Here is a 64,146-nt window from a genome sequence, read left to right on the forward strand (position 1 = left end):
GTCCTGTGAATGTGTTGTGAAAAGCATCTGAAGTGTTTCTGGTGCAGTGGAACTATAAATAACCTTGCTTAGGTCTGCCTCTGCTGTAAATAATTCTTGTGACTTTTTTTGTGCATTTATTTTGAAGAGAAGTAAGAGGGGGGTAGTAACATACCTCACAGCATGAACTATGACATTTAATGGCCTTATATCTGAATGACCTCACGCTTTAGTCATTGTCTGATTGGTTTTCAATGAAAGTCTTAGTCATTGAAGCCTCCTATTTTCAAATGTAAAGCACTATCTCAGTATCTAAAGAGATATATTTTCTCAGCCTCACTTAACAAAGCTACTATTTTGGTAGAATTTGACAGTGCACAAAGCAAGCCAAAAAAGAGATTTGACTTGTATGCATGTGCACCTATCTATGTACATATAATCACACAAAAGCCATTATTTCAAAGTCATTTATAAGCTGCTAAATAATGCCAAAAAAAGATAGAATTTATATAGTGTCAGTATTCTTCATAACTTTACATTTTGGTTCACAGAAGCGATCAGATTACAGTATAAACTAACATCTGTGTTTGGATAATTTCCTATGGTGTACTGTATAGTTACCTTTCTGAGTTTATTGGATGCTATGTCCAAGATTTTCCTATTTATATATTGGTCAAATTTGTCGTGCTGATTCTTTTCAATGTGAAAATATTCAAAGTATCTTTGTTTCAAACAGTAGCTCTAATGGACTTCTTCAAGTTGTCAGTGGAGCAGTGTGTTTTTAGGAACGGGTTCATTTTGTTTCAGAGACTACTTTTACATGCACTTAAGCAGTCTGATGATTTCCAGCTTTTCTCAATGACCTGATTCCTGATGCATACATGAGAAATAAGAAGCCTTTATCAATGTAAAGCATTAAAAGAAAGAAATTATCCTCACTTTACTGCCAGCCCAAATGCTCCAATCAAAAAAATATAAATGTGGCAGTGTCATATCACTTAACAAGTTTCTTATATAACATATTAGATACTCTTAAAATATGGCAAACTTAAAATATGGAGGGATGGGAGTAATCTGCTTTCTGAAAAACTGTGTGCAAACTGGTTTTATAGAAATCAGACTATTGCATTGTATCTAAATGTCATGCCTTAACCTGATTTCTGGCAGTTACCTGGTTTCTTATGTGCATGTAAACATAGTGAAACTTTGAGGATTCATTTCACCGGGATTGTGATGTGACTTAGGTAGGGACAAGTCGTAGAAATTTACTAGTAGAGATGGAAACAGTGTTTACCATCACAGTTTAAATGTTTGCACAAGGAAATTTGCAAAAGACTGAATATTTACCTGATGTTTCATTATAGCCAGATATAATCTGGCTGATACAGTCAGGCCTAGGAGTGAGTTAAATATTGGACTCATTTTGTTACATCTTGTAGAGTATGAGGTTTCAATAATTGTATACAAATTGAAGGGAATGCTAGAAAGCATGTTGAAGATGAAATTTAATGTATGGCTTTTATGAGAGGCTGAATTGCTCGTATACAGATGTACAGTACGCATACTTGCATCTAGTCTCCAGGGATCGTGGAAGTATTTGGCTGTGCCTTGCAGCACATTGCTCTCAGGATGCTTTCAATTTTCTAGTTTTAAGTCTCTCCCTGCCAAAAACCAGTGGTTACTGGCAAGAGTCTAATCTAGTAGTGATATATTTTGTGAAAATCCTACATGTAACATGTAGTACCTTAAAGTTAGTTATGTACAGTTGAACCGTGGAGATGGCATTGCAAAACTTTGTACTTTTTTGTGTGTATCCTCGTTATGCACCTTGAGATTTAGAAAATTGGGCTAATAGGATGGCTTTACGTGATGCAGCTTTAGTCAGATGAAGTAAAGTAAAATGAAGATTGGTGTCCATAAGGGTGCCTATGGACCCCAAAACAAATATGGTTTGATTTGCCCATATTCTTTACAATATGTTGATTGTCTGGCAGTTGTTGAGCCAGTGATCTTGATTAGACCTTTATATTTATCCACGAGTGGGGGCCCAAGTGTGCTAATGGTGGATGCTAATAATGATATTTGGTATGGCCCCCCCCCCCCAGGTCATCAGGCCAAACCTATCACTTATTCACAAGAAATATGAACTAATGCTAAGCACATTCATGCTCCCAAGAGGATCAACACCCCGATTTTAAAGAGGACCTATTATGCTTTTGTGCTTTTTCTCTTTTCTTTAGTGTGTTATATAGTTTTTATGCATGTAAAAAGGTCTGCAAAGTTACAAAGCCTAAGGTCCACGACAAAGGGAGTTACTCTCCCCCACAGAAACACTGCTCCTGAACTGCCTGAAACGCCTTGATTGAAGTCCTGCCTTTTTTTCCGTAACACAGTGATGTCACCAAGTAACACAATCAGGGTCTGAAATTAACTTTTGAAATCTCTGCGCTAAATGAAGGAATAACGTTTTAGATCTGATGTCATTCAATGTTCAATATAATTTACACAAAAAACATATGCATGGTAAATTACATTGTTCGAATTACACCGTGACTTCTGGGGGAGCCCTATTTCTCGGGTCAGGGAGGGCACTGTAGCCTACACAGTACGTTACTAACTCTCCTCCTGCTGATTTCAACACAGCTTTTTTTTCCCTCCACTGTGGCGCCGTTCCTAAACAAACTGAAACATGATACAGCGTGCGTATGCGTCATTGTGCATGGGTAACTGTCTGAAAGCATCAATACCGAGCAATGAATAGTCACGGAGGCATGAGATTCCAAGGAATCCGAAAACTAAGAAACGGTTCTTAACAGGAACCGGTTCTCTATTCCCATCCTTAGCGTTTTCCCGGTCTGCCAAAATGACGGATGGCCTGATAATTTTACCCGCCACTTCATACAATTTACCCGCATTTGGCGGGTGCTAATTTCAGACCCTTAACACAATTAATACCTGCCTAGCGGCTAGTTTGGCACCTCCCTCAAACAAAGCTAGTTAGAGTGGAGCTGGAGTGGATTCCGAAGAGTTTGGTTTCGGTTGATCACAACAGAGTGAGCCAGCTGACCAATAAGAGCAGCTCACCAATCGGAGCAGACTTTTGAGCAGGAGCTCAAACAGAGCGTTTCAGACAGAGGGTGAAAAGAGGTGCTGCAGCACAGTCGGTATGAGAAAAATAAAGCATTTTTTGAACATTAAAGAATGTAAACATGATCTAGTATAAACCAAAATACAAGTAAGCACCTGAAAATGAGCATAATAGGTCCTCTTTAATGATCCATTGCTTTTTCTCTATACTCCCACCCTTAGGACAAAGTGCCACATGAAATGTTGAGCCTGCAATTGCAGAGAGGTTGTAACATGTAAAGCCAACCCTAATAGCAAGATCATGCTTTGAGTGCATTTAAAGGGAAATGCCACTTAATTTCAGGATTCAGGTATGGTACCCCTAGGCTTACTATTGGATTGCATGAGCATTACAGATTTACAGTATAGTGTGTTAAGCCTGTGATAGAGAGGAGCTCCCCCCTAATGTCAGATTATTTGACTCCATTGTGAGTCGAATAACAAAAATCTATTAGGTGGCAGTTCATTTTGTTGGTGTTTTATTATCTTAATAAATAATTAAAAACACAGGGAAGTGAGCTAGAAATGTGGGCTCCCATTTGAAGTAAATGGAGAAGCATCAGACTATGATTTGATGACATCACAGACCTGTATATTTGTCCTTTGGGTCAGGAAAGTGTTCATGATTGCAAAGAAAAAATTGTCTGAGAATTTTTAAACTGAGTGGTATTACTCTTCAACGGGGCTAATTATGCTAGCCTGACTTTGTCTCATTGGTGGTGCTTCAAAAAAATCTATTTCTTTATAATGTTTAGGTACAATTGTGGTATATGAACAGATGTAAAGAGAAAAAAAAAGTTTAAAAAAAAACATTTGAATGTGTTTTGCCCAAATGAATATTGGGCTTTGCTGACTTTGTTTTTTCATGAAAAAAGACGAGGCCACCTAAGGCCGGCTGTCTGTTCATGAGAAGGTGAAACAAACTGCCTACATGTTTCTTCATGTGAAACAATCAGATTGCAAGGCTGCTGTCAAGGTTGTTTCTGGCATTTGGCTAAAAGTTTGCGTGCCATCCTTTTCCCTTGAGATTGTTGAACTGTCATAGATAAAGAAAAAAGAAATGTTCTCCGTGCAAAAAAAAAAACTGATGTACTAGTCTGTCACTGATAAAAAAAAAATAACTCTCAAACTAAACATCAACATGGTTGCTGATTGAGAGGCCAAATGACCATCACTAGTGTTTTGACTTTAATATGGTTAATATTGGAATATGTTTCTTGGTGATAGTGAGATCCTTCTTTAACCTAAACACTGGAATAGTCTATTGCCCTGATGAACTCAGAGTACTGTAGAGCTGCAACAATTAATCGATTAGCTGTCAACTATTAAATCAGTCGCCAGCTATTTTGATAATCGATTAATCGGTTTGAGTCATTTTTTATGAAAAAAAACTAAATTTCTCTGATTCCAGATCCTTAAATGTGAATATGTTCTGGTTTCTATACTCCTATGAGTTTTGAGGACGTCATGTTGAGTTCACCATTACTGACATTTTATAGACCAAACAACTAATTGATAAATCAAGATAATAATTAAAAATGATTAGAAATGAATCCAAAAGGTTAGACTGCTTTCACAATCTGGACATTTTCCCCACATGGACAAAGAGGGAAGAGACATGTAGGGACATGTCGCTACGTCTTTCATTTATTTTTCTGTCTTTATCAGAGATAGCTCAACCTTGTCCCTGTTCCTAAAACTACTTCCAGAAACTTGTGTTTTTGCTGGACAATAGACTACTTCCTGGCTAAAAATAAACTCACTATCGCTCCAAAAGACTTTCAATGTACCAGTTGAGTATTTTGTTTAAAAGGTTACACTAAAGGCCAGTACGGCGTCCCCACCCTCCCTTTGAAAGTGCCGCAAACAACTAAGCCACAAATGTCTAGAATTGACTTTTGCTTGTTGATACAAATTGTATCTATACCTTGAATGTAACAAAATATGAAATGTATAATATGAAAATAGTTTTATTTAGAGAAAAAAAAAATCAATGCCATAATGTTTGTGACACTGTGTGTCACTGGGAGTAGCCCATTGGTATGTACTAATTCTTACTGGGTACAGTAGTAATTTACAGGGACATTTACGCGCTACTTAACGGTGCACAGATACCCTGTGTACAGCAGTAAGCATCATGTCCTCTCTGTACATAGTCACACGTATGTGTGTATATATATAGAAAGCGATCTGTAAATGTAACAGTTACTTCAGTTGTTCAGATACTTAGATAATAATTTCTGTGTTGTAACCCGTGCACCCCGGTTAAGTGCATCTATTTCCTCTGAATTGACATGTCCGCTTTACGCTATTTTAATGGGAATTTCAATATTTTTGAATATATTTTGCCTAATAAAACTTGCCAAAGTTATTCCTGGGTGGCTTTGTTAAACGTAATTTGTTGTGATTCAACACACGGGTTGTCATGCAATGAATTCTATGTTTCAGAGGATTTATTTTCCACATAATGTAAACTAAAAGGAAATTAACACCAAACACAAATCTGTGTCTCATCAGACGGTTAAAAGCGGTTAAAAGCATAATACAGAATTGTCTTTGGCAGTAGCAGATTTGTGTTTGATGCTCTCTCAAGATACAGATCCTTTTAAAACAGGACTTTATTGGAGTGTTTGGCAGTTGATTTAATGACTTAACCCTGTATGTTGACAAAGCAGAGGTGTGTTGAATTGTGACTTCTTTTACTATTGAATTATTCACCAATTGTAATTTCATAATTTATGTCTGAGGCCAGTTTGCATTTGAAATGAACAGTCTGTAGGTTTTAGCTGGCCCTATGGAAATTAGACTAGTGCTATTTTCAAGAAGTTAAAACTGATATTTTAAATGTAATATTAACTTAATTTGTTAGATCAAGACCAAAGTGATCTTTTGATGTGCACACATTATGCACCGGTTATGATAATTGGTTCAAACAAACACACACACACAAAGTGTTCTGGTCAAATTGATTGATGTCTTGGAGTTTCTGCAACCATATCATTTAAAATTTGAATCGTTGGTGTACAAACGAGAAGAGGCACATATATTTGAACACGACTACATGTATACAGTGTAATACTCAGGTTAAGTCACACAAACATTTTAAATCACATTACTTGGTTGTTTTCTTAGGTCTCCTGTTTGAGTAGACCTATGTGTCTGCAATGAAAAAAAAGGGAAATATAAAGTTTTGTGTTGTGATGATCTGCAGTATTGTAATCCACTCTGACTGGATAGCATTGCTTTTATAGACCAAAATATACAAAAATAGACTATTTGGGCCCCTGGGCTCAAACAAAATGTAAGTCTTAATGACAAAATGTGTTTCTCTCCACAAATAAAGCAAAATGATGTTCAAACTGTGTTTTATTGTTTTTAATGAGACAGGAAATAGATTACAAAAACACACTATGTTCAAAGTTATGTGTGGCATCCGTAGTTATTTACTTGAATAGAATGACATATTAAATTGGTTTGAAATGAAGAAATGTAATATTGTGGTATATCTCAGAATGCTCACTGATCAATATGTGCAGCTCTCATTGTTCAGCACTGTATGCAACATCTCCTGGCATTCAAACCTTTTCTGTACCAGCTATTCAATTATTATTACACTTGATGAATAAGTTAGCCTACAACCAGGGCCGGCTTAAGGCATAGGCCATTTAGGCGGTCGCCTAGGGCGCCACCTTCTGGAGGGTGCTGGTCGCCCTCTAAAAAAAAAAATGCCCTTCCTCATTTTCTGCATCAAGTTAACAAATGAACAAATAAAGAAATGGTAAATGGACTTGGACTTATATAGCGCTTTTCTAGTCTTCCGACCACTACATGTCAGTATTCACCCATTCACACACACATTCATACACTGATGGCAGAGGCTACTAAGGTGCCAACTTTGCCCATCAGGATTTAATCTAAATACTGATTCACACACCGATGGCTATGCTATCTGGGAGCAATTTGGGGTTAAGTGTCTTGCTCAAGGACACATCGACATGTGACCCGGAGCAGCCGGGGATCGAACCACCGACCTTCCGATTGGTGGACAACCTGCTCTGAGCCACAGCCGCCCTACACTTTTAGTATACACTTTTTACCCCTTTAACTCTTGTAGTGAAACTGACTGAACAATTTTAAGCCAACAACAATATCAGGGCCCAAGTATGATAAATACAGTTATTTATGGAAATAAAAATCTGAATTTTTGTCTTAAAACCATTGTGATGTCTGATGTGTGTTGCGGTTTGCAGGGCTCCAAATCCGAATTTCGCCTATAGGACACCAAAAGGGCTAGAGCAGGCCCTGCCTAGAACAGAGAAAAGTTAGATGAATCCACTTCAGTCATAGTGAAATAATAGCACCATGCTTTAACCATGACAGCTGAATAGATGGCTTGAATTGGTTGCTCATTGAAAACAGTCTCCATTGTTTGTTAGAGGAAGGTACGTATATGAGGAACATTGATTCCAAAGAACGTAATGGCCTATTTTGGTGTACTGGTCTCAGAGGTTTGGTAGTAGTACAGCAAAGCCCTGCTGAAACGAAATGGTAAACTTGGTCCTACTGTACATGTAGTCAAACATCACTAAAAGATGCTAATGTTTGCCAAAATGCAAGCAGGGCCGTGATAATTTTTTCCCTCTGTGCCATTTGTGTGGATGTATAAAATAAATGTTTTCATAACCTTTGAAGTAATAACATGTAAATTCATCTTGAGTTCTATGAAACTTATATAATTCTTCACAAGTTAGTCACTTTGTTTCATGCATATCTAATGCTTTCACAACCTGTCTGTGTGTACCACAGCTGCAACAGGTTACACAGCACATGCACACTATCTGGTGGTTAAATGGTGTAATGGCTCAGGGAATGTGTCATTAAGACCCAGACTTTCATCATTTGACATTACAAAAAGACACTAAAATGGCATGTGTAGCTAAAACTAATGCAATAAAAAAGAGGCTACAGCTGCTGAGACCTTTTGTCCCCAGCTGACTTCTAAGTTGAATCAGCAGCTGTTTTGTACACCATGTACTGTGTACCGTGAATATAAGGCAGACTGTATAGACTGTGGTGCAACCCACGCAGTAATCTTGATAAAGGAGGATCGGACAGCTGGAGAGTTTTGACACACAAAGAAAGCCAGGTCTGGTCAGCATCATCGACCTTGATTTCGGAGAACTACACACACCATCTTTGCCTTTGATTCCACTGCAGCAAGCAGCTCATTGAGTGAGCTGAGACTGTGGGAGGTCATCCTGCCCTGGGAGTGTAAGGGATGAGTCAACATGCAAACGCAGTGACGTCTCTGTGCTGCTGCTGTGCTCTCTCTGGGAATATTAAAGCGTCAGCCAGTCTCCAGGGACTCCTTCATGTAGTAATTGTTTGTTTTTTCAAGTCAGTCACTTTTAGAGATTAAACCTTGAATGCTGTTGTTGAATTTCTACTTCTACGAGTATTACGCTCGCTTTCTTTTGCATATATTTAGATTTGAAATATTCATTCAAATATGTAAATAAAATGTAATGCATTTGTTGGAGGCCATGCATACAACTACTGAAAGAAAGCAGAGGTCAAGACATCATAAGCTAGGGGCTGCTGTGGAGGGAAATGTGTAATGATTTGAGCTGCAAAGAAAACAAGACACTAACCGTGTTGACCACAAACTTTCATCCACAAACAGATGCTATATATCAAGCATGTATTACACACACAAAAATACACTTTTAGCGGTACAAAGAAGACACATTTTGGTTTACTTAGCAGTGGGAAAAAAGTGTGGTTTGATGAGTCACCATGCTCTGTTTGGTGCACACCAAAAGACGTCAAGAGGCCTGAGGGAAAACATTTTGTGACACAGTTGAACCTCTGACAGGTTCATTTCAGGGATCGGGGTTGCTCTTTAGAGAAGCATTTCTCTCCTGATGGCACTGGACTTCCCAGAATGATATTTATCCCTCTACAGGACACAAGTGGTCCCGGAATGGTTTGTAACCACAAACCCAGCTGGACGTTTCTGGAATGGCGCCTGACTGTTTTCCACCTCTCCATCATTACAACACAATTGGTAATATTTGTGATGACAGTGATTGTCGCCACCACATTACATTATGTTGTTCCTGTACAGAGAGCCTGTATATCCTGTCTGGAATCAGGTCTCTCTTGAGAATGAGATTACCTGTATAAATAAAGGTTAAATAAAAAAAATTAAATAAAAAAATGATATACAAGGAATGTCAAAGTTAACGCGATAACGCAAATTCGATTTAACGCCACTAATTTCTTTAACGCATTAACACAACTTGCGATTTTTAGGTTGTAGCGGGCTCAGTTTTAATGCTAGAGTGAAGATACTGGTATCATATGAAACTACAAAAACCTAAAGAATCCATTGGCATAACCATGTCATACTAGCTTCTTGCGAAGAAGGCAAAAATACGTTATACGTCCCTTGACCTCTGACCTCCATATATGTGAATGAAAATGGGTTCTATGGGTACCCACGAGTCTCCCTTTTACAGACATGCCCACTTTATGATAATCACATGCAGTTTGGGGCAAGTCATAGTCAAGTCAGCACACTGACACACTGACAGCTGTTGTCTGTTGGAATGAATTTGTCATGTTATGATAGGCTCCCACTGTGAATGTGTGACGTAACTTGTTGGTTGTCATTGACACCGTCATAATTATTTTTAGCATTTCACTTAGGCCCTTGAAATTTAAAGGTACAGTTGGTAAAGATTTCAGAAACATTTTTGTTATATTAGCTGAAATTCTCATTACATCCCAATAGCAAATAATGAATCAAATGCCGGTATCTGTGGCTGTCACAGGACTGTAATAAACCCATCCAATCATTTCATTTGGCCTGAATGAAAGGATCGGTGTGCTTAGTGCACTCTGCCCATGAACTCATTGCGAGTCACCGGAGTTTTCCACAAGCTGCTAGCTTGACAGCTGTAAATACTAATAATAGCCATGTTTGCCTTTCTATTCGTTATGATATGCAAATTTTACTAATGATAATTGTGGGGGAGTGGCTTTGGATGGAGGCCTGAAGGGACGGGTTGTCAGTGTTGCTTTAGCGATTCTTGGAGATACTGCTGCTACCTACTTTCTTTGGAAAAGAGTTAGGCTGGGTTTTTCGGTAGTTTCACAAGATCACCGACCCTGCCTTTAACTTTTTTTGTGGTTTGAACACAGATGATTTGGCCTCTCTGGAGTTCTCTTTCTGCTAGAGGTAGTGACCTATTTATAACTTTAATTCAACCTAATAAAACCCAACTTTGCAGAAGTGAAACTGTGAAGTTACCTCAGTTAATTGTCTCTACATGCCCTCCATGGGGGCCATGGGACTGTACTGCTTATTGCAATGCATTCACTTTCTCTATGTGTAGAACTGAAAGAGAGCACATGATCAATGTCAGACGCACAGACTTGCACTGTGTAGTATGGTGTGCAGAGGTGTATGCAGCCTAAGAAATAATACACTATCATTTTAAATAAAAAATAAATATATTGTTTGGAAATATGTAGGCTACTTAAGCTGAAGCAAATGCCTGTAGATTTAAAGCTACATGTACTGTACGTAAGTACACTATTAGTTCAATCTGTTTAAGAGCATACTATGTAGTAGGTTTTCATCCCGAAAAAACCCTCCTCTAAACCAGTGATTCTCAGAATGAGGTCCGGGGCACTCTGTCAGGGGGTCCGCAAAATAATATGCTATAAATTATAAAATTGTGCTGTATCAGTAAACAGTGAGTATCTACAGATGGAGACCATTTGTGCCAATAAAACAAGCATATCGTGTCCATTACTCCCACCCACATTAGCTATGGGCCAATAGAAACTCTGATATGATTGTGACACACAGCAATAAATTCATTATTTTGAAGTCAAAGCACTCACTGAACGTCAGCTTTAGACTGGTAAATTTAAATATTTGGATTTATTAAGACTATGCCAGTCATGCATATATTCATTTTCTGAAAGCTTTTAAGATCTATTACTTGAAATGTTGGCTATAAATGTGTATGTCTAACAAAGAAAACTGGGAAAATAAAAAGAGTATTTTTCAATGTTGGTGTTTTTTTTGTTGTTGAAAACCCAAAAAGAGAAATTATTATTCAAAGCGGAGTATTTTATATGTTTTAAAACATGTCCTGAGAGGCTCTTTAAAGCCTTAGTATATTCCCACCAGCTAATAATTTAAACTTAAAAACCTTAAACTTACTTTGTAAGGCACATATGTGGCTTACTCTATATGCACAGTTGTGTAAATCACTCTGACCAGCAGCTGCAAGCATACAGTGTGGTAGTCATGATTTGCCCAACAGCATTTGTTACTGGCAGACCAACCTCTCATTAGAAGCATTTTTCTCAATCAGTGTTACGATTATGAGGGGGTCCTTGGGAACATTTTCTTAACTGAATGGGTCCCTGGCCCCAAAAAGTTTGAGAACACCCCTGCTCTAAACCACTTAATGGCATTTTATGATTATTAATATATTGTATGTGTTGGTTACTGGCAAACTTCACAGACCATTAAAATAGTCTGGTCCTTTAAAGCTACAGTGGGAAGAAATGGAGCAAATATTATAAATAAAAAGTTATCTTTATAAAACGGTCACTATATCCTGACAGCAGTGCATGAGACAGGTAATCTGAAAAAAATTATATGTCTCTGTGTTCACAGATTTCACAGACAGGAGGAAAACAACCAATCAGAGCTGAGCTGGAGCCTGCCGCCTCTGAGCAGCTGTCAATCACTCGCCAACTCCGATCAAACGGTTAAACTAGGCAGCGCTGATGAAATATGAATCAATATTCTGTTACTGTAATGCCTATTTCTCATCTCAAATGTTTTCAGAAACATCTTGTAGTGTACTGTTTTTTGGGTTTTTTTAAGTTATTTTTTTGGGGGCATTTTCCATTTTTATGACAGGACAGTGGATAGAGTCGTGAAAGGGGGGAGAGAGAGAGTGGATGCGGAAAGGGCCACAGGCCGGATTCGAACCCGGGCCGCCGCGGTCAGGACCAAGCCTTAATACATGGACGCCCGCTCTACCAACTGAGCTAACCCAGGCGCCCTTGTAGTGTACTGTTTAGCTGTAAAATGAGAGTTTGTGACCTGGCAGCCATGTTGAGATCAGTTGAAATACCAAGCACCGCCCACCAGACGGAGCACAGCCAATAGGAACGCTCAATAGGAACGCTCTCTCTCTGAAATGACCTGTGATTGACCAAAGTCTCCCGTCACAGGCTTGATTTTTTTAAAGCCAGAGTAACAGAGCCATGAGGAGGTGCAGAAGTCTAGTTATCTCTCAGAACATTTGAAATAAAATATATGCTGAAAGGTTATTATGAAATGTTTCTCCAATGATGCCAAAAACACTGCAGGTTTAATGTTTAGTGTTTAAAATGTGTAAATGCACCTCTTGATAGGCCTGCTTTAATGGTATTGATGTGATGTATGTAGACTAGTATTCTGATACATTGAGTACTTATTGTGAGCTACCCATGTGTCTGTGTTGTGCGTGTGTCCTGTCTGAAAGTGAGAATGCTGCTGAACTTTATTTAGGAGTTGAGAGTCAGGCAGCCATGATGATGATGAGGCTGCTGCTGCTGCAGGCGGAGTCTGCTGGCCTGAACCCTCTTTCTCTCTCTCTCTCTTTCTCTCTCTCTCTCTCTCTCTCTCTCTCTGTCTGGCTGGTTGCTGTCCTGTCATCGTCCTGGGTGTGGTCTTGCAGAGAGTCCGGGATACCGTTAGCAGGAAATCTAGCTCAGTCCATTTCACTTTAGGGCGAAACAAAGAAAAAAACACTCTCACGCGCGTACGGTTGAAACTAGTTGTTCGCGGTCGAGCTCCAAGTAACGGTTGTGTCCTCGAGACCGGAAGCCGTTAGATTGGCGCCGTTGTTCTGATGGGAAAAAGTTTTCTGCTGCTCTCGTCTCGTTAACCGGTCCTCTCATTTAACTACTTAGTCTCTTTTTAAAAGCTGAACCGGACGGAAAAGAAAGGAAAGATGCCGAAGACGGTAAGAATGAAACCTGCATGAACGTTATCATGTAAAAACTACCGTATTTCTGTCTCAACATTATCTCTGTTAAACTCCATGTTGGACTCATTGTTTGACCCTGGTTCTGAATATTAACCTTAAAATACCTCTAACTGCCTCCCCGGTACGTATCCCGGTATTTAACCGGTATTTTACCGGTATGTTACCACCCTTTTCATCCCTTCGGACTCTCTCTATGAGCTACTGGGGTACTTTCCGTTAGATGGGTGCGCGTGCGCGCTCCCGCCTGTTTGTTCATTAAAATTAGCGCCTTTACTCGGGTAATTCATTCAGGCTTTGTGGCTCAGCACGGCACGTTATTAGGTTTCTATGAGCTGCTCTGAACAGCTGAACAGCCTGAAATCACGTCTGTGGACTCGGCTGTGAGAGGAAGCCGCTGTGTGGCCTGCAGTGAGCCTGCAGTCAGCCTGCAGTAGCCACCGAGCTAGGCCTCCTCCTCTCCTTCTCACTCAGCTCTAACCAGGAGGGATCTGAACTGTCATTCAGGGCCAGCTGTGCTGCCCAAATCTGGAGCAAATGGAGGCAAACTTAAAACAGGGAGGTGGCATCTAAGGGGAGGCACTAGGAGAACTATTAGGCCTTATCCACTGTGGAGAAAAGAGGACCAAATGTTGCTCTGCTCTGTGATATCAGATGAAGAAGCACCCCAAAGCTTCATATAGATTAGTGCTGGTTGTAGCCAGTCTGAACAAAGAGAAGGATGGCCGCACACACACACACACAGACTGGACTCTTTGTTTTATTCAAACAGCATTAGAGGAGGCAGAGCCCCAATGTTTCACGCCTTCATCAGAAGTGAAAGTGGTGCATAACCCATCTCTTCTCTGTGTCCCTTATGAAAGCTTGAGTTGGGCTTTCATTCAGCATAATGCTTTTTGAATTAAGAAGATAAACGGAAACCTGTGTTACGTCCTTCTTATCTACAGTTTGTTCAGAGCTGTGATACCCACATGCCCACTCTGGCATTAAAAGGAACAGAATGTTACAAAAAGAGTCACGGATGACCCATGAGAGGAAGCTGATAAACCATTTAGATGGCACTGTAATTCATTAAATCACTATATTAGTATTTTTTCAGCATGAGATTATCTTGTTGTTCATCACTACCCTGGGGTACCTGCTTCAGACTCATAATTTATCCCTTATTAGGGATGCACCGATCCGACTTTTTCCCGATACTAATGCAATACCTGGGCTTTGGGTATCGACCGATACAGAGTACCGATCCAATACCAGTGTTTGATTAAAAAAACAGAATGCCTCACTGTGTGGAAGTGACTGGAACAGACTTGACTTAAACATTGCTTTCCTAACTTTGTGAAACAAAATTTAACAAAAATGAATACATAGATAAAATTGGTCAAAACTTAAAAATGCCAGTATATAATGTTTATTGTATAGAAATATAGAATTGAATTTAATAGATCGGACCCATTGTCACCGATACCCGATCCAGCTATTTGAATCAGTATAGCCTGATATCCGATCGGGTATCGGTGCATCTCTACCCCTTATTATATCATTGTGGGCAATGTGATACAAACTCATAGTTAGAATGTAATTGTAAAAAAAAAAAAAAAAACTTGCTTACATATGTATTTTATCACTGCTGTGCTGACATATCATTAAACCTGTATTGTGAACTCCTACACTTCCAAATTACAAACAGAAGTACAAATGGAACCAAAGGCTGTAGCTGCTTTCTTCCTGCAGTGTTGTTTCTGCTAGTACTTCCTCGATTTTTTTTCCAGCTGTCAACCTGAAAAAAATGTCGTAGCATCCTGGCATTTAAAGTGCATACTTGGAGCGTTCACTACACTCCTCTTCCTGAAAGGAATTCCTCTAATCATAGCAGCATTTTAAAGTTTGCTTTATACGGCCAATTTATAAAGGTCAAATTGTGCTATTGGAGCAATTAAAAAATAGGTATTATTGATTAGTTATTAGCCATAAATTGGCACATTTAGTCATAAAATATGTTACATTTTAAGGGCAATTTTTAGCGCAAGACAAGAAAAAACTTTCAAGTTCAAAAATACATCTGAGCAGTAAAACATTATTGATCAGAATCATAGATCATCATAGTTGGTATCCTGTTTGTAGTAGGGGGACTTTATTAACATAAGCATTAACATTGTTTATCTTTTTCACTGCAAGTGTTTACTATGCTCTTTATATGTCTTTTTAGTCCTTCGCTTAGTGTCACCCTTAGTGCCAACATTTCTGCAGAAGGGATGCTGTTAGCCTCAGCAACACCAGAGTGCTAGCCTGTAGTATGTAGCTACTGAAGTAACAGCTGGGGACCTGAAAGACCTCTAAAGAATCTGTTTGGCAGTCACGATGGGTTCACATTAGCACAGGGACACTGCAGGGAGAGTGCAGCTGTGTTGCAGAGACCTTCGCCTGTACATAATGAAGAGTTAGAAAAGAGGAAACTAGTAGTAGACAGAATAGATGGTCCAAGGGAAGCAGCGATATTTTCTCAAAAAATAAACAGGGACGATGAATGATGACCAAAAAGTATTGTGGGATATGTTAGACAATAAGGCTTATATTTATGATATTCATATTAATGAGCAGCATATGATGTGTTTCCAACGTTAAACATATAAACTAGGGGCCACCAAGAGAAGGTATATTTTGTCTCCTTTGTGCTGATGCGGCAAAGCCGCAGCACCTGGTGGATGGTGATATCAGTGATGAAATGGTTAAAACCGAAACCTGTTATTGTAACACTCAGTGGTCTGTTTCCTTTTGTAAAGCTTGCGGCGCCATGTGAAGATGCAGTAGACAGAAATGGCGTATGAAAGGAGGAAGCTGGACACTGATTCAGCAAATGATCCAAGCTCACTCTGCATCAGTGAAAGTTGTTTCCCCGATTTGTAGTCGCCAGCTCAGGGAGTTAAATTCAGTCTATTCCTTCATAACAGTTTTTCCATCAACTGTTTTGGTGTTTTATTTAGTGTTTTAGTTCACTATAACAACCTTGACGTCTCACGAAAGCAGTAATTATTGAGAAACTCTGCCTTTGCTGGACTCCTCCTGGCAGTGCTTGAGTTTCCCAAGGAAGTCATGTTGTGACTCAAGGTTTCTGCACTTACATCAGTTCCTCTCTGGTAATTTCCTTGCCTGCAGCCTTATAAGGACTTTCACATCACGGTCTAGCTGTTCTGCCTGCTCTCCTCTAGCGTGGTCCTCAGATGCCATGCTCCACTTTAGATTGCATTACAGCAGCGCAACAAGTTCAGTGCTTACTGTAGGTCTCAGTGTTATTTTACATTTTAGTGGATATTAGTTTTTGAATTTAGATTGTTTAGATGTTGCTGTGATGTGTAGGTATGGCTTATTAACTTCTTTTTTAAGGAAGCACCCACCGTTTACATTTTAAATAGGCCAGTTTTATCTCAAGCACTAAACATTTATGGTTTTAATCCTAAAATCTGACCCCATGTTGTAACAAAAATATATATTTTTCCAGTTCATTGACTGTATTTCTGATTGGGCCTTAACAACAGTAACAGCTTGCGCTCTTATTTTCCTACTTGCTCTTTGAACAATATAACCAATAATGTTAGTCATATTAACAGTTAACACCTTTTTATCCACAAATACAGACACAGAAACTATTATTATTACACAAAACTTGAGCTTAACTTACCATTTTAGCCTGTTCTGTAGAAAGATGACGACAGATGCAGTTTTCTTGTTAGGAGCACCAAACTTTTAACAAGTGTGGCTATGGAGAAAATGGAAAGACCCAGCGGTATGCAAGTAGGGGATTAAAAGAGTTTGTAGTACACATAGCAGAGCAGATTAACAGCGTGTAGAGGTAGAGGTGTTGGACAAACTTCAGTCAAAAGTTGTGGAGCTTTACACAAATACCTATTGATTTTTTTCTGTTTGGAGAATATGAGAATATCAAACTTCTGATTGTAAGTTCTTTCTTGTTATTCATTTATTATTTATACTTTTTATGCACTTATTATCTTCTGCTTTTTGTCTATTTCTAAAGCTGCTGTTGCAATACATATAATTCTGTTTAGATCATCTAATGTTCTGTATAAAATATAACCTACCATTATAGTCGTTAAAATATTATTACAAATTGGATCTTACGATGATATGAGATTAATATTATGATTATTTATCCCTCGTTGTAATGAAAGTGTGTAGTACAACCTTCAAGCCAGCAAAGTTCAAACTGTGTACTTAATAAAAGAATAGCGTAAGCAAAGCACTACGGTGAGCATTAGTCAGCTGCAAACAGAAGTGCCTGTGGTTTGTATTAGTGGACGTCTTGTGTGGTAAACGTCGTGTCCATAATTATTACTACACACCAAACAAATAGAGCAGGAGGATAACTGTACTGTACATAATCTCTGTCAGTGTTACCAGTGGTCGTCCTGTCATATTGATGGAGCTGCGGGAATTTTGACAACTTCTAGGGATTGACCTATGCTGGAAGCATGGAATTAGGTACATGAAAATAATTTGTATATAAAATGTATATCGGAGAACATAGTCAGACAAGCATTAGTACCTCCTAGTCTTTTTGTTGTCTACATATTTTTTGCGTATATGGCTGTAACAATATAACACAGGATTTGAACCCCAAAGCAGACTTGGCAGACGAAACGAGTAGGGATAAAGCAGTCCTTACTTGGTCAGTTGGAGGCTTACAGTTGGCAACATGACGGCTGGCACAGTTGGCAAACAAAATACAGGGGTCAAATGAAGGCAATATGTCATCAGAATAAAGGCAGCAAGAGCAGAACAAGTGTTTGAAAGATCAGGCGACGTAGTCAATTTGGCAAGAAGTAGTAGTAGCACCTGAGTGATAAAATGATGATGTAGGTGATTGGAGAGAGTGAAGCTGCAGTCTTTACCACAATGGCTGTTTTTATCCAAAACAACTCGAAAGTCGGGCTGGGTGGTGTGGAGAAAATCAAATATCACAATATTTTTTACCAAATACCTCGATATCGATATTGCAATGATATCGTAGGGTTGATTATTGGTGCTTTTACAAAATATTTACACAATAAGATTTTTGATAAATAATCGGCAATAATGTGGGTAAAGGCAAATAACAGCTAAAACAGTCTGGTAAATTCAGAAAATTACATCCCTTTAAAACTAGGAACAGACAAAATTGCATTCCTTTAAAACCAGGAACAGACAAAATTACATCCCTTTAAAACCAGGAACAGACAACATTTATGCCATATCACGATATTTCGATATCCAAAATATACTGCACAGCCCTACTAGAAAGCCAGTTTATAATTCTTGTAGTGACATTTGATTAATTTAAAAACATGGTCATGGGAACCCATTCTAAAAGACCCTTTGCCCTTGTGTTTACTGTCCCCTGCGTATAGAGAAACCTCATCCTCTTCTCTGTTCTCCCTCTTCCTGTCGCCCAGTTTGTACTCTTCAGCCGTAGGGTTTCTGCAGTGTAATGCTACAAGGCATCCAGGATGAGAACACACTACTGAAATAAGAGCACTCGTGATTTTACTCACTAGGATCCTAATTGTTTTTTGTAGCATAGATGCTTTCCTGTCGGCTCGCTGCAAACTCAGTATATTGCCTCGTATATTGGCTTTAGAGGATGTAAACATGCTTGTTGACTTGCTCACAAGTCTTCTCACATGATTTCCCCTTGTATTACTGGCTTCAAGCGATAACATAACAAGGCTATTGTGCTCTGCCTCACAGATTTGGTCATCACCGTCACATTTTCACACTTCATATTGAGCTTGGCATTAACTGTTGACTGTGTGCTGTCGGTAGTCACAAGGTTAGACTGTAGATTTCAAATACTAACTGTACTTACTCTGTATTCACATTTGAATACAGGTGTTCCACCTAGATCTTATTTTTGTGGCCTCTGACATTCAGATAAGGTATGAATCAGGTAGTGGTAGATATCAGTATCATGGTTGCTGTGGTTACTAGGGTGGATCCATTGTTAATGAGATGTTCAGCATAGTCGCTGACCTTGTATGACTGTTATGGACGTCATGATTCAGAAGTACGACTCCGATTTAGCCGTCGTATACCGTCGTGTATAGGAGTTAATCGCGTTTGTTATATTTGTCACACATAAAATGGTATGGAGTATTGTGCACAGCGATGAGATTCTGTTGCCATCCACATACATAAGGATGCAGTTGGTCAGCATGTTTTGTTCCCTCTTGCTCCTAAAACCACTCCGCGGTATCTCCTGTGTTGTCTTGGCTTTGGTTGGAAGGACTCTGGTTTTAAACAGCCCACAGAGATAACACTGGTGTGGGAATGCAAGGATGATGACTCACTGAATGCTGGGATGTCATAGGTTCTCCCAGTGAATCATTTTACTGTTAATTTCCTTTCTGTAATATGTATGGTGATTTTTTTTAAAGGGGATCTCAGTGAAGAACAAAGTATGCTAGCCTGTACTTACATCATTGGGTCTGCCCTGGGCTGTACCTCTTTAAATCACACCTTTTCTTTGAGTGTCAATAGTTTTGCTTCCTCTTCCTAACAAGCTAACATGGGGTTAGGGTGTGTTCACTTTTGGGTTCACTTCTCCATTGTTTAATATTCATATATTTTCATTATAAAAAGAAACTTGACCACTATGACAAATGATAGTTAGTGGGCTTTGTCTCTGTTGAAGGGCTTAATGCAGCTTTCAATATTTTCAGTCATACAACTCATATTTTCTGTTTTACCCTTCCCTCCATTGGCTAGTTGAGTTTATCAGTTAGAGTTTTCAGCATTGCAACTTGTACTAATAGTGACATGAGTTGTAATTAAGCCAATATTAAGTGTAACTTATTGGGTAAATTTGTAAATAATATGGATTTCAACCATGCTTGTGGCATGGCACTATAGATGCAGATAGCAATGCCAGCCTGTTGGACGGTTTATAGCTCCACCACTTTGGTCCAGACTGAAATAACAACTATGGGCCATCATGAAATTTGGTACAGCTATTCATGTTCCCCACAGGATGAAATGTAATAACCTTGCTGTGATCCCTTTGTCCAATAATGTGGTTTATGACCAAATGCTTTCAAAACTAATAGCATTCAGTCTCAGCTGTGTTTGTTGCTAATTAGCCGATGTTAGCATGCTAACTCGCTAAACTAAGATGGTGAACATGGTAAACACTATACCTGCTAAACATTAGCATGTTAGCATTGTCATTGTGAGCATGTTAGCATGCAGATGCTAGTTCAAGGCACCACTGTACGTAAGTACAGACTCACAGAGCTGCTAGCACGGCTATACTCCTAGTCTTGGCCAATAATGTTTTGTAAGTGAGAACCAAAGTGCAGTTCTCTTGAAACTAGATGTGAATCTGATTTGAATACTCAGTACTATATATAAATAATAAGTCAATACACTTTTATACCATATCATTTTTATATTTCATGTGATTTAATATCAGTAATTAGATAATGAATTAGTTATGAGGTGACGAGATTGTTTGAGAATTCAAAGTCCAGTTATACTAACACAAGAGGAGTAGAGACCTTGATGGATGTGCGGTCAATAGAAGTAATAGGACACAGCTGTATGAGTAAGGATAAAGCAAATGGAGTTATTAAAATGAACCCAAAGTTTCAGGCAGTGAAGTGGAGAATTCTTGAAAAGAGCTTCACAGATTAAAGAGGTGATTCAACTAAACAACAGCATGTCAAAAAAGTTAATTAAATACAACAGTGTAACAGAGTTGGTATTTAGATATGCTTCTAAATGTATAGTTTGTTAAAAGTTGATCATAGTGTTGGTGTGATAAAAAAAACAGAAGGTAGAACAGGTCATGGAAACTCGACACATGGGCCTGCTGTTTTTGAGCATGTGCTAATAATAGTGTGTTAAGTGCTTTTGAATTCTGGCCATGAGAGACACACCCTAACCAGGCAGAAACTGTACGAGTGCAGTTCCCTTTTCATGCAGAATTAGCCGTTCTGACACAGGAAATGAAAGCACTGAAACCCGAGCAGGGTGGCCATGAACTGAACTCTTATCTTTACACTAATGAAAAAAATGTTCATCAAAGTTCATAATTGTCAGTTTAAAGAGTGGTATGTCTAGATGTCTTGAGGCATCAGTGTTGGAGTTCAGCGTATAGGCCCAGATTGTATGTTTCACTATAACTCTTTCTGCTGGTGATGACAGGAAGTGAAGTATCCTGAGCAGTAAATGGGGTCCTGCTGACATGAATGGGAAAGAACGCAACTCTAATCAGCCCCACAACTGGGAAATAATGCACACCATTGTTGTTGAGGGCAGGCGTGGGCCTCAGCCTGCACAGTTATTTCCCAATAGACATGCTTGCTGCTGTTTTCGTCATCTCTAAGAGGACAGAGAAAATGAGAAATGCCTACATGGTCAGTTTACTCAGTACAGAATGGATTTATTCTCTGGGCGACCTTATGGAGGGGGGCTTTAAGGTTAAATATATTCATTCAACTTTTGACATATCATTTTGCAATAGACAAACATTTCCAGTCTCTTTAAATAAGAAGTGCCTCACTGGGTAAATAACCAGCTGTAACAAAGCATGTTACCTGAAAAGGATGAACCTTGTTAAATTCTGCCACGGCAGACTAGCAGCTTAGCAGAAAGCTGACAGGTTGCTTGATGCATGACAGGATGTAGGCGACTCTCATGAGAGCTCAGCGTTCAGCAGCAGTGCCTCGCAGCCACCAGAGGATGTGGTTACTTCCTGTAGATAAGTTCTGTACTGAGTCAGAGCCAGATTGGCACGTTTTTTCACACACATGAGACGTGATCTTTCATGAATTCTACATCTATCAAAATACAATTTTTCATGATATGATGATGGCACATGTGGCCTGTGGAGTGTGTGCACTGAGGGTTGTGGGTGTGGTTCACAGACAGGTTTATTCATTTATTCTCAGCAGCTTAACTGAAAATTGGCTGAAGAACCACTATATGTAGAATTATATGTAATTATATAGTCTTATTTTTTCTTGTGGCATTCTGTTGATTGCTTTTTTGATACTACCACTGGGGGGCAACATTGGGACATTTTCAAATTCTATATATGGTAAAGAAAGATGATTTTTTTTTTTCAGTTAAAGCATCAAGGATTCCACAAAATGATATGTCAGTGTTGACCTAACTTTGAGACAGATTTCCCATGTTAGATGTGTATGGAGAGACATTTGAAAATGGATTGAATGAAGTCCTAAATTTAACAGTGAATTTTGACAGCTCAAAAAGCTAAACGTGAATCAATTTCTTTGAGACACAAAAGCCAATAATCTTCTGATCATGATCAAGAAATATAATAAAGCCCCCTTTTTGCTACTTTGATTTTAGCACAAGGATATATATGAGATATTTATTTATCCAAAATGCTGTCTATGTCGATTTAGATAAAAGAAACAAATCACTCATTCTTCCAATGTGCTGTTTTTCCTCAGATTAGTGTACGGGTCACTACAATGGATGCTGAACTGGAGTTCGCCATTCAGCCAAATACAACAGGGAAGCAACTCTTCGACCAGGTATGAAAAGCGAATGAGTGTTAACGTGCTATCCAATGACAGTAACAGACTTTTGAATCAAATGTATTCTGGAAGCACAAATTATGGATTGTGTTTGTTTTTGTGTGTGATATGGGAATATTTTAACCCTCTAAATTACTGTACATTAAGTTATAAGCAGCAGATAAATGGTATGATGCTTTATTTTAAACTACGGTATAACTACCATACTAATTACTGCAATAGTTCTATAACAACACCAATAACATAACAATTGCCATTGTTAGTCCAAATGCATTTTATTTGCCATTTTAAAAACACATGGGATATAACACTGCTATATTGTCAAAATTATTTGTTTTTGTAATTTTTGTGTTTGTAAGAGTGTATGAAACAAACATACAGTAGCATGACAAATGGCACCTGTTGTCTGTGGTTCACTGTTCATAGACGTCTCAGAAAACAGAGCGTGCTAATGTTCTGGTGAGGAGGCACATTACACAATACTTCTGCTTTTATATTTTCAGGTTGTTAAGACCATTGGGCTGCGAGAGGTCTGGTACTTTGGACTCCAATACCAGGATACAAAGGGTTTCTCCACATGGCTCAAGCTCAATAAGAAGGTGAACTCCTCTAATACACTGTTTTGCTTTTCTTTGTCAAAACTGAACTTACAGTTGAAGTCTATTTACAGAAACGTAACCTCTACCCCTCACCCGTGCCACGCTTTATTTTAGGTGACAGCCCAGGATGTGAGGAAGGAAAGCCCGCTGCTGTTTAAGTTCCGTGCCAAGTTCTTCCCCGAGGATGTGACGGAGGAGTTAATCCAGGACGCCACGCAGCGGCTCTTCTTCCTGCAGGTGAAGGAGGGGATCTTAAATGACGACATCTACTGCCCTCCAGAGACGGCGGTTCTCCTGGCCTCCTACGCGGTTCAGGCCAAGTATGCTGACTACAACAAGGAAGTGCACACGCCAGGCTATCTGTCCAGTGAACAATTGCTCCCTCAGAGGTAACACGGGTTTATATATCGCCACTTCAACGTGGCAGTTAATGTCAGTCACCTTTCAGCCAGTGTGTTTTGTACGAGACGTGTCTCTCTGCATGGCTCCTCACACTGGGATGTCTCATGTTCTCAGAGTTCTGGACCAGCACAAACTCAACAAGGACCAGTGGGAGGAGAGGATTCAAGTGTGGCACGAAGAACACAAGAGCATGATGAGGTAACAGCTGACACACGTGTGCACACAAACTATTGAAGAAGAGCCCACTTGCTCTTTCAAAAGATGCTATTTCAAGACAATCTTTCACACTCTTAGCCCAAAATAGGGACTGAAGGGTGTACATTGAATTATAGGGGTGTAACAATAAGTTTTTACAATGATACGATACGATACGATTTCCATGGTTCCGATACAATTCAGGACGATATTTGGCTCATCTAGAGCGATACGATACGATACGATTCAATGATTTGAAATCGATACAGTAACTTTTTTTGCCAAAAATTCGGTCAGTGTGACTGTGAAATAAATAGCTGGATACTGGACAATAGAGGTTAGGATTCCTCAACGTTTTTCTTGTAAGGGAATCAGGGATAAATTAATTATGGATATAAACAAGTAAACAACGATTAATGGCAAATACATACACCTTTTATTTGAAAATAATAAAAAAAGTGCAACTGCAAGACCTGCTGATTCAGTTCTCAAGATACAAGGCAATGCAATATTTAACAAAAAATATATTAAACCAACTTCTATTCAAGTTAAATGAACAGTGGTTTAACCTGCTGCTTCTGTCCTCATTTACAATATAAACTGTAGAGCAATAATACAGTGATCAACAGCTGATAGTGATCAAACAGCTTGGGACAATAATCATTCCTATACAAACGCTTTTTAAATAATCTGCTTATAGTAATCAAATAGTCCACCTACAGTGTTCTTTTGGGGTTTTTTCATACATGAAAACATCTGGAAAAACATTTTAAAACTACATTAGACTGACAAGGTGCAAATCCTTAATATCGATACAATCGATTTGTGTTTCAAATCGATTTTATATCGATATACGTCTCCCGTGAAGGAAAACTTGCCGAGTGCCTATCGATGTAGTTGTATCGTAGGAATATAAATCAATACATCGATGTAGTAGATGAATCGTTACACCCCTATTGAATTGTATATGAGGCTTGAACTTTACATGCCTTTTTGAGCTCCTGATTCAAAGTCTCAAAGCTCCAACATTTCAGTTGTTTGTGTGCGCCTTTAATCGCTTTCTCTGAAGCACTAATTAAAGACGTCTTAATTGTCCACAGAGAGGAGTCCATGATGGAGTACCTGAAGATCGCTCAAGATCTCGAGATGTACGGAGTCAACTACTTCAACATCAAGAATAAGAAGGGAACAGAGCTGTGGTTGGGAGTGGACGCTTTGGGGCTCAACATTTATGAACAGAATGACAAGTAAGTGATTTCACAATAATGTGAAATTGCCATGAATGCACATGGTCAGCATAATTATTAAAATGACTAGTTCCTGTCCAATGTAATGCAGCTGACCCAAAGGTTTTTGCATTGTCTTCAACAGAATGACGCCCAAAATTGGATTTCCTTGGAGTGAAATCAGGAACATTTCCTTCAATGACAAGAAGTTTGTCATTAAACCAATCGACAAGAAAGCACCTGTAGGTTAACCCTTAATAACAGTGTTAACATTGATAAATCATCTGTCTATGTGTCACTCCCTAATAGAAATCTCTAATGTCGCCATTTTAGGACTTTGTATTCTACGCTCCGAGACTGCGCATCAACAAGCGCATCCTGGCTCTTTGCATGGGCAACCACGAGCTGTACATGCGCCGCCGCAAACCCGACACCATCGAAGTGCAGCAGATGAAGGCTCAGGCTAGGGAGGAGAAGAATCACAAGAAGATGGAGAGGTAAGAGTCACAAGCTGCAGACAGAAACTACACTGTATGATTTCTGATGTTAGAAGCCATTTAGTAAATGCCTTGTGTATAATATGGTGATCATCTGCTCGAAAGATCATGATTACTGTATGATTGTTGTCTCCGTTTCCATCAGAGCTCTTCTGGAGAATGAAAAGAGGAAAAGAGAAGTCGCAGAAAAAGAAAAGGAAAAGATTGAAAAGGAAAAGGAGGAATTAATGGAGAGATTAAAGCAGATCGAGGAGCAGACGAAAAAAGCCCAACAAGGTGAGTGACCCGTCAGTATTCAAGAAAAGCCTGTCGATGTACTGTAATGAATGCTGACAATGTTTTTTTCCTCACAACACTGACCAAGTGCTTCTGTGTATGTGAATATGTGTCCTCACAGAGTTGGAGGAGCAAACACAGAGGGCTCTGGAGCTTGAGGTGGAGAGGAAGAGCGCTCAGGAAGAGGCTGGACGTCTGGAGGCCGACCTGAAGGGTGCCGAGGACGCCAAATCGGCCCTGCTGCAGCAGTCAGAGAACCAAATGAAGAACCAAGAACACCTGGTCAGTTAAACACTGTTTGTCTAACCATTGAAACTAGAAAATGTAAGGCTTTGTAGGCTGAAAAAAATGGGTGTTCTTCTGATGCTTCAAATGTTAATATCAAGAGAATTTAAAGGAAAATGTCCTTTTAGGCGACAGAGTTGGCTGACCTGACTTCGAAGATTTCCCTCCTGGAGGATGCCAAGAAAAAGAAGGAAGAGGAGGCAGTGGAGTGGCAACATAAGGTACGATCTGAGTTATGACTTTTTTTTATTCCTTTGATTGCAGTGGCAGTTATAGTTTTTGAAAATGAAAGCACAAAGGAGAGTACTGTATCACGCTCAACTTTAGAACTGATGACATGAAAAGAAAGTGTTTGTTTGACTTTTTACATGCACAAATGACTTGCATCCATAGCAGCGTTAATAGGTACTTACATATACCGCTACATTTCTTCTTCTTTCCCCTCTTTCAGTCGGTAAAAACTAAAATGATGCACTATAGCCATCACATGGTGAAAAGTGAGACAGACAGACAGCCAGGTCACTCTGGTTCTTTATCCATTCCATAATCGCTTATATTGTGTTTCTCCATATCATGTTGAGAGCATTTCACGTTAATACGTGACCTGAAGGCCACCTTAGTCCTCCAACACGCTTGTGAAACTGCAGTAACGTGAGCTGCAGAGTGCAAAACCGTTGCTTCTAATCTAGAGTTATTATGGTAAGGATGGCCACAGGTTTTTACTCAGTGGCTCATGTTACCTCAGTCTTGGAAAGGCAGGAGTGAGCGGAGGGATATTCAGTTGGTTGCAACCACCACCACAACATTAAATGCCGCCAAATCCTACACACTGTACATTTAACTAAGGGAAACAGTAATTTCTGCGTTGCTGCACTCAATATTTTCTGCTTGGGAAGTCATCAGACAACATAAATACAGGTTAATGGCACCTGTGTTATGTGATCAGCTATGTTCAAAATGAGCTGTGAGGACATGGCAGAAATAACATGACATAATCAGTCTGATATTCTGATGATCATGTTGTCCCTCCCTTGTGACACAGCAACGACAGACATTCCTGAGGTCTCGTTGTTGTGTGTTTCTAGGGGAGGGGTGAAAGCTCACAGCTCACCTCATGTCTTTTTTGGCAAAGACCATGTGTGCCAGGCCAACCCGGCCCAGCCCCTTCATTTTTTTTGGGGCAGTGTGACTCATGCTGTTTTGTGGTGGTGACGGCCGTCTTTGTGTTAAGGAAATCCTCTTCCTCATAACTCTGTTGCACCATTATGATATTCTGACGACTGCTGTGCTAATTGGTGGTTTCCACGTCATGCATTTTTGGCATTTTTTACAGTTCAGTTTCAGTTGAAATTCCAGTCTGACTTACTCATAACCGGCTGTTATTCCTAGCAGCTCATAGCACACACACACACATATTAATCTGGTCAGTTATTTTTTAATTCTTGTTCAATGAATTTTGTAGCAAGTTGTCCTATGGCTGAAGGGGATTATTTGTGTCTTTAATAAATTGTTTAAATACATTTTTAGTGTCTAAAATAATATAAACTAAGTTGCACAGCCAGTATCGTAGAGCTGAAATGATGAGTCAATTGATTTTCTGTTGATTGAGTAGACTCTCCAGCACCACCATGAGGTTGATTTCGGCTTTTAGAGAAAAATGTCTCAACAACTCTGGGATGGATTGTCATGTAACTTGGTGCGACTTTCATGTTTCCTACAGGGTGAATGTGTTGTGTTTGCCAGTGTAGAAATAGTTCTATTTCTCTGTCCAAATTGCAGCGAGCCCTGTAAATACAATGCACCTCATTATCGCCTCATTGGCGCTCTCTGTTCCCTCAGGCCACCACGGTGCAGGAGGACCTGGAGAAGACCAAAGAAGAGCTCAGAAACAAAGTGATGGTGGCCCACATCCAGGAGCCCCTCAACGCAGAGAACGAGCACGACGAGAACGACGAGAGCAGCGCCGAGGCCAGCGCCGAGTTCACAGACGCCGCCACATACAAGGACCGCAGCGAAGAGGATCGCATGACCGAGGCTGAGAAGAACGAGCGTCTGCAGAAACATCTACTGGTAAGTCTTCGCTCGTATCTCATCTATCAAGTTAAATTTGATCCGTCAATAAATTATTGGATCGATAGATCAAAAGGCTAATTGTAGTATTGTAGAACTTATAGGACACACACATGCTTTTTAACCCCTTACCATTCCAGCCCCTTTTTTTAGAGTGTTGGGGATGGGGAACAGGGGAAGTTCAGGGGTAGATAAAAAGTACAACAGTATATGTCACATAGAAGCTGAAAGCTGGGAACCTGAAGATTAATTAGAGATGCAGATCTGCACTGTGTGTCAAATTGTTCTAGTCATAAATCAGAAATAAACATGAATTCATTCATTAATTAATGAATTCATTAAAATACATTTTGAAAGTGTATCAGGGCTTAGAACGTGATGATAGAAGTATATGATAAACATCCCCATGCTCTATTATGTCTCATAAGTTGCTACAGCAATATTTGGGTTGATATCATTTGTTACACAGATTTGGTGCTAAATTTAACCATTTTTTACCACTCAGGAATTGATTAAAATTATCAATAATCCCTCCAAAATACCACATTAAGACACAAAGTCCTTGAGGAACACCACAGAAAAAGCCATGCTGAGAATTCTGCAAGAATTACATTTTTCGGAGATTGGATGGCGAGCACTTCTTTTCTAGAAACTGCTGAGAAAACCCCCTTATTGTCAATCTAGCTAGGAAATCCATCCTCTGAATGCCCTAGGTCTCTAGTTTGTGGATGTAAAGTTTCATGAGGCTGTGATTATCCTAGAGGTCACAACAGGACATTTTATACAGCAATGTCAAGTTTAAAAAACAAAAATGGTCTCATTACAATGAAATTAGTACTATGGGGACTAACATCATCACACATGAATACAATTAGGCTCATTGGATCCACAAGACTCTCAGCTTTACAGTGATACCCAATTTATGCAATTCCAAGACCCCAGTATGCAGAAATATTAAAATACACAATTTTTAAGTAACTAAAAAAGTAACTAAATATTGAATGGCCCAAAACTGCATGTGATCATCATAAAGTGCACATATCTGTAAAGGGGAGACTCGTGGGTACCCATAGAGCCCATTTTCATTCACACATCTTGATGTCAGAGGTCATGGGACCCCTTTGAAAATGGCCATGCCAGTTTTTCCACGCCAAAATTTTGCCCAATTTGTCAGTTTGCAGCTTCAGTGTTGAAGCGTTGACACTTAATATAAGATAAGGTGAATCCATCAGATGTTATTGATGAGTAAATCCATTTCGATGATACTGGAGAAAAGGAAGATAAAGAGAAGCAGATGATTGTTACATTTTAAGCTGATATGGTTAGTCCTAAAAAAATGTGCGAATTACCAAAAAGTTCACAATAATTTTTCACATTCAGGGATAAGAATGAGTCTCACATGTTCACAATAACATCCTGCGGTGAGCTGTATTAACGCTGCGACGACTGTATTTCCAGGCTTTGAGCTCAGAGCTGGCCAACGCTCGGGACGAGAGCAAGAAAACGGTGAACGACATGATCCACGCAGAGAACATGAAGGCGGGACGAGACAAGTACAAGACCCTCAGACAGATCCGGTCAGGAAACACCAAACAGCGCATTGACGAGTTCGAGTGCATGTGATTGCATTCATGTCTGCCTTTCTGCCTGGACTGCAGTCCTGCCTCACACAAGCTGTTTTCCTCTGTACCCAAATAAATCAGATCCACAACATGACATGGTTGCACAAGCACAGCACAATGTACAAATATGGATCTGGAAAAACTCCCATTTGTTATCATTCCTAACTTTGAATTTAGGCAAGTCACTGGTTGAAAAGGGACATACTGTATTTTAATAGTACATTATGTAGCATATTTAGTAATGGGCTCTCGCCTCATTTCACGACACATTGAGTAAGCATTTTTAATTTCTTTATATATTTCTGTCATGTTTTTGTATCAGGATTTCAAAATAAAATACTCAGAGGCCAATCCAAATTACAAACTGAAAACTGTGCCTGTAGACATATAATATTTCTGCTGTACACATGCAACGGTTCTTCGCAACAAGCTGGATTTTTCAGACAGTAATATTTCTCCCACAATCCGCTGCCCATAGTTTTAAAGCCAAATGCACTGTAATCTATGTGGAGCATTAATAGAGCAGTATTATTTTTGAAAATTTACTTTTACTTGCTTATCATTTGAGTGTATTCTGCCTGCTGTTACGAATCATACAGTATTTACGCCCCAATCACGAAGTGATATTAAAGATCAATTTCATTTACATTTTTTGTCTGTTTTTACATTTCTGAACACCTTCCAGTCAGTTTGCAACTACATTACAAAGCGGTTGCTGTTATTCAGTGCCATCGTCTTCGATTCAGCATTCAATTTAAAAAACTGATACGACATTTGAAGTTGACTTTACTGTATCTTTAAGAGTTTTACCTTAGTTTTATTCCTCTGCTTTTATTTTTTAATTCTGCTCATCTGTGAAGATATTTGATAATCAAAATAGTTTTTTCCGCATTGATATAACCAGTACAGCAGAATGAATTACACTGTAGTCGTCACATGTCAAAGTGGCTTTTGTTGGTGAACAAATACCAATAAAGTCATCTGTAAAGGTAAAAGTTGTAGTTTAATCTTACACGCTCGCTCATGTGTTTTCTTCACAGGCGAAAACTTTCTCTCCACAAAATCTTTTTAGAATTTGATGCACGGATTCAAAAAATTTCATTAAACATGCACTGGAAAACCTTTGCTAAATGAGTCAAGGCAGACTCTATTTCCAATGCATGCATTTTTGATATTCTGTATGTATTTAATTACATTTGTGTATTTTGGAATTTGGAATTTTTCAGAAGTGATAGAATTATGTAAGGTGGAAAACAGACACCACTGAGGATATTTTTGTATTATAAATCTGGCGGTGCTTGTCAAAGGTAACAGTTTTTTGTTCACGAAAAAACAGCGTTTTTAAATCAGTATTTTGTTGTAAACTAATAGAACAGCTCACTGCTGTGATAGTACAGCTGATGGAACAAGCAACACCCCAAAACATGAAAAGCCAGACGCTGCAGGAAATTCTGTTCATGGTATGTTGGTTTTAAACCAATCCAAAACATTTTGCACATAACTTCCTTGTGTCATCGTTCAATATTTTGGCGTGCAGACATGCAAAGGGTTTTGCTTGTTCTCAGATTAGAAATTAGCGTTTGAAAGATTTGTTTTACACAATTTTACAAGTTCAAAGTAACTGTATTTTAGTTTTTATTTTATTTTATTTTCTATTATTGAATGAATGTTTGTCATTTGTACCAAGATGCATTTTGGTATACAGTATTCTTGCCCATTGCTGCGTATGATAATTCTTGTACCATGAAATGTATAATAATAAAAAAAAAAAAAAAAAAAGCATTCATTGCTATTTTGGATACCGCTCCATGCCTTTGACAATAACTTTTATAATGCTGCACTGTATGTTCTACCTGAAGCACCGTGTATCGACAGCCTTCTTTTGTTACGAATCAAGTGTCATTTGAACCCAAGTCGTCATGTGTGAAGAAGAAATGTATTAAAAGATGCTACTCAATATTTTGTCTTGAATCAAAAAGGGCTGAAACATAATATTGTGACAGACAGTGCCTTGCCCGGGTTTCCCATCAGATCTTGCTGCTTCAAGTCTTCCTTTCACCAATGAATAAAAGTCAAATTAAAATGCATTTTGCTCCTGACTATTTCCTCACTATTGCTATTATAACTATTGCTGCTACTGTAGCAGTTGTGTACTCTCTCTTTGCGTTGTGTTATTAATGATGTCCACACACCGTCACTTTTGGCTCCAACTCGCCGTTTATTCTGATAATACAGAGATGATGTTAGATCTCCCAGTCAGTCTCACAGCGGCAAAGCTTCTCAAAGATGCTAAAACAAAATGATATCAGTTAAAGTTGTTGTTGATTAGCCAGCTAGCTTTAACTAAGCTAGCAAAGTCACCGACAACGTGGCGTGTTCAACAAAGTGCTCCACACAATCAAAGAGGCAACTAATATCAACATTCAGCATTTTCTCTAGTACTTGGAAGCTTAGCTCGACATACAATTTACAGAAACACAATTTTACCCATAAAAACAAGGCTTATGCTCTTTATATTTACGGAGCTAATTCAAAGTCAACCTACCACGGAGACGGCACATGCAGACTGTTGACGAGATGCGGGGTGCACCTGTCAAGTCTGCAGGGGCGCAGTAGAGGGCGCTAATGCTACGTACACACAACGGTCTCCATGGCAACCTCCATTATAATCAGATATCAGAGTAAATAATATATAAAATGAATAATAATTAAATAATAAAGTAAATAATAAAGTAAATAACACGATATTGAAACAGATGACATATAATACATTCATTCAGTGTACATACATATAAACATATTAAGACAGAGTTAGTAATGGCAAGTGTAATCATTAACTCCGCTACACTACCATGTCTGTGATAACTTCAACCTAGTTTAATTAGTTGTGTATCATAAGCATCCTTATATTCCATATTTCTTTAAATTTATCACGACATACATGTAATTTATTGTTTACAGCAATCACACTCATCAGATCCACTACGTTAAACAGCCTTGAATCCAAGTTCCCATGACACTTGCTGTTGTGTGTCTAGTTGCAGTCTTGCAATGAGCCACAAGATGGCAGTTTACCCTCAGTCTTTGATGAAAGTGACATGGGAACAATTTGAAAATGTATTCACATCAATGAACATTTGGTTGATGATACCTGGATTGTCATAGATATAAATGTCATGTTAATTGATAGTGAACTCATCTGTATGTTTAAAGATTTAAAGAAATGCAACTTTGAAGTTAATTTTCCTCCAATTTACCAAAGCAAGTTCTCAGAACATAGAATTTCAAAACTATGTTTTTCTTTTATTATTTTGCACAAAGTAAGACTACACAAACATAACAATAAATAAATAATATACAGCACAGGAAGAGGCAAAATACACACTGGGCTTATTTGAAGCCTCAATATAAATAGTGTTAAAATTGCACAATGTTATAGAGAACACAAGATTAATATACAGAAATAATATGACTACATAATAGTGATGACAAACAATTAAAAAAAGATGTATATAATAACAACAATAACAATAAATATATATTTTTTTTAAAAAAGAAAAGAGTGTGTGATGTGCAACTAGCCCAATCACAGGACATCCAGACCTTCAATATGTATCAAAAATTGTTCTGCAAATTATTTTTAAAATGGTAAACGGTACTGAAATATCTCCCAGAGATGATTTTTTTCCTCTTGGAAAAAACACTCCGATGTCACATATTTGTTCCATTAGTGAAATCCTACATGGAGCATTCAGGTTTAAGACTCAAAACAGGCAATCAAATAAGAAACTCTCTGTTTGATTTGCAATTTAAAACTCTCTGCTCTCATTTTGTCATTATATTGAAAGGAAAATAAAGTAGAATTTTTTTTTATTTCAGCACTCCTCATTTCTATTTGTGGTAGCTAAATATTATAAATCATTAATTCAATTATTTATGTAAGTAAATATTTCACCTTAAGATAGTCTTGAGAGTTTTCAGCTATTTTTGCAATAGGAAATTCAGTTAATTCTTGTCGAACGACTTGATGAAAATCAGCCATCTCTTTCTCAACACCAAAGGGAGGTGGTGTTTTTTCAACTCCACTTCCCCTATATTTGTGGTATTAGTGGTCTGAAAGGGTGTTGAAATGGTTCACACTCCGAACTGCCACTTCGAGATAAGCTGCCACGAGTCTTACTGTCTGAACTAAAGTCACAGTATATACCTCAGTTCACATAGCATGAGTCAGGATCTCTGTAAATAGATTCCCTTGCTTTGTTCTTCTTCTTCAGGTTGTCAGATGAGAACTATAACTACACCCCATTGCCTTTTAAGTCCTTTAGGCCTACTGTAATACCTTATTCTCAAATATCTTGTTCTAAATATTTCCAAACTAGGGTTTGGTCTAATGACTGGAATTCGTAATTCTTCCACAGAGCAGGTGACTCATGAAACAGCATGGAAATTGCCAACTGTGTACAGTTAAGGAGGGAACATGTTTAAAAGGGTGGACTTTGCTAAAGCCGTTTTGTTTGAAAAAAAATTAGAAGTATTCAATATTAAAATAAGGTTTAAATATGACTATCAAGTGGTTCATAGCACGATGGTGCCTTGGGGGCAATCTGGGAACTCATAGGCGATCTGTAACAATGTAAATGTTTTTCACTCTCTGCATATTTAAATCATGTCAGTACCTTTCCAACCAAATCTTTAGAGGTGCTGGTTGGTGGATTTTGTTATGTTTGGACAGAGCATGTGTCGCTGGTCCTCCTGTTTCCAGTCTTCTAAGCTAAGCTATGACTACTGGCTGTAGCTTTATATGTATCATACAGACATTAGAGAGTGGTATCAACCTTTTCATCTACTCTCTGCAAGAAAGCGAATAGGCATATTTCCAAAAAAAGTTGAACTATTCCTTTAAGCAACTCATTTGAGGATTTCTGATCTACCACTACTACGATACTACAATATGATAAGATACGATACGATACGATACGATACAATACGATACGATACGATACGATACGATACGATACGATACGATACGATACGACAGGTTCACCTGTGCTGTCTGGAGTCAGCTAGACCAAGGTGAGCTCAATCTGCTCTGAATCAGTGCTCATATAACCAGGAGGAGAATCATCACTGTGTCTAAAGTGAGTTATTCTTCAAGGTTTATCAGTTTGATAATGTGTTCTTTAGTTCAATGTATGACTGATTCCAGTGATAAACTGATGTATTGTGTTTGAATATTATCTGACTTTGTTCAGAGCCAATGAGAATCGGAGTTGTCATGTACGTAGACCCTTTTCACAGCAGTCATTTTTACATGTCATTGCAGGGTGAACACAGATGTAATTTATAACATTATTTATGGCCCTGTTCCATTTAGGTGGGTCAGGGCCCTGCTATGGTGCATGCTGGAATGACTCTGACACACTAAATATGTCAAAATAGTGTCTCTTTCTCTATTTGTGTAATTTATACAGACCCACCACTTGACGGAGTTAAAGGTGAAGTACACGTCAAAATAAAGTCCTTTTTTGGTGAAATCTGCTAGCTCACTGTCCCTAATAAGACTGTTGCCTCATGCCCGAAACTTGATGTCCCTAGACTCCTGCCATCGCCACTTAGGTTACTCCTAAATCTACTGTAGCCTAAATCTTCCAGGACTATTCACTGCACTGACGTAGATGGTATGCACTTGTACGTTTGTGTTTTTACTGCATGAGTCACATGATACTATATGTTGTAGATGTTGGCATTAAAAGCTGCAGTGTGTAGAAATGGAGCAAATATGATTAAAAAAGTTATTTTTATAAAATGGAAACTATGTCCTGACAGTAGTGAATGAGACAGGTAATCTGAAAAAAATCACGTGCTTCTGTGTCCTCTGGTGTCCTCCGGTGCTCCTAACGGCATCTGCAAGATTTCACAGACCGGTGGAAAACAACCAATCAGAGCCAAGCTGGAGCCTTGCCGTGTCTGAGCAGCTGTCAATCACTCGCGAACTCCGATCAAATGGTCAAACTAGGCAGCACTGATCAAATATGAATCAATATTCTGTTACTGTAATGCCTATTTCTTGCATAAAATATTTTCAGAAACATCTTGTAGTGTACTGTTTAGCTGTAAAAATTAGAAAGTTTGTGACCCGGCAGCCATGTTGAGATCAGTTGAGGAAATACCAAGCACTTGAATTACAATATGCTGAAAGGTTATTATGGAGTTTTTGCCCAATGATGCCAAAAACATTCTGCGTACTGCAGGTTTAATGGAAGTGGTTCACATACAGAGCTGTATCAGCAGTGGCGGACTTAGGCTGTGTGAGGTGCAGGTGCCATATACATGGAGGCATTTGTTTGGTCATAGGCGCTTCTAAAGTGCATGATGTTATACATCGATGTGATGAGGGGGAGAGTGATGATGCAGCATAATAGCTTCCCATACTGCACTCACCACCACAGCCAGGGTGGGAGTCTAAGAACAAGTTCAGTTTAGTCCTTTTCCCCCCCTATTGGCCCCCACAGTCAGCCCATTTCTCCCCTGCTGCACCCCGGTGGCCTTGATGTTGTTTCCTCCCCCGTCACGCTGCTGCAAAGATATCTGTGGAACATTTTGATCAGACTGAAGTGCATTGACTCAGCTGAGCGTGATCCACAAGAACAACGGTCCACCCTGTCGTCCACTCTGAACAGTTGGTATACAGTATACTCAGTGTTGTGTGTTAAGGAAGCTCAAACATACAGTAGAGTTGTGGCTGCAGAGGGAAGTCCAGCGAGTGACTCATGGTGCGTTAGTCCAGAGTGAACATGAGGAAGTTACACAGCTCTGTGCAGATTCTGGTCGTTGCAACAAAACATGTGTGTAATGTTAAATAGTGTAGCAATAAAAAAATGGGCCAGTAATACATTTGTTAGTGTTACTTGGAATTTTGGAGTCCAGATATGTTGCATGGACTGAGTGCTGGGTGGGCTGATTAGTGGACAGGAAGTTGTTGCGTTGCTCTGTGTCAAAGTAAAGCAATGTCCTACACCAGGGGACGACTTTTGGAAAAGGTGGTACCAACTACTTTTCTTTGATCTGATCCTTGTAGCTTTTCTGCACAGGGGTGCAAACTGACAGACAGACTACCAATCCGCAGTGTAGACTAAACGCTGACGCTTGTCCTTGAAGCAGGAAGGAGCAGATGATGGCCAGTGAGCACAGGAAGAGTCCAAAATTAGAGGCAGACATTGCCATTAATGGAGATACTGCATCAAGAATGGTGTGATACAGAAAAATAAAACAGATATACGTGAAACTGTCGAAGATGTCTCAGCAAAACCATTATCTCTAAAGCTGCGAGCCACGAAAGCCTTCAGCAGCATTTCACAACCATGACATGTTGACACTTTATTTCCACATATTTCCTGAGAGCTAGCTTTTGCAGTTATCTTCCTTGTTTTGACTTCCTCTTTGCAGCGCCGACGCTCTATGGTCAAACGGGTTGTCTTGTGCACGGTGTCATCATTGTGAACTCTTGTAAGAGAGAGAGCAGGGCTGCACTCGGGACTCATCTGCTCAACACATCCGAACACTGAGGTAACAAGATTGGTATCTACTTTCTAAAATGTTGTGTACAAAAAGACAACTTACTTGTTTATAATGGTGAAATATGTGCATGTTTTTGTGTCTTTTAATCTTTGGTTGGAGTAGCACCGGTGTCTTCATTTATTCCACAGAGCCATCTTCGGGAGATCAGGCACCCCACTTAGTGTATTTGACAAGCTGAGTTGGACACTCTGTATCCCTGAGTGTCAGTTTGTCAAATACCCCAAGTGAGGTGTCACTTGTCTACAAACGCAACCCGTCCTGGGTTACTCCACGGACTGTCCAGCCAGCTCTACAGGGTTGTCGACAACGCCAAGGAAACTGAAAACACCACGGCAACAGGCTCGGAACCCGTTTCTTGTGAAACCTTTGAGGATATAGGAGGTTTATCGTGGTTAAAGTGGTAAAAGTGGAGACAGACGAACGCTTAGTGATCGTATCATCTGTTTAACTGTCAGTTATTTAGTAAAATCACATGCAAATTACTCTCATACATATCATCGTTTTAATGAACAGAAAGGTTAATTCTATCCCTTGAGAATCCAAATAAGTGCAATTAATGAACCAACAGAGATGTTTGAATAAAATAGAGGTATGTTAATAGATTTATTGACCGAAAAAAAGCCTAACCTCTTGAACCCAATTTAGGTTTTCAGTCTCTATTTCAAGGCTTCTAGCAAACATGCCACATATTGTTATTTGCAGGACCGGTAAGGCTGCTCTGCAATTTCATCATTTTGTCTTTTTGTTATGTGTTCATGGATTATTTTTTATTTTTAAAAAAGTATTTTGACAGAATTTGCTCACAGAGTTACAGAGGTTAAAATAAGGTTATGAAAAATGCTGCTCATGTGTGTTCTGGGTTTGATAATGATCTGTTGCCAGGGATGCAAACATTAAAATGCACTCTTCATATTATATTACATTTATTCATACACACGTCTTGTGTAAGAACAAATCCATGTAGTGGAAAAACTGACCAGTTTCTACAAGACTGAAGGGATGACCAGCGTTTTATATGACTGTACATCTGTTAACATTTTAGATATTTGCCTCATTGTTCCCATTCACTGTCTTGTTAAATTGTTTTGATCCGCCTTGATGGAAGTCTTTTCCCTGCCAACACGTGGGATCACGTGCCCTTTCAATTCCACCTGTCTGCCCAATAAAATATACAGCGCCTCATGTGTCCTCTCAATCTTTTGGGGGAATTTATGAATGATGACATGATTTTCCCAAATGCATCAACTGTGTATAATAAAGATCAATGAGGTGCAGTTTTTACAGGCCGATCTGTGATGTCTAAAGGGTTATACTTGTGTTCTGAAACTGCTGGAGATAGAAGCTTATCATCCAACTGACTGACGACACTTATCAGTCCGCCTTGCATTTCCTCTTCCTGTGTTGCATCGCCTGTATGTGTAAGAACAAATGCCTGTTTGACAGATGATGTGCAGTCATGCTTCATCTGCACAGTGTTACATATTTAGGGCACTCCCATATACAGTTCCATTAATCGACTTTTTGAATTTTCACATTAAACTTTGCAGCCAAAAAACGTATCATGTTGCCCTTTTTTGATTTCCTGATAACATTTTTTGAAGGTTGTACAAATGTCAAGATGTTTTTTACACTGTAGCCGAGTCGTGTCTGGCCTCCAAGGCTGTTGGAAATGTTCTTAAATTAACATTGGTCTGGAGCAGGACTTCATTTGGATAATGCAATTTGTTGTTCTCAGCTGATTTCATTGCACAAGAGCAACGGGCCTCCAATAAGGCTGCCAAATTGTGCATCGCAGAACTTATTGGTGTTACTGCAACGCTGTTTCCAAAATGAAGTCTAAACCACACCTGCTATACAACTGACGTCAGTGGGAATAGCAGAAAAAGTGTCAATCTTGTCTGTCAGACGTACAGTTTCAGACTGTCACACGTTTTTCATTACAAGTTTTAACGCCAAAGTTGTCTGTGCTGAATTCACCCCACCCTTATTCTCAAGGTGATATGTGGTCACTTGTGACAGCGATGTGTGTAGGAAATTTTTAAAACTCATTTATATATAGTATTTAGTTTCAAGCTGCCACCACACTTCTAGCTTTTCTATATTTCCTGTCCTTTGTCTTGCATCTGTTGCTGTAATTCTACCAGTAAGTGGTGGTAGAGCTCTATTCTTTGCTCTATTTCTTTCTTTGTGCCCAGCATGAGGCCAGTTTCACATTAAAGACTCTGATATTGAACACAATACACACATTTCATGCTAACATATTCAGTTTGTCGACACATTTATTCTTAAAAAAGGCTCAAATCTATCTATCTATCTAATCTTTAAGATCGATGTTAACTGTTGGTGTGAGAGGAATGTACATGTTTGTTAAATTATTTATTTACTAATTTAAAGTATGTGGGTAAAATTATCTACAGGTATAAACTGTACATTTTCTAAACCATAATGTATTCATACCTCCTTTTATTTGTAATGTACAGTGTATGGTCTGCTGCATCCAATTATTCTTCATAGAGATGCATGGGATGAAATTCCCGTAAGACACTGCAAAATATATTCCAAAATAAAGGTCATATTGTTGTGTTAGCATGTGATATACACCAAGAAAATGTACAATGCATCAGTAAAGTAGCTAGGAACTGGCAGTACTGGCTTTGACTGTGGACGTCACATTGATGCACATCATTATATTACTTCACATTAAAGTTTTGAGTCTGCGCTCATGATCGAATAAACTTTTGGTGTGATTCATTTATCCATAAGAAAAACAGTCAAATGCCTCATAAGAGCTCCCAATTGTTGGTGCTAAGTAACTGCCTGCTATTTGCATTTGAGACACGTAGTCGTCTAATTTAAACAGCGAAAAGGATCACAGTAACAGCTACAGCAACACTTCACATCATAATTGTTCCCAGCCATTTCTTTAAAGCCGTAATACAGAGGGGGAATATCATTGTTTTAAGATGTTCTGCTGTGCTCAGCACAGTAACATGAGAATCATGGGATGTTGTGAGGTTCCAAAGATAGCAGATACTGTACATATGGGATCAATTAGAGGAAAGAGAAACATGTGAACTTGGGACTAATGTTTTATAACTGAACAACATGAGGGCTGTGAGGGTTGAGAATGTATTGTGTTACATTGCAAAGTGCACAGTGAGGCTCTCTAGCCTGTATGAGATGGAGGTCAGGAGTGTACAGGACACACACACACAACTGGAACACACACCATACTGTACAAAGCTCTACTTAAAGAAAGAATGCATTTTGATTTGCTGCGTTCCTTGAATATGCATTTCCTCATCTGTGTTTCAGAAAATAAGGTGTCAAAATTCTTTTACAATATTTGATAAATGCCTCAGACACACACACGACAACATTGAATGCTCTGAAAGCAGGTTTTATTATTGAGAAGATACAATGTAAACACAGAGCTGCAATAATTAATCAATCAACTATTAAATTAATCGCCAACTATTTTGATAATCAATTAATCGGTTTGAGTATTTTTCTAAAGAAAGAAAAAGTCAAAATTCCAGCTTCTTATATGTGAATATTTTCTGGTTTCTTTCCTGACAGTAAACTGAATATCTTTGAGTTGTGGACATTTGAAGACATCATCTTGAGCTTTGGGAAACACTGATCAACATTTTTCATCACTTTACAGACCAAACAACTTATCGGTTAATTGAGAAAATAATCAACAGATTAATCAACAATGAAAATAATTGTTAGTTGCAGCCCTAGTAAACATGTGCATATGAGATGAAGGCTATAGCAAACACGTTGTGCCCCATGAATGACACAGTCAGTCAGGTTCAAGGTTCAATTTATTCAACTAAAAAAAACAAACATGGAAATTACAGTGCTCCCAAAACACAGAAAATAGATACATAAAATAAAACCATGAATAAATACAACACAAATTGTATTCCATAATAAAAACAGCTAAATGAACCATTCAAACAACAGGATTAAAAATAAACGTTTGTAAGAAGACCATTTAGTTTGTGAGCCAGGTGGCTCAATATAACAATCCATACTGTGTTAACACGTGGATCATTGTGACCTGACCTCTAACTGAAGCACCCCGCTGACACTCGGTCTAATTTTAAAAAGTGTCAGACTGAATTGGTGACAATCTCTGATGTGAAAAGTGGCGTTGCTGAAGCACAATTCAGAGAAGAGATGCATCATTCTCCAGAATTCTCTCAAAATCCAGTCAGTGATATCGGAGCTTTCACCTGAAACATGAACAAACAGATAACCTGGGTTGAATGCAAAAAGATATTCAAATAAAGATATATTGGCAGGATCAAGAAATTGATTAAACTTCACAATGAGGTGAAAGACATTCAGAGAAAAAACAGTTTTTTAGGTTTGAAATATTCTTTGCTCTCACACAAACGTCTGTAATTTGTACAAGTCTGAAATATATTTGAAATAGAATAAAATATACAAAGAGGAAAATGAAAATTTGCAGCATGAGGAGTGTCTGTGAGAATTCAAACTTTCATCTCCACATCTTTTTTTATGGTTCAAGCACACTTTGCACTGCAAAATGGGGTTTTCATTTGGATATGTGATACATTTAATCTGATCCTGGTTTGAGAGTGGTTTTAGGCGAAATTCTTTAGTGATGATGTTCGGTGAATTTTGCTACTAAATGAAAAACACATAATACAATACTGACTTGTCAACCCTTATTCTAATGTGGCACCGTAATCAGAGGAACCACAATGGGGGGTCTTGCTCAGCAGATTCAGGGATGTTGAGACCAATTTGGATCACAGATTTACGATGGGACAAAAAAAATGTGTTTCAGTATCAGTGTAAAAAAGTCTACTGAGAAAAGTTTCAGGAGTGTGAATTGAAGTTACTCAAATATAATAACCAAAATAATGATGAAATTAATAAGATGAAAAACAAACGGTAGGCATATACAGCAAAGTGTTATCTTTGTCAACTCCGTCAGGACCTATGTGGAAGAAGTTAGACAGTGTTGCTGACAAATACCATGGAGGCACCGTTTCTTTAACTAATTCACATCTTATAATGACAGTAAACATTTCTTGTAATTTTACAAGTTTGTTTTATACAAGGTCAGAGGTCAGAGTCCAGTCCACTCTATCATCAGGTCAAAAAGTTCATTTGTTCACTACTTTACGTGACTGTGAGAGCAAGCAAACATACAGAAAATGTCTAGTATCAGTGACGCAAAATCAAGCCAAACAAGAAAACCCAACATGTACACCTCCTGAGTCAGGAAACGTCTGCAGACCCCATCATACAATGGACACGTTCATTATAACACAACTTCATTAAATGGTGATTTAAGAACTACTTGTTTTACTAAAATGTCCTTCATTTCTAAGGAGTCCTTCTGGATGGCGGATTATAAAAACACTTTTTTGGGGCAGATATTTGTAGAGCTTGAGGTAGAGGACAACCTTCTTTGTTTGAAATGTTAACTAAGAAAATGCAAAAATAAGAAAGAAAGAAAATATAAATCTAAGCATGCTATATATACAGTATATTGTATATAGGCTACTGTCATATCCGCCTACGTCATGTATATAAAGTAACCTATTACATTAATTACTCTATTTATTCTTGTACCATTTGCACTATTGTCTTACTCTTTTCAATTATTTTTTTTGACTCTTTTATATTCATATCTGTTTAATGTTTGTATTCAACCTTTCTCCAGCTTTGATGTCCTTGTAATTTTTTGTGTAGACTACGTACACTGTGTAAATTTTTTTGTGTAGGCCTACTTGTAGTTTTTGAGTAAAATAAAAATCTGTAGGCTAATTTTTACTTCACAAGTAGGCCTGTCGTACTTCACTACATTTCAAGTCGCAAGCGCTACAGAGTAAAAACAAAAGTCCGGATAAACTGTGAGAATGGAGCTAAACAAATGAAATAAAGCAGAGAAGAAGTTGCAGGTGTGTGAGCGGCCACAGGAGGTCAGAGGAGAGCTCCCTGTCCAGACAGGTGCCTCAGTGATTAGCTGAAAGGCAGGAAAATACAGTTTCACCTGGATAACACTTAGTGAACAACGCAAAAATAAAAACAACAATTAAATAAATTTAGGGTCACATCATGAGGGACTATGGTAATTATTAGCATTACTGTATCTGGCGTAATTTAAAAAAAATGGTAAATGGACTTGCATTTATATAGCGCTTTTCTAGTTTTCCAACCAGTCAAAGCGCTTTACACTACATGTCAGCATTCACACACTGATGGCAGAGGCTGCTAAGGCGCCAGTTTTGCCCATCAGGATCTAATCTAAATACTCATTCACACACCAATGCCTTCGGGAGCCATTTGGGGGTTAAGTGTCTTGTTCAAGGACACATCGACATATGACCCGGAGGAGCTGGGGAATCGAACCACCAACCTTCCGATTGGTGGACAACCTGCTCTACCCTCTAAGCTGCAGCTGCCCTCCTGGTGAGTACCCAGAGTGACCTGAGCAAATCAAACACACCTCTGTTGTTACGTGAACAGGTGCAAATGATCCATGATGTATACACGCTGGCGGTGACCTCTGCGTTCACTTTGCATCTTTGACCTTCAGTCAGTGATGCCTTTCTGTTGTTGGTGACAGTATGTGACTGCAGAGAGTCATTCAGCTCTACATGTTTGAAAACTTTGAGGAGCGCAGCGGGATAGAGAGAGGACTGCTTTTATGTAGTTGAGCAGAGCTAGCTAACGTTAGCTAACGTAAGCTGATATGGAGGTAGAATAAAACTCATTTGGGTATAAAAAAGAAAACAAACATTCTGTGTATTCACAAAATCAGTCTCCTATTCATTGTCTATGGAGCAGCTCCACACTTTATACCCTATGACATCACAAGTTTGAGACTTACTTCTCTGGTTTCTGGTTTTGAGAGAGTTTCCCATGTTCACACGTATTGATTGGACTTTCCTAGACTGGAATTCTTAATTTAGGTGGTGTTCCCCTTAAGTAAAATATACGAGTACTTCCCTGCTTTTAAGTCAATGTGGACTGGGCACTTATATGACACAATAAAACATAATTAACCAGCTAATACAATTACAGAATAATGCATGAATAGAGACTGACCAATGTCTACAAACCTGCTGCCCTAGTGCATGCTGGGACTCATAACACTACACCTACACTCCTAGGAAGCCACAAGATTAAAGAACCAAACAAACCGTAAATGGACACAATCAGCCATTAAGTCAACGAAAGTCAGTGTCGGGCTCGCGCTTGCTCGCTCTAAATAGACATGAACAAGCATCGCTCAACACAGTGAGGCGACACACGTCAGCTAAAACCACAATATCACTCTATATTTCAGCTGCTTGGCAGTAATGTTAGCTGACCAGACGAAGGTCTCTCTATGAACATGATTTAGATCTGATCTTAGTGTTGGCTTTTCCTGCCTAACCCTCCTGCTCCCGCAGGGAGACACCGGCAACCGGAGCCTCTCCTCCGCTGCCTGCTTGCCTTCACTGACACAGCGCGCACCAACAGAGAGGTTTTCCGTGTCTTGTGAAGTGACGGGGCTCCGCAGAGAGAAACGTGAACCGTGATACCGGCATCCGGTGTCTCGCTGCGGAGCCCCGTCACTTCACAAGACACGGAAAACCTCTGTTGGTCTGGAGGAGCTGCAGCAGTTATTTCTGCACAAACGTCCACTTTACATTCACTAGATATTCTCACAGCTAAACTAACTCTTCTGCAGTGTGTAGTGAGCGCGCGTTCACGTGTAGAGGTGGAGCGAGTACACGAGAACGCGCGCTCTGTCTGAGTGAAGGCAAGCAGGCAGAGGAGCAGAGATCCTCCGGCTACACGCAAGCACGCACACGCGAGCGAGCATGTGTCCCAACCCGATACATTTATACACTTAAAAAGTTACAAACAGTCCCTTTAATTTCACGCATTAAAATAACGTTCAGTCACTATCGATCCATATCTATTCTGTTGATCAAAACTGGCATATTGGTTCTTCTAACTTGTTGATTTTGGTGAGGAAAATAAAGCCTTTATAACAGAAAACTCTTTATATCGCCAATTATTATCTGTTCAATTGAGACTAAGCTACTTTTAAACCTGCAATAACTGTTTTTTTTTGCCATTTAGGGGCAGCTGTAAACAAAAATCTGCTAGTTACAGAGCAACATTATCATTCGAGTTGTTTTTGTGTCCTGATGGCTGTAAGCCCAATATTCACTCTCTTTTAGCTCTGTTTAGCATTGTTACATTGTTTTCACATTGTCATTGTTATAAAAATATAAATCATGGCAGCTTTAAGGAGAGACTAATTCTGGCTGACCATAGTATACTCCAAATAAAAACAAGTTAGGTTGCTAAGGTTGCTAATGTTTGACAAGTCCTTGTACCAAAATGACAAATGAGGTCATTTTCAGTAGCGTAGTCCAAAATGACCCCTTGTTTGGTGTTTCTGGTGTAGTACATTGAAGAAGTGCCCAGTGTTTGCGGACAGCTGTGCCTTCGCCAGTACAACTTCTGTGTTTTATATCCTTTTCAAATATTTAGAAAATTGATACCACTCTGAGTTAAACAGCCTTCATAATTCATTCATTCAAATACTCATATGCATAATAACATACCGTAGCTAATTTGTCTTGACTAGTGATGTTAGATGCCTTTTTGACCCTCATTTAAATTTGCTTCCATTGTTGCAGATTATGTGCATACAGTTTTATCAACATTTTGTATATGTTTGACCATATTGTCACATCAGAAAGAAAAGGTCCTCTGTTGAACGCTAACATGCATTTAACCATAGACTGTATATAAGAAGTGGACGTAGTCACCGTGACGTCACCCATCGGTTTGTGGACTGCCGTTTTGAAGCCTCGAGTTCAGCATTTTGGCCATCACCAGCTTGGTTTTTGGCCGTCGCCATGTTGTTTTTTTGCAACCAGAAGTAACACTGGAGGGTGGAGCTAAATAAAACCGTACTCTGAATAAGACATTTTTAGGCGACCAAAATGTTGTAATTACCTTTCATGAACTGAAAACACACTGTGAAAGAGTTAAAGTTGTAACATGAAAATACAGACAACTCCCAGACCGGACAAAGCACACCCTTCTTTATGGTCTATTTGACTCTAAATGGGACTAAATGAACATCATGCTGTATTGAGCATGATGTTCAAATAATAAGACTTGAAACTAGTGATTGAAACCATAAACTCATGTTTACAATGTTTACTGAGGTAATAAATAAAGTGAGAAGTAGGGTCATTTTCTCATAGACTTCTATACAATCAGACTTCTTTTTGCAACCAGAGGAGTCGCCCCCTGCTGGCTATTAGAAAGAATGCAAGTTTAAGTCACTTGCGCATTGGCTTCACTTTTCAGACTCGGGGGTTGACCACTGCTTATAAGTCTCAACTTTTGACCTTTTGGACAGATATAACTGTCTTTAAACAGATGGCAGTAAAGGCAAGAATATGACATTCCCATTGTAATGCTTGTATTACTGTTTCTTTATTTTACCAGATTGGTGCCGCTTATTGCACTGACACAGCGTGACGCTTGCAAGTTCATGGCAGTGACATTTTCATTGCTTAAAAGTCAGTTCTTCATTTGCCACCAAGGCTTTACAGCTGTGGCTGCTACCTTTTTACACAAGTGCTGGTAGAGAAACAACACGTAAAACTGCTCCTAGTAAGTTTATAAAATCATATATCGGTAGGGGCAGGGACTAACATGGAAACTAATCTTAATCATGGTTTACAACATTCTGATTATTATCAAAAGAAACAGCCATGACCTAGATTAATGTTTATGAAAAACACTGCAAGTTTCCATCCTGTATTTTCTTTAAACTTCAAGAAACAAAGGTTTCTAGGGAGTTTTTACCCTAAACGCATGCTGGGAAGTTTGCTAATTTGCTAATCATGTTCCATTAAAAACTTAATTTGAGGAGTGAAGTGAACTCTCAGCAGTACATTCACTCAAGTCAACATTTCAAGACTTTTCCTGTAATACCACCATGAGGTTGAAATTTGTGGCTTTGAGTGGAATATCTCAATAATGTTTCACTTTGGTTCAAACATTCATATCCTCAAGATGAATTAGAATAACTTTGGTGATCCCTTTACTTTCATTCTAGCGCCACAAGCAGTTAAAAAAGAAAATATAATACAGTACTTTAGTTTATGACCAAATCCCTGCAAAGCGAATAACATTTCCATCAACCTTGGCTGTACTTTGTGTTTTGTGCTAATGGTGAACATGATAAACCTTATATCTCTGAAACATCAGCATGTTGACATTGTAATTGTGAGCATGTTAACATGCCGACATTAGCATTCAGCTCAAAGCACAGCTGTGCCTAACTACAGTCCACGACACAAAGCTGCTAGCATTGCTGTACACTCTTAGTCTTGTTTAAAATGGTAGTAATTTCCGAAACAGCTGGTCACTGTTGTAAACGCTACTCATCCATCCATCCATTATCTGTACCGCTTATCCTATTCATGATCGTGGGGCTGGAGCCGATACCAGCTGACATTGGGCGAAGGCGGGGTACACACTGGACAGGTCACCAGACTATCAGAGGGCTGACATAGAGACAGACAACCATTCACACTCACATTCACACCTACGGGCAATTTAGAGTCAACAATTAACCTGCATGTCTTTGGACTGTGGGAGGAAACCGGAGAAAACCCACGCTAACACGGGGGAGAACATGCAAACTCCACACAGAAGGGCCCCAAGCCAGATTCAAATCTGCGACCCTCTTGCTGTGAGGCGACAGTGCTAACCACTGTACCACCGTGCAGCCCAAACGCTACTCAGACAGGACTAAACAGTGCATTTGTTGAGGACTATTTTCAGCCAAGGATTAATACACATTTGGTGCGCTAGTGAGTATTTGAGGAGCAGAAACTTAATGTATTTACATGTTGTATTGCAGACGAGGCGTGAGGTGGTGTTGCGTTAACCAATACTGTAGTTAGAAGGACAGGACTCACCTTCTTTATTTTCATACTGGAAAACACCCTGGCCAAGGATTAACTTATGCTCCTGTAAAATGTATTGAACATGCTGGCGAGATACATTTCCTTTTTTCTCCATTGTCTTATTTAGGCAATGGTTCAATGAAACACAAATAATTTGCCATATAAGTTGATGTTGCAGAAAAGCAAACCCCCTGTGCACTGCCTTTCCTACTCAGTGGTTCAGCGTGACCCCGTTCATTGTGGATGTTGCACTCTCAATGTCACTCTGACTTGTGCTTGGAGGAGCCAAGCATCCTTTTGGAGGAGATTGTTAATTGAGGTAGAAACATGGTTGGAGGAGGATTACTTGTTCCCTGCCTGCTACTAAAAAAGTAATTCAAATAAAAACATCATTGAGCTCACATAATTACTTTTTCAGTGACTGTCTGAACATCATTATTATGTTCAGTCGTAGCTCATGCAATGAGGCTTAATTGAGGAAGATCATTTTTGTTTGAGTAGATGATTTTGGGTAAGGTATGTCTGAAAGGTATAAAAAAGACAACAGGGAGAGGGGCTGCTATGGTAAGAAGACTCAACACAAAAGCAACAATATTACATTTTGGACTTCCTTCTTATGAAGAACAATATTTGGTCACTTGGTCCATTTGATTAAAACACAAAAGCATTTGCGTATTAAATACTGTATTATACTTTTGCATTTTGAGTGCCAAGGTTGTATTTAAGGTCATGAGACAATCTGAGCAAAGTTTGGCAAAGGTGAAGGTGTTTATATATCTGTCAAAGAGAGAAAACTTGGAATGAAGCTGCCAGTTAGAGAGATTTTCCTTTACGTTGGCTGCTACTGTCAAAACAAGCCTTTAAGTCTTGATCATAGATTTAAACCCCTATTTTGTAACATACTGTGCATTCACTGAGCCTGAAGGAGACCTTTAAATGCTCCAATAGTAAACTGTAAAATATATTTTTCTGTTGCAGGAGGTGAAAGAAATCCCAAATACTTTTCCTAAAAAAAAAAATAGGCCCACATTGTAGTTAAACATTTGCCAACATTCTTATATTGGCTCAGTTGCTTTACTCCACCAAAGTGACCCAGAGTTGACAGTGTGATTTAATGACTTAAAGGACCATACAGGTTTGCATGTTTTAGCCCATTTACTGTGCAAATCACTTGACATCACCGCTAACCATTTTGCAAACCATACTGGAATGTATTTTTAGCCATGCTAGCCAGTGGGTAACTCCAGGTCTCAAAAGTGAAGCCAATGCGGAGTTGCCTTAAACCTGTGTTCTTTCTACTAGCCAGCAGGGGGCGACTCCTCTGGTTGCAAATAGAAGTCTGACTGTATAGAAGTCTATGAGAAAATGACCCTACTTCTCACTTGATTTATTACCTCAGTAAACATTGTAAACATTAGTCTCAATCGCTAGTTTCAAGTCTTCTTCAATACAGCATGATGTTCATTTAGTAAATTATGGTCCCATTTAGAGTAAAATAGACGATAAAGAAGGGTATGCTTTAGAGCAGCCATTCTCAACCAGTGTGCTGCGGCCCACCGGTGGGCCGCAGAGCGCCATCTAGTGGGCCGCGGAGGCAGTGGTACTAGATTATTTTTTTATTATTATTTAGCAAAGTGAACAGGTAAAACCTAAAGGAGGTAAGATGCCAGCTGCCGTAAAACCAAAGCCTATTGAAGGAGGCTGAGACACGGGCGGACACGGGTCTTGTATTGGGTATAACACATGCGCAGTGTAACTGGAGCTGCGGTCGTGCGTTGCGATCGGCTCAACTTCGGCGAGTGCAGAGCAGATATTACTGCGCATGTGCGGTACCCGAAGGCGCGTTGATTAAGTGTGACCCAACCTCCTTCAATAGGCCTTGTGTAAAAACACCAAACATCATCAGGTAGAGACAAACGTGTTTGCCACTGTTAGCTAGCTAACGTTCTCGGATGCAGTGAGACAAAATGGATCGGTTTTTAAAGCGAAAAAGTGATGTGGGAGACAACCCTGCGCCAGTAAAAGCTCCGAAGCGTGTGGTGAGGAAATATGACCCTGAATACATTAAATTTGGATTCGTAATGGCAGGCATTGATGCTGAGCCCAAGGCACAATGTGTTGAATGTGGTGAAATCTTGTCAAATGAGGCGCTAAAACCATCGAAGCTCCAGAGACACTTAAACACAAAGCACCCAGGATGTGTCGAGAAGCCAAAAGAATATTTCCTAAGGAAAAGGGACGGGCTTCAGGCACAACAGAAAGTCATCACAACATTAACAACTCAGTCAAAAGCCACTTTGAAAGCTAGCTACAGGGTTGCTGCTCGTGTAGCTCGTAGCAAGAAACCCTTTACGATTGCAAAGGAGCTTATTTTGCCAAGCGCTGTGGATATGTGCCGAGAGTTACTGGGGGAAGCCGCTGCAACCAAAATTCAGTCAATACCACTCTCCAATGACACCGTGAGCAGAAGAATTATTGACATGAGTGATGACATCGAATGCCAACTTCTGGAAGGAATAAAGGCAAGCCCATACTTTGCCATACAGCTGGACGAGTCGACTGACGTTAGCAATGCCGCTTTATTGTTAGTTTTTGTAAGATACTGCAAGGACAGTAATCTTCACGAGGATCTATTGTTTTGCAAAGAGCTTCCAACAAGAACAACGGCAGATAATGTAATGCGCTGCCTTGATGATTACTTCACCGAAAAAGGTCTTGATTGGAAATACTGTACAGGTGTTTGCACAGATGGCGCTGCATCAATGACGGGAAGACATCGTGGTGTTGTAAAACAGATCCAGGAGAGGGCGCCAGACGCCAAGTGGACGCACTGTTTCTTACATCGGGAAAGTCTAGCTACAAAGCAGATGTCACAAGAACTGCATGAAGTCATGAACGTGGCTGTGAAAACTGTTAACTATATTAAGAAAAATGCACTCAACTCAAGGTGTTTTTCTGCTTTGTGTGAAAGACTTGATGCAGATCATTTGCAGCTGTTGTACCACAGTGAAGTAAGGTGGCTTTCAAGGGGACGTGTGCTTAATCGCCTTTTTGAACTGAGAGAAGAAGTGCACACATTTCTGGAAGAGCAGCACTCCCCTCTTGCTGAGCATTACACTGATGGTAACTTTTGTGCAAAACTGGCCTACTTATCAGATATATTTGACCAGTTAAATCAGCTCAATATATCAATGCAAGGCAGAAACAGCACAGTGTTTTTGGTTTTAGACAAAATTGAGGGCTTCAAGAAAAAACTTATTCTGTGGAACAGAAGAGTCAAGGAGGGACGATTTGACGTGTTTTCACTCCTAAGTGAAACTTTGGAAGCCACTCCTCATGTCAACATATCCAGTGTTATAACCCAGCATTTGACTCAGTTGTCAGGAACGTTTACAGACTACTTCCCAGAAGATGCACGAGATGGAAACCTTTGGATTTTGGACCCTTTCTCTGTGGATCCTGCTTCAGAAGACATAGCTCTCTCCACTGTGTTGGAAAATGAACTGATGGAACTATCACCAGACAGCAGTCTGAAGCTTCAGCTCACACAAGCAGACCTTGCTTCATTCTGGATACTGGCTGCCAGTCAATATCCCTCTCTGTCAAAACGGGCAATCAAATTTCTGTTGCCTTTCACCACCACCTATTTATGTGAGTCAGGGTTTTCCATTGTGACTGTCACAAAATCAAAGGCAAGGAACAAACTGAAAGCAACTTTGAATGCTACTCTGCTTGTCAGCCTCTCACCCATCCCACCACGACTTGATCTCATTATTTCCCAGAGGCAAGCCCAAGTGTCTCAATGAGGGTAAGCAGAATATGTATTTTGGTCATTACAGCTGACAGTGGCATAACACATATCTACAGCCCAGTTTATTATTTGTTGTATAAACATGTTAGGTTTTTTTACTCATTTATTTGGGAAGGTGTGCCTCGGAAATGTTTTGACAATCACAAGTGGGCCTTCAGTTGCAAAAGGTTGAGAACCCCTGCTTTAGAGCATGGCTACCTTGACAGGTTGCTATCACGGCGTTGTCCGGTCTGGTAGTTTTCTGTGTTTTTGTCTTAGAACTTTAACCCTTTCACAGTGTGCTTTCAGTACTTAGCTCCACCCTCTCGTGTCACTTCTGGTTGCAAAAACCCATGATGGCTGACCACAACCTAAGATGGCGGGGGCCAAATGCCGAACTTGAGGCTTTAAAACAGCAGTCCACAAACCAATGGGTGACGTCATGATGGCTACGTCCACTTCTTATTTACAGTCTATGATGCTAGCCAATACTTTTAGCCATGCTAGCCAAATACCTACAAAACTAATTTTTAGTTACATTAACATAGTGAGGTCGGTATTGCCATGTCACACCTAGGGATGCTAATTTTGAAAAAAAAATTCTTAACTGTTAACCGACAAGATTTGTGCTTCGCATGCAGCGGTGGGCCAGCTGCAGTGTATGAGCACAACAGACAACTTGTGAGTCCCCAGTTCACCCGTCCGGGAGCGTTAACTTAGCAGCCATGATGCTGCGTTAAGTGTCGCGGACATGCAGCCACTTTCCCGGTAACTCTCCCCCACACATTTAGTTTAGTTTAGCACGTTGTCAGCTGTGTGTCTGCCCGGCGTAACGATACTTTGTCTGCCCGGCATAACTTTAGCGAGTGTCTGACAAACAGTGTGTTTATTTGTGCTATGTTAGCAGCTCTAGCATTGCCAGTGGCTTTGTGCTCGCCGCTGCCGCAACACACATACAGTCTGTCAACACGACGTAACTTTAATGAGTGTCCGTGTGTGTGGCGGCGGTGAGGGTGAGGTTGTTGGTTGCGTTATAGCTGTGAACGTAGGTCTAGCAGTGTGTGTACAGTTTATTTGTTGATGAATAAATGCTACAAAACTACAACTCCTCCGCTCCGCTCAAGCGAGCCAGAGAGACCGTAGCCAACTTCCTGTATCCTGCAACTCCGGCTTCGCTTCTTAAGGTGGGCTGCTAAGCTGGACCAGCTTTTCTCCTTAAAGAGACGAGCCGCTCAGCTTTTGAGTTAATTATTAATATTTCTTTTAACCGTTTTAACCGATAGCGTTAGTCGTTTAAAATGCTTAATGTCAGTTAACGGTTAATTATTAACATCCCTAGTCACACCTTATGGAAATTAATGGAAAAGGGAAAACTACATCCAAAAATCTGAAAATGTATAGCATGCAGTCTAAAATGCTCAGCAAAAAATGGAAAATATAGTTGACTTGTTTAGGAGCTAAAGCTTGCAATTTAGACCTTGGAAAAAAGCATCACAAAATGACAAGTGTACAACAATCAGTGTGATTGCTTTGAGAAATGTTGGGCCCCTAACAAGACAAGAGCTTTTTCAGAGTTCTGAAACAATGCTGTATTTACTACAATCCCGGGCAATATCCATGGCCCTTGGCAACCTCTGAGCCCCAATTTTAATTCGGTGTGTTTTGTTGAGAAAATTATAAAGGTTGGGGGGGTTGTATTTAGTAACTCTTGTGACAGATTTGTAGCGTACTCAAGTACATTTAACTCCATTTTCTTGGTCATTTCCTTTCTGAAATGACCTGCTAACACATTGCTCTCCAGCAGCCATGGTCATCTGGCATACCGGGCATTTTCCCGGTGGGCCGACGTCCTTTTGGGCCGATGTATGTCTTCTTTTTTTGGCCCATAAAACAAGTAAATCGGCCTATTTCTTTTCCTTAATTGACACTGGGCTGGCCCAATCGCTCTGTGCCAGTGAGGAGGAGAGGGAGAGAGATGAGGGAGGGAGTGTAGAGTTTGCGGTAAGCAGTTATGGGCTAGCTGCCTGGCTCAACATGTCATGAGAGATGAGCACTGCTCGAAGTGGGCCTGTACGTAGCGGTACGCAGTATTATACTCATTTTACTCCTTGGCGTACCGTGACTTTTTCATGCGTACCGGAGCTTCTTGCAAGCTGCCAGTACTCTCCTCTGCCCTCTCTATATCAGGTTCTCTGGGAGATTCATAGTGGTGATATATGACGGCGCAGCGCTAGCGTATTTGCGCTGCGTGGGTTTATTGTTTTAAAGTCACCAGAATTCAGGAAACAAAGTCTCTGAAACTCAAATTTTTCTGGGGGAGGAGCCCCAGACCCTCCGCTGTGGTTTTGAAATCCCCCCTAATTTTGAGGTCTTCTGGTTGGCAAGTATGCAAAACAACCACATTTGAAGGTATTTCCTTGAACAGAGCCTTCAACAAAACGTGGTACACGCAGCTTAAATGGCTGGTGATGGGGCTGGTCTGGGCCAAACTGCCAGGGCCGATTATTTGTCCCAGTCCAGCAGCTATTTATGGTTTAATAGGAGTCTCCGATGTCTTCTAAATATAAGCGGTGTGGTTTGCCTTATTTTATCACTCTGTTAAACCAAACATAGGTGTTTAAATAGTTGCCCGAAGGTGACGATAACTAATGAATGCACTGTGTCCAGCCAATAAATAAGAGCAGGATGAATAGCCTCTGATACAGTTAGTGCTAAAGTAATTGTAGTTTTCCGTATGATCCCTGTGAAACGAAGCATACCTCTATTACCACAATACGTCTTAAATGGTGCTTTTCTGGTAACGATTTTCCAAAAACAACTAGGCTTTTTTAACAAGTCTGAACCAACTCTAAAACGAAAGAATTAATTGACGTGGTGCACCAAGTCAGTTCCAATGTAAAATAATGTTATATTGAAGGGGAAATAATTAGCGTAACCCTAGATTTGTTTTGTTTTTGAATGACCCTAGTAAGATGAAATAGATACAAAAGAAAGTTAAAGCTGCAGTGGGTAGAAATGGAGCAAATATGATTTAAAAAAGTAATTTTTATAAAACGGTCACTACATCCAGCAGTGCGTGAAACAGGTAATCTAAAAGAAATCATGTTCCTCTGTGTCCTCCAGTGTCTCTCTCTGAAATGACCTGTGATTGGCCAAAGTCTTTCGTCACGGGATAGATTTTTTAAAGCCAGAAAACAGAGCCATGAGGAGGTGCAGAAGTTTAGTTTTCTTTCAGAACACTTAAATTACAATATGCTGAAAGGTTATTATGGAATTTTTGCCCAATGATGGCAAACATATACTGCCTACTGCAGATTTAATGCATTTAAATGCATCATATTTGTGAAGAGGCCCTCAGTTAAACCCACGTTGAGCTGTGTGGGAGCATTAGGCACTAAATGGAAGATTGGATTAAACAATTAGTTTCCTGACATACTTGCAGTTCCACTGTATTAATTTTATAGTAATCAACCTGTCAACCATTCATTGACCAGTAAAACCTCCCATAATATAATGTACAAACATGTTTGTTCAGTTCCTTAGATAGATGTGAAAGAAAGAAGGCTGTATCCATCATCATCAACAGTGTGATTTTATTATCCTGATAAAAGTGACATATAGGCCAAAGTGCCTGCCCTGCATTTCAACTCGATTTTTTGAACTTTAAGTATGAAACTGCGTGTTGATTGACAAAACAGTAGACCTTCTCATACTTAATTTTCAGGCAAAATTAATGTCATATTTGACTTTGGTACAACATAGACCTTTTTTGATATGTTTAGGTGTTAAGACTTCATTAGCTCATATCCCTTTCCACATTTCTTGCACTACGTCTGAAAAAAAAAAAAAATCAAATTACTTGTTAAAAAGTAATAAAAAACTTAGCAAAAGAATCACAGAATCTAAAAAATCTCAGTTTGCTTTAGTTGGAGAATATATTAGATGTATGATTTTCAAATGACTAAAAGAATAACCAAAATGTCACTGACAAAACTGCTCATATCAGCATACAGTTTATAAGAACAGTTTCCTTGCAATATTTACTATACTTACTGTATCATAATTTGACAGGTACTTGATTTACATAAAACTCTCTACACACCCAGGGGTTGTAAATTAAATTCAGAGTTTGAGCTTTCACTGACTGTGAACAAATGTGAAGCAGATGTGAACTAATTGAAGATCCAAACAGCTTTGATAGAGCAGCTACAAACACATCTCCTCTGTGAAGTCAACAAAGTGCACACCTTTGTATTTTGGGGAAGCAGGAAATTAATTAGACTTATTATCTGGATGAGTTGCAAAGTTTGCAGCAAAACACGCAAGAAGGATATTAATTGATGCAATAGATTATGTTTTTTTCTTTCAGGGTAATTTCTAAACATCATTAACAAACTAAATCCTTTCTGATGTCTGTAATCGACAGTTCGATGGACAAATGAGAAAAGCAACTGTGTGACTCACCTTAACCTCATTTCAAATTCAGATTATAGACTTTGAACGGTTGTTGAATGCCCTTTTATTCAGCCTGAACACATGTGTCCTGGTATTAGACACAGGTAATACTGTTGATGTCAGACTTGGAAGAACAATGAGAGACAGAGACATTTTAAGTGTGATGAAAGCTTAAATAAGTGCAGTTCAGTGGTTACAGCGAAAACTGTAATCATGCAGGAATTGCCTGTCTTATACACCAGCCTTTTGCCACAACGCTGAGCGGTTGAAAAGTAAATTAGCTAAAATGCAACAACTCAGGTCTTAGAACATGCAGTATATTGCAGTCGGATACATACTGTATTATAGACCCTGGTCTTTTCTGGTCTTGAAGTCACGGCTTGAGAACTACCTTTGCAAAGGTGCACCATATTTTTCTCGCAAGCCAATCAGAGCAGACCAGGCTTTTTCTGGAGGGGGTCCAAGTCAGATTGGACTGAAGTTGTGGAGAAAACTCTCCCAATGTTACTGTTCTCATTGACAATATTTGAAAACCACTTCATTGAAAAGATGTTAACTCTTAACGAGAGGTGTGTTTAGGAATGCTTTTGCTTAAGCAAGCAAGTGTACAGTATGAGTCAAACCATTTAACCATTTTTCTACAGTCTGTAGATTATCCCGGGCAAGACCTCTAATATCAAATGCAGTCATATCTTGCATTATTTCAGCCAATAATAATTGTTTAGGTAAATTTGGAGCCTGTCAAAATTTTGAACGGATATGGTATATACTATACTGTACTGTTTATTTTCGTTTTCACTGTTGCAAGAAAAGCTTTGTGTCATACAATGAGTAGAGAATACACAGTTTGACCACTATCACCTGGACTAAAAGTCAATTATGACTGACCCTGTATAATGTTTGTAGATGAGCAGTTTGTATTGTCTGCTGTGAAGGATTTTTTTCATTAGCGCAGAAGAACATCTGGATTGAGGAAAACAAATTTCGAGTTAGAAGAAAAAACTGAGGTACTGACGAAAATGGATATGATAATATTTAGAAAATGTTAGATAGGAATGAGAATAAAGAAACTTTTCGATTATTTTCTTTGTTTTGACATGCCATGCTGGACTTGGGAACATAAACTCAGTGATCTGCAGAGTTGGCACCTGTTATGTAATATAATTTTACTGTTTTATAGTTATCATAAAACATGAAAGGCTTTACAACCAACAAGTCTAGCAGCCTAACAATAGGTTAAATGATAGACTAGTCAACATACATGAGAAAATGTATCTTTTCGTATTTTATAACAGGGCAGAACTAAATACTCAGCTATGAATTGTATCTCTGTTGTTTACTATTACAGTACATGTAATGTCCGACTAACTTGATTAGGTTTCTGCTTTAAACAAATTGTGTCTTTCAAAGAGTCAAAAACAACATCAACAGACAGCATGAAATCCCATTACAACACATCATAACACCAGCTCACAACTTATTTACTTGTACTTACATAACATTGCATGAAAAACTAGTACTTTATATGTCACCAAAAGACACCTAAAAATGAACCCAGCTTAACCATTATTACACTATTACAATATTTAAGTGTGACTGATATAATACCTGAGCATATATTACAACTTGGCTTTAATCTATGTGAAATTACAATATGAGAATGAAGAGTAAGCAAGGAGATGCTGTATAAGTAGATATTTAAAATGATCTTTGCTTTTTTCCTGAATTACATGTAAGATGAACGATGGCTCTATGAATTGCGGTATTTTTCAATGCACATGTTTGCGGTTTTGGCAATATAAATTTACCTCCACTAGTATGTATCAAGTATGATCACGAATAGGGATGCACCGATCCAACTTTTTCAGTCCCGATAGCGATACCTGGGCTTTGAGTATCGGCCGATACCGAGTACCGATCTGATACCAGTGTTTAATTAATATGCTGTATGCATCACTGTGTGGAAGTGACTGGGGTCATTCTTTTATATGTAAGGCAACATCAGGTTTGGCTTAAACATTCCTTTCCTAACTTTGTAAAACAAAACATAACAAATAAATACATAGATATAAATTGAGTGAATTGTTATTTATTATTAAAATAATAAATCGTGCACCAGCAACTTCAAAATCAACAGGAATTACAATTCAAGTGTAAACCTTTTTAATGCAGCAACAAATTGGTCAACAGGAATTAAAATTCCAGTATATAATGTATATTGTATATAAACATAGAATTTAATTGAATAGATTGGCCCCATTGTCACCGATACCCGATCCAGCTATTTGAGTCGGTATCGGCCGATATCCGATCCAGTATCGGTATCGGTGCATCCCTAATCATGAACAAATAAAGATAAGTTGTTTGTTGGATTTAGGATTTTAGGAAACTAATCTTGTCACCTTAAAGAGAATCATTTGTATTAGTTACTGCAAAAGCAGCAAAGTAATTAATATGGCAAGGAAAACCATTTGTGAATGGCAGCATTTGCTTACAATGGAAAAAGCTCACCAAGAGGGAACGATGAACTTTTAAAAGAATTACTGTGACATTAAACCACAATACTACAACCTCAGAAGTTACCAGAGAATAGAAGAAATGCATCTGTTAAACTGTCAACAAAAACAACATAGTAGGTTTCCAAAAGCTTCCGTCATATTCAATCAAGTCCAAAAATATCCCTGACCTCATGTAAAGACGATAACAAAGGTGGATGTATATCGACCAAGGACATCATGTGACCTGCTGTATCCACTTTGGCCATTACACCAAAAAGACCACATGTTGGACAGATGTCAGCGCCTCCTTCATATCCTTCCCTTCTCATCCATTCAGTTTGTTTGACGTAGACAATTGCATACTGTGTAAGATTAGCAGCTGAGCAGGTGTGGCATGAACCTATGTGTTATAATATAACATTATGAGTTTCAACACAGCCTTACTTCTTGTTAGGTCATTTTTGTCCACTCTATTGAAGGACTGTATTTTGTTCCAGCAGGAGCAAGCACTATGAAGGCCATGAATGACTGCCAGACAGAAATGTCCCCGATAAGAACGCCCACTGCAACATTTAACACCTGCATTTTGTACTTTTTTTTTCTTGCCCTAGAGTGCTGCGGGGATGACGTACATTTGTAGGCCAACCCGGAAGTCTTGCTGCCTTCAAATGGGGTCCTGTTTACCGTGTTCATGAGAAAAGTCCATATGAACGCCCCCTCTTGTGGCATTCACAACCTCGTAAGAGGAAATTTTCTTCACGAGTTGTGACTTGTTTGCTGATGTGTCATGTTGGACATCATTGAAGTACATTTTTTGGTGGATGATAAGATAATATATTGTAATTTTAGTAATATAGAGTTTTTCTTTTTAATTTTATGTCAGAGGAAATTGTTGATATTACCAACTGCCTCATCCTCTGTCATTAGACCTTTGTATTTCCTGCATTACGTTACCCGCTTTCTAGCTAATAAATTGTTAGCCTCGGTGGCTTCTAGACGCCGACAGTAACGTTGATATTGCCATTGCATAGCAGCGATGTTCTCACGACTTAACCACTTGAACGGCAAGCATATTGTATACACAACTTCCCATATTGTAACCACGAGCTCACGAGTGTCATTTGAAGGCACCATTAGCATCGCCATGGGTACCCTAGACAAAAATACAATGAGATGTTTCCAATGGGTTTTGGATTTTTGCAGAAAATAAGATCTGTGGCAAACAAAAGTTTAATAATAATGATAATCTTCACGAATGAACACCACTTCTTTAATTTTGAAGCCTAAATGCAATCGTCAGCAGTGAAAAGCTAACGTTAGGCTATAAACGAACTAAACCACGGTCTCTTGAGTGCGAGTATACACAAGAATGTAAAGACAGACGAGTCAACGTGATGACGTTTAATGTCTCATTTGTTAGCAACCGCCTTTTCAAAGACACGTAAAAGCTTCAAACTTCACTAGTTGGGTATTTACTGTCATATTTTATGTCATAAAACAAAACATGAACATTCCTTAAGCTTTTGTTAACCACATCCCTTATTTCAGGCATCTAACCAAAAACCCATTCTGAGAACCCATTGACTTCCAGACGAGGGAAGTACTGAAATGTGAGTCTACCAAACTCATAATTCAGTAAAAATGTTTTTTTTTGGTGAGAGATTTTATAAGCTGTGCTCAATGAAATTGACTTGTTAATTTGCCTCCTAATGTTAAGACTTTTTTTACTTTAGAAATGAAACCTGCGTGGTTAAATGAAAGTATTCCAGTGCCGTGACATTAAAATGTCCCATTTGTGTTTGCTCTGGCTTAAACCTCGCAGGCTCCACAGTGAAAAAACCAACAGGCAAATGACACTCTCCCCGCTTAAATATTTAGCAAGAATTCACAATAACAACTTACTGTCACTATTACTTTTTCTGATAGTATATGAAGCCTAATATTACCCTCAGCCACGAGCTGGAAGAGGGTGTAGATGAGGGCAGGAATGTGTGGGAGGGCAGAGAGGAAAAAGCAAGGTTTCTAGGAGGCAAAATGCCAAGGCTGAGACATTAGACTGTCTTCTCCTGAAAAACTGGGAATTCTGCGAAAGTGAAAAATTCAAGGTTACAAACAGCATGGGGGATCCCAGTTTGGACTCCATGCCATCACTGTGGAGACCTTGGATATCTTTAGCAGAGTGTTCATTTAAGATAATATATGTGTATCATTTTCTGTCTTTGCTAATAGAATATTAATAAACACAAGCACTTTAGAGAGACGCACATTATTTTATTACTACAAAATACAGTGTTTCAAGTTAAAAATGTGTCATCATTTTAAATAAGTCCACTTTTTTTTTTCTCAGTTACACCTCCTTCAACTGGCTTCTAAAGGACCTCTGCTCTTGTCCTCCTGGCTTAATGGGCTGATCTGGGCGTCGCACCAGTTTATCTGCAGGCTGCACCGCAGAGATGGTTGTCCCGAACAACATCAAGGTAAATGTGCATCAAAAGGAGGGATCCTTGGCCTACATGCACTGCTTAGTAACAAGCCAAGGCCTGGTCATGTGATGGTTTTTGATGCTGTAACACCCAAACACTTAGTGGCCCCATGTTGCTTCACTGATAATCTATAAAAAAGACTTCATATATTTCTTCATATTATAAATCAAACTACTTAATCAAGACTCATGTCCACTAATTGACTGAGATGCATCTGTTTTCAGTTGGTTAAAGCTGAAGTAGGCGAGATTGGAGCAAATATAATTAAAAAAAAGTTATTTTTATGAAACGGTCACTATATCCTGACAGTAGTACATGAAACAGGTAACCTGAAAAAAATCATGTGTGTCTGTGTCCTCCGGTGCTCCTAACAGCATCTGCAAGATTTCACATACTGGAGGAAAACAAGCAGTCAGAGCTGATCTGAGGTCTGCTGTCCATCTGCTGTTTATGACAGCCAGCTGTCAATCACACGCAAACTCCGACCAAACTGTCAAACTAGGCAGCGCTGATCAAATATGAATCAATATTATGTTACGTTAATGCCTATTTCTCGCCTCAAATGTTTTCAGAATCATCTTGTAGTGCACGGGTTAGCTGTAAAATGAGAAAGTTTGTGATCCGGCAGTCATGTTGTGATCAGATTAAGATGGCTTGAAGGAATGCCAAATACCGGTCACATGACCGGAGCACAGTCAATAGGAATGCTCTCTCTCTGAAATGACCTGTGATTGGTCAAAGTCTCCCATCATGGACTAGATTTGTTAAAGCCTGAAAACGGAGCCATGAGGAGGTGCAGCAGTCTAGTTTTCTCTCAGATCACTTGAATTACAATATACAATATGCTGAAATGTTATTATGAAATTTTTGCCCTAGAATGCCAAAAATATACTGCCTACTGCCACTTTAAGACCATATATTATATATATTATATATATATATATATATAATATATATATATATATATATTATATATGGTTATTAGAAAGAATGCAAGTTTGAGGCACTTCAGCATTGGCTTCACTTGTCAGACCTGGAGGTTGTCCACTGGTTAAGACAAAAGAGTTGATGTTTTCATATTGGTTCAATGTGATTTAACATACGAGGCTCAATGTTCAGTGTGCTTAAGAACAGGCCATTTGGCTTTATTGGATAGTTGAGAACAGAGAGCAACAGGAAACATAAGAAGGCAAAGAGGGTTGACATGGAGCAACATGCATTTGCATCTTTATCTGAACGAATGCATGCTGGACAATTAATTTTACTCGTGATGTTTTTCACTTTGCAAGAAAATAGCATGAAAAGCAACAGGATTGATTTTCCAGACTTTTTGAATCTCAGAAGATTGTGACTGTTTGAGCAGCTCATGTTGGGGTGCCAGTGGAAAGACTTAGAAGATGCCTGTGCAACAGTGCCAAATTCACCAAATCAATGAAAGTGGAAGTGAAGTGTGGAAACATTAAGTATCTACTAGACTTTTATTCCCCTCATTTAAATTAGGGCTATTTATTACTGCTCTTGGAAGACGTATCTTCTTTAAACGATTCAACTAATTTTAAGTCCGATGTTAGGTGTTTTAGAGTTGCTTGTCTGAAGCAGTTCATGGTCGTTAATGTGGTTATGCTTGGAGTCAGTGGTATTTTTGTTTGGTCCACAGACAAACACACAAAACAACAACTCCTTTTTTCGTTCGCATTGTGATTTCCAGAGCAGTCTGTTGGGGCTGCTTTGATACACATGACCCACAATGTGTAAACTGTTTGGCAAGAAAATGTCAAATAAGCATATTCCCCAAATCGTGTAAGCTCCTCCGTGGCAAGTGTTGTATAATGGAAAAAAATAGACTTATATGAGAGTGTGGCAAAATTCAGGAACATACCAGTCCTTGAGTTTTGGTGATGCTGTTAGTTGGTTATTCAGTGAACTTAGGTTTGCATAATGTGACGACACCAGTCAGAGAACTGGTGGGCTACCATCATCTGCACAGCACAGTTACAACTTCAAGCAGTTGTTCTGTTCATTTAAAGAAAAACTCGAAAACACGATGCAATAACGTGTCGATGATGCCTGCTGTTAAACTACTATCTAGCGTAAAACCGGTACCGTGGTACTGTTGACTTGCTAGCAGCGCTACCGTTAGCAGCACTAGCATAGGGGGAAATTACCTCTGCTATAAGCCAAACCAAAAGACCACAAAACACGGAATATGAGTGCAACATTTTGAATGAGACAGCAAAGTAATCAAAATACCTGGAAACAGTTCTAAAGTCCAGCTGTTACACTCTCCGACACTCCACTGTCAGCCATGTTTACGATGTTGCTTAATTTCCTCTGCTGCTGCAGAAACTATAAATAAATAGTATTTGCGTGTATATATGTAAATATAAAAAATGTGTATCGCCCCGTTGTGGGGCTCAGGTTACCACAGTCTTGGACAGGGAGGAGAGAACGTAGGGGTA

The 64,146-nt window shown here is 39.1% G+C and overlaps 1 protein-coding gene across 1 annotated transcript; it reads left to right on the forward strand.

Moving 5' to 3' along the window:
* The first annotated feature begins 12,787 nt into the window (after window positions 1-12,787).
* LOC141753434 (moesin a) lies at window positions 12,788-31,985 on the forward strand. The gene is made up of 14 exons (XM_074612094.1): window positions 12,788-13,148; window positions 22,640-22,723; window positions 23,230-23,325; window positions 23,440-23,714; window positions 23,842-23,925; window positions 25,023-25,169; window positions 25,294-25,390; window positions 25,482-25,645; window positions 25,791-25,921; window positions 26,043-26,203; window positions 26,335-26,427; window positions 28,046-28,276; window positions 29,735-30,124; window positions 30,177-31,985. Exons 1-13 carry the CDS (start codon window positions 13,137-13,139, stop codon window positions 29,897-29,899), a joined length of 1,740 nt encoding a protein of 579 aa, XP_074468195.1. The 5' UTR covers window positions 12,788-13,136; the 3' UTR covers window positions 29,900-30,124; window positions 30,177-31,985.
* The last annotated feature ends 32,161 nt before the right edge of the window (window positions 31,986-64,146 follow it).

The sequence above is a fragment of the Sebastes fasciatus genome, chromosome 16 (assembly GCF_043250625.1).
Source record: "Sebastes fasciatus isolate fSebFas1 chromosome 16, fSebFas1.pri, whole genome shotgun sequence".
Taxonomy (NCBI): Eukaryota; Metazoa; Chordata; class Actinopteri; order Perciformes; family Sebastidae; genus Sebastes; species Sebastes fasciatus.

What these genes read in the sequence shown, in the direction of transcription:
- LOC141753434 (XM_074612094.1), top strand. An exon ending in GAACACAAGAGCATGATGAG is followed by an intron (nt 23,926 to 25,022) that starts GTAACAGCTGAC and finishes AATTGTCCACAG; the next exon opens with AGAGGAGTCCATGATGGAGT. An exon ending in CAGTGGAGTGGCAACATAAG is followed by an intron (nt 26,428 to 28,045) that starts GTACGATCTGAG and finishes CTGTTCCCTCAG; the next exon opens with GCCACCACGGTGCAGGAGGA.